Source organism: Homarus americanus, unplaced genomic scaffold (assembly GCF_018991925.1).
Source record: "Homarus americanus isolate GMGI-L3 unplaced genomic scaffold, GMGI_Hamer_2.0 scaffold55499, whole genome shotgun sequence".
Classification (NCBI taxonomy): Eukaryota; Metazoa; Arthropoda; class Malacostraca; order Decapoda; family Nephropidae; genus Homarus; species Homarus americanus.
Genome location: NW_024716387.1, coordinates 1 through 56,181, shown reverse-complemented (window position 1 = coordinate 56,181; position 56,181 = coordinate 1). Strand labels below are relative to the sequence as shown.

The 56,181-nt window shown below is 40.1% G+C and overlaps 2 protein-coding genes and 1 long non-coding RNA gene across 7 annotated transcripts; 2 read left to right on the top strand and 1 right to left on the bottom strand.

The window, feature by feature from the left end:
* The first annotated feature begins 1,406 nt into the window (after positions 1–1,406).
* Positions 1,407–20,096, top strand: LOC121858134. Of its 5 annotated transcripts, XR_006087362.1 has the most exons (5): positions 1,407–1,446; positions 3,585–3,842; positions 15,377–15,501; positions 16,515–16,736; positions 19,540–20,096. It is a non-coding gene; the product is annotated as an uncharacterized LOC121858134 (long non-coding RNA). The 5 variants fall into 5 exon arrangements; XR_006087364.1 differs by lacking the exon at positions 15,377–15,501; XR_006087363.1 differs by lacking the exon at positions 16,515–16,736.
* Positions 20,097–23,704: 3,608 nt separating this feature from the next.
* On the top strand, positions 23,705–35,783 carry LOC121858132 (putative nuclease HARBI1). The gene is made up of 4 exons (XM_042354360.1): positions 23,705–24,021; positions 24,317–24,619; positions 34,308–34,712; positions 35,257–35,783. Exons 2-4 carry the CDS (start codon positions 24,361–24,363, stop codon positions 35,622–35,624), a joined length of 1,032 nt encoding a protein of 343 aa, XP_042210294.1. The 5' UTR covers positions 23,705–24,021; positions 24,317–24,360; the 3' UTR covers positions 35,625–35,783.
* LOC121858133 lies at positions 35,720–39,394 on the bottom strand. Its single transcript, XM_042354361.1, has 2 exons — positions 39,229–39,394; positions 35,720–37,371 (listed from the first exon to the last, which is right to left on the bottom strand). The coding sequence occupies exon 2, from the start codon at positions 37,292–37,294 to the stop codon at positions 36,800–36,802; it is 495 nt and encodes a 164-aa protein (XP_042210295.1). The 5' UTR covers positions 37,295–37,371; positions 39,229–39,394; the 3' UTR covers positions 35,720–36,799.
* Positions 39,395–56,181: the final 16,787 nt, after the last annotated feature.

Genomic DNA, 56,181 nt, shown 5'->3' with positions numbered 1-56,181 from the left:
CATAAATTAACACGATAATGCATAGAACCTGACCTAACATACCCAACCTATGGGTATGTTAGGTCAGGTGTTCTCTGCATATTGTCGCTTCCATTTTTGTGTTTAATATGATAGTAAATTTGTATAAGCGCACCCAACTTTGTTGGAAGTCAAAAAATAAATTTTTCAAGTGTATTTGTGTGTGTTTAGATCGGTTATGACCTTCATTTCCGTCGGAAATTTTCCGTTTTTTTTTCTCAACTTTTTGTTGTTGGGGCGTTTTCCGAAAAAAAAATAATGGCTAAGCAAATACAAAATGAAAAAAAGAAAACACTAGAAAAACATAAACCAAACCTAACCTAACTGACTCACCATGTGATGGAATCACTAATTCTTACCCTATTGGCCTGGTTCTCGTGCGTCATTGGAGTTACCACAATGCCTCATATGTTGGTCTGGACATTTACATTCGTTCTTGCACTTAAGACACTTTACTGAGGTCGGGAGAACACCATGAGATCGATAAATTGCTATAATTTCTTCTTTTTAAAAAAAAAATGAATTAACTCCATATAATTGAAGTGACACCCATCGCAGACTTCCATGGTCAGAAATGAATTTGAATTTCGAAATATGAGACTCGAAATAAAAATCAATTTTGATTGGCCCAAAAATACCTTTAATTAAACCAAAAATCATTTTAATTGGTTGCAAAAAAAAACCCCTCTTGATTGGCCGCGTGACGTGTACGGGAACACATGCGCGTGATGATTTATGAAGGAGACACGCTGTGTGGGAGGTGAGGTAGACGATAATGGTGGAAGATTAATGGAAGAAAATAGAGAAAATTTTGGATACTCTATCTCCGTTATTATACATTTGTGTCGGTAATGTAATAGATAAAAATTATCTTGTAATTAGACGTCTTGTATGATACTAGATTAGGGGTAGGAATGTCCGGTGCAAAAGTGTAATAATACCATTATGATGTTAGTGTGTAGAAAAATTTCAACCAATTCAGACAAGTCCTTCTGGTGGTAGCCGTTATCTACACCTTTACCTTTTGCACCAATACGCTGCCTCGTCAAAGAAGAGAACATTCAAGGTGATACTCTCTATTTTTTAATAGATTTTATGTTCGTTAGCTCGTGTTTATTAACTATTTAAAGGTAAATTTATGGCTAGTTCTGTGATGCAAACACCATCAATTCTTCGGCTTTTTCAATCAATTAAATGGTACTATGATTTCAGGCTTGATGATGATGATGATGATGATGTAGGAGATATTGAAGAAGCTGTTGGTGATAATTATGAAGTGGCAATGGTGAGATGACCTGGTGAAATGAGAGATGAACCCTCGTCCTCCCTGTGGTGAAATGAGAGGAGATGATCCCTCGTCCTCCCCGTGGCGAGATGACCTGGTGAAATAAGAGATTAACCCTCGTCCTCCCTGCGTCGCCTCAGTAGGTAAGAGCAACCTCTAAATTATATGTTAACATTTTATATAACTCAATAATTATATCAGTAAGTTTGTTTAGCACATATTTTTTTGTTATTTATGATGAAAATATTTATATAGTTTATTCTTGTTTACCTTAACTAACTAAAACTTTATTATTAGTTTATTACCATGAAATTGGGTAATTTGGTGACGTACTTAATTCAGTGTTAATGTCTTATATTTAACATAAACCAAACCTAATATATCAAACTTTGTCATACTTGAAGGTAAGGTATTGTAAGATGGTTAGGTTAGGTTGGGTTTGGTTTGTTAGGTTAAGTTTGGTTGGTCGGGTTAAGTTTGGCTGGTTAGTTTGTTTGGTTTGTTAGGTTAAGTTTGGTTGGTTGATGATTTGTGGCTTTTAGACAGAGTTGTAAAGTAACAAAATAAATGTTACTTGAGTATTGTACTCGAGTAACATTTTTGGGTGTTTACTTTTTAAAAATTACTACTACAGGTTGTACCGCTCTATAGTCCGGCATTCTGTGGTCCGGAACGATTTTAGTTTGTCCAATAGGTAGATAGGCAGTTTTTTTTTTTTTTTACTAATCTGAATTATTATTATTATTACAGGAGTATTAAATTTTTGCCCCTCAGGCCCCAATGTGGGTCAGTGACCTATGCCCTGGTGGGCTAATCCCCTTAAAAAAAAAGCAGCGAGAAATTAAGGTTTGTTTATATCCGGCAGTTCGGTTGCTCTCTCTCTCTCTCTCTCTCTGCTTGTCTATACAGAGTACAACATTTAACCCTTCAATATATATGAGGCAGTAAATAAGTGTTGCTTTCATATTCTTATGTAGAGTAATGACGATATATTTTCACATGTGCACACTTACATACGAGCAGTCTCACTTTTTTTTTTTTTTACCATTAATGGTTAGCTACTTATATTGTTCCATTTATTAACATTAAATAACATTACAGTTACTTCAAGCAACCATATTAATTTTTTACATTAATTTTACTACAGCTAAACTCAGGGTCTTATTTTCTTCAGTTTTATATGTAGAACCAATCAGTTACTGGTTTCGTAAGCTTTAACATAAACAATGCCGGCAGCCGTCTCGTCTCCTCTAATATTCCACGTATTATTAATAAATTGTATTGTTAATTTTGCACACGTACATTAATTTAATAAAAACAAATTCAGAAACATTAATTAAAATATATATGAACAGTAAATAAGTGTTGCTTTCATATTCTTATGTAAAGTAATGACGATAGGTTTTCACGTGTGCGCATGCGCACTTACATATGCGATCTCTCTTTTTCTTTACCATTATCGTTAGCTACTTCTATTGTTCCATTTATTAACATTAAATAACATTACTTAAAACAACCATATTAATTTTACTACAGCTACAACCAAGGTCTTATTTTCTTCAGTTTTATATGTAGAACCAGTCAGTCACTGGTTTTGTAATCAACGAAAACAATGCTTTGTCATTTCCTCGTGTGTTTTAATATTCTACGTATTATTAATGAATTGTATTGCTCATTTTGCACACATAAACATTAATACAATAAAAAAGACATTCAGTAATAAACAATAATGAATCTTTTGTACATAAGAGAAATGACTCTGTTTACACGATTATGCACGTCGTCTGCACGTTGGCGGGCCGTTCAAACCCGTCGAAATTTAAGTTTCCGCCGTCAAAATTTTTATTTATTTATTTTTTTGTGTGTTCCAATAAAATACATTAAGAATTAAAAACTCACGAAATTTGAGAAGGTACTATACAACATTTAACCCTTCAATATGTCTTCAAAGAGACCATGACGCAGAGAAAGTGGTGCTAGTGCTTCCAGGCATAAGCACAAGTCACTATCTATCCAGGAAAAGGGTGAATTTCCATGGTCCGGCACCGGTCAGGTCCCGACGTTGCCGGACTAGAGAGGTACAACCTGTACTTGGAAATTATAAATAAAATAATTTGTAGAATTTTCTGTGGCCAAAAATACTGTTTTATTTTAAATCCCAGTCAAATAACCTGTGGTTATTAAGCCGGATACTGGTCAAATAACCCCTGCCTATAATATAATAGTTTTACAGTGCAGTGTTGTGTATTATACAGTACATAGTTATTTTTCTTATTTCCAGGAAGTTTCAAGGACCAACAACACATCTCGGTATGACAAGCTAAGACTCAACTAAACAAACTGATGAAACACCTCTGACCTGTGGGACACACTTGTATGTGATGCCATCAACAGCAACTGATGAAACACCTCTGACCTGTGGGACACACTTGTATGTGATGCCATCAACAGCAACTGATGAAACACCTCTGACCTGTGGGACACACTTGTATGTGATGCCATCAACAGCAACTGATGAAACACCTCCGACCTGTGGGAGGTGAGACTTATACAGATATTCTGTTACTTAACATCATGTTATCTAATGCTTGTGTTTATGTACTGTACAGTACTGTAGTATTTAAAACATGAATTACACTGTGCCAGTAAATTATAAATCCTCTTTATACTGTATGCCTTTTCTCAAGAATATCGGCTAACTTTATAATTTAAGCATTTTATCGTTCACTTTCCAGAAAAGAAAACATCCAGTAACAGTATTCCCAATCAAAATTCCTGACCCCTTATCTTGTGTTTGAGTACATGAGGGCATGGCATAGATTTTGTTTAAATTTCATACAAAGATGCTCTTTTATATGCTGATTAAGAATATAGATTTAAAATACACAATCGTGTATTCCTCTGAAAGTGTGCATTTATGTAAATGTTTATAAAAGAGAGAGTGTGTGTTTATATGCATTTGTGTTTGTTTAAAAGTGTGTGTGTGTTTTGTATAAATATTTGAATGTGTTTTAGTGTAAAAGTGTTAGTGTTAAGTATACAAGCACTTGTGTAACATCAGGTATAAAAACAAATGTCAAGATTAGTTATTGCTTAAACTTGACTCAAAATTAACCTTTTGGCCACCCACTAGAGGTGGTCATTGAATTGAATTGAAACAGTTTATTAGCCAGAAAAACACAGATCCAGAGTGGATAATAATAACAATATTAACATGGCTGAGCCAGTTGAGAACCTGAGCTGCACCTGATTATAGTAATATACTATACATTTATCTCAAGGAAATATTATGTAACATTTAGTATCATCTGGAATAGTACAATAACATGGTGGTAATAAGAACATCTCATAATGTTACCACGGTTATCACTTCAATATACCTCAGTGTTCACAAGAGAGGATGCAACTAACCTTCCTGCGTTTGAGGACAGACGGTTCGACACAGCACTGACCCACATTGTGTTCACAGAAGAGGGTATTAGAAATAAACTGTCCAGGCTAAAGGTCCATAAGAGTCCTGGACCTGACATGGTGCATCCTAGAGTGCTAAGGGAGCTGTGCAACGAGCTTGCAGAGCCCCTGAAGATTCTGTTTTGTAAATGCCTGGATGAACAAATGGTCCCCAGTGAATGGAAAGTGGCTTATGTGAGTCCTATCTTCAAGAAGGGCGATAGTCACTCCACGAACAACTATAGACCGGTGAGCCTGACCAGCATAATATGTAAGGTACTTGAGAGCATTATCAGAGATGCAGCGATGGAACATCTACTACGAAACAACCTTGTAAAAGATTGCCAACACGGTTTTATGCCGGGGCGCTCTTGCTTGACACAATTGCTCAAGGTATTGGATATTTGGACCCATATTCTAGAACGGGGTGGTAATATCGACAATATTTACCTAGATTTTGCCAAGGCTTTCGACAGTGTACCCCACGAAAGGCTGAAAATCAAACTGGAAGGGTACGGAATTCGGGGAAATGTCCTAGCGTGGATAGAAGACTTTCTACATGACCGCAAGCAATGTGTGGTGATTAATGGCACGAAATCGTCATCTGTACCTGTAACAAGTGGGGTACCGCAGGGTAGTGTATTGGGCCTGCTGTTGTTTGTTTGTTTCATAAATGATATGCCTGACGTTGTACACTCCTCCATACAAATGTTTGCCGATGTTGGCAAGTTATTTCGGGAAATTAAGAACCAAGCGGACTGTGAAGAGCTGCAGAAGGACCTCTGTGGGCTCCAGGAATGGTCGAAGGAATGGCTGCTGAGATTCAATGTCACGAAGTGTAAGAGGATGCACCTGGGGCGTACCAACGGTAAGGAGGCGTACCATATGTCCCAACGGGATGAAGAAAATGTACTAGTTGAGACTGTGTGTGAGAAGGACCTAGGTGTGTATGTTGACAATGAGCTGAAGTTCTCGGGCCATTGTGAGAAGAAGGTAAATCAGGCAAATAAATTATTGGGTCTTATAAGAAGGTCGTTCAGATATCTAGACGGTCCGTCCCTCGTGACGATCTTCAGGAGTGAAGTGCTTCCCCATCTGGAGTACTGTCACCCCATCTGGTCCCCGAGATATGCTAGGGACTGTCAGTTGGTTGAAAATGTTCAAAGGAGGGCCACCAAACTGGTGCCTGCACTTCGGCACCTCAGCTACCCTGAGAGATTGGAGCGCCTGAACTTGCCTAGCTTATACTACAGACGGGCAAGGGGGACCTAGTTGAGGTTTATAAGCATCTCAGGGGGCACTACTCAGTTGAGTGTCCTTACTTGGAGCTGGCGGACGCTCGCCCCACAAGGGGTCACAGCTCAAGATTGAAGAAGCCGCAAGTCCAGAAAACCGTGAGGGCAAACTTTTTCGGAGTGAGGGTTGTAAACTCTTGGAACAATCTACCAGAGAGTGTTGTGACGGCACCGAGTGTGAGCTCTTTCAAGAGAAGACTTGACCAACACTGGAGCGGGTTCAGGTACATTCAGGAGCCGGTACATGCCCAGTATTTGCCAACAGTGCGTGACAGAGACGTGACCGATCGCCCGGGCGGCTAGCGAGCCGACCTTTTGGTGAAGAATATAAAGGAAAAGAGACGTGACCGATCGCCCAAGCGGCTAACAAGCCGATCAGTGGCGAAGAGGATAAAAGTAAAAGTAAAAGTATATATATATATATATATATATATATATATATATATATATATATATATATATATATATATATATATATATATATATATATATATATATATATATATATATATATATATATATATATATATATATATATATTACCCTATACAGTATACATAAATTACAGTGAAATTGAAGAACATAAGTATAATGGGGGAGCAGTACAGTATGGGTTGTACGGATGTAAGGTTGAACAAGAGGACAGAGCTGTCAGGATTATGTCTAGTTGGCAAATACAGCTACTCCTCGACTTACGACCACCCGGACATACGACCGCCCCAGTCGTACCAAATTTTTTCAAATTACATCTTTTCGAGTCCCGACGTTAGTGATTGCACTGTATACTGACAAAAAAAAATTTTGTAATTCCATTTTAAATTTCTGGCATGCTTAAAGTGAGAGTTTTGTGGTGCTGAGAAGAAAAAGAGACACCCATTTTAGATTTTCTATGTATCATCACATTTTTTACTTATGACCAATTCGACTTGCAACCTGGATTTGGGTCCCTAACCCCATCGTAAGTCAGCAGTGGCTGTATGTTTATTGCAATGATAATTTCCGATAAAACGGTTTTGATGGTACAATAAAAGCTGGTATTGTAAATATACAGCTCCTCCCCGACTTAGACGGGGTTATGGACCCAAATCCAGGTCGTAAGTCTAAAATGCTTAAATAATACATAGAAAATCTAAAATGGGTGTCTCTTTTTCTTCTCAACATCACAAAACTCTCAACTTTAAGCTTGCCAGCCATTTTAAAGTGAATTACAAGCAAAAATTTTGTCTGTACTGACATTGGGACTCGAAAAAACGTAATTTGACAACATTTTGGAACGACTGAGGCAGGTCGTAAGTCGGGGAGGAGCTGTAGTAGGTATTGCAAGAAATATTAATACTTAGACAAAACTGTTATATTTTTTAAGAGATGATTTAAAGGTAGGGAGTGTAGTCTTTGCTCGGATGGGTGGGGGTAAGTTCTTTCACACCGTGATATTTTATGGAGGTCTGGGACTGAGAGGAGCACATGTGTGTGTGTGTGTGTGTGTGTGTGTGTGTGTGTGTGTGTGTGTGTGTGTGTGTGTGTGTGTGTGTGTGTGTGTGTGTGTGTGTGTGTGTGTGTGTGTGTGTGTGTGTGTGTGTGTGTGTGTGTGTGTGTGTGTGTGTGTGTGTGTGTGTGTGTGTGTGTGTGTGTGTGTGTGTGTGTGTGTGTGTGTGTGTGTGTGTGTGTGTGTGTGTGTGTGTGTGTGTGTGTGTGTGTGTGTGTGTGTGTGTGTGTGTGTGTGTGTGTGTGTGTGTGTGTGTGTGTGTGTGTGTGTGTGTGTGTGTGTGTGTGTGTGTGTGTGTGTGTGTGTGTGTGTGTGTGTGTGTGTGTGTGTGTGTGTGTGTGTGTGTGTGTGTGTGTGTGTGTGTGTGTGTGTGTGTGTGTGTGTGTGTGTGTGTGTGTGTGTGTGTGTGTGTGTGTGTGTGTGTGTGTGTGTGTGTGTGTGTGTGTGTGTGTGTGTGTGTGTGTGTGTGTGTGTGTGTGTGTGTGTGTGTGTGTGTGTGTGTGTGTGTGTGTGTGTGTGTGTGTGTGTGTGTGTGTGTGTGTGTGTGTGTGTGTGTGTGTGTGTGTGTGTGTGTGTGTGTGTGTGTGTGTGTGTGTGTGTGTGTGTGTGTGTGTGTGTGTGTGTGTGTGTGTGTGTGTGTGTGTGTGTGTGTGTGTGTGTGTGTGTGTGTGTGTGTGTGTGTGTGTGTGTGTGTGTGTGTGTGTGTGTGTGTGTGTGTGTGTGTGTGTGTGTGTGTGTGTGTGTGTGTGTGTGTGTGTGTGTGTGTGTGTGTGTGTGTGTGTGTGTGTGTGTGTGTGTGTGTGTGTGTGTGTGTGTGTGTGTGTGTGTGTGTGTGTGTGTGTCCATAAATTACAGTGAAATTGAAGAACATAAGTATAATGGGGGAGCAGTACAACATGGGTTGTACAGTAGTAAGGTTGAACAAGAGGACAGAGCTGTCAGGATTATGTCTAGTTGGCAAACACAGCTACTCCTCGACTTACGACCTACTCGACTTACGACCACCCAGACATACGACCACCCCAGTCGTACCAAATTTTTTTTAAATTGCATATTTTCGAGTCCCGGCGTTTGTGATTGCACTGTATACTGACAAAAAAAATTGTAATTCCATTTAAAATGGCTGGCATGCTTTAAAGTGAGAGTTTTGTGGTGCTGAGAAGAAAAAGAGACACCCATTTTAGATTTTCTATGTATCATCTTCGCATTTTTTACTTACAACCAATTCGACTTACAACCTGGATTTGGTTTCCTAACCCCATCATAAGTCGAGGAGTGGCTGTATGTTTATTGCAATGATAATTTCCGATAAAACGGTTTTGATGGTACAATAAAAGCTGGTATTGTAAATATATAGCTCCTCCCCGACTTAGACGGGGTTACGAACCCAAATCCAGGTCGTAAGTCTAAAATGCTTAAATAATACAGTCGGCCCTTCACATACGCGGGTTTAGCATTCACGGATTCGCAAATACGCGGATTGCCCCGCCAGAGGAATATTCTGTACATTGAAGTAATTGAAGTACATTCAAATCGCGCGCCATTCAACTCGCTCGCGGTACCGAACACGGGACACCGCCCGCTCCTGCAACCTCACACACACACGCATAGCTCTCCCTCACTTAGTCAGTCTCGCTGTAACCACACTTGTGTTGACATCAGCATTGTAGTTGCAAAAATATTACATTTCCGTGAATGTATTATATCAAGCACAGTATGAATATAATATCATTGTAATATAACAGTATTTTAACCGAAAACTATTAAAAAACGAGTAACATCTCTTGAACATTGGAAGGTTAGGTGAAGTCTTTTGTTTTCGTCATGTATTTTATCCTATTTTACATTGAAATACATCACGTTTCAGCAAAATTACTATTTATTTCCAAGAATATATTCATTCAGGCACAGTTTAGGTAAAATATACGTGTGATGTAACATTTTTTTAATTGAAAACGATTCGAAAAACACGTACCCTCTAGCCCTGTTCAAGGAGAGGACTGGGAGAAGCTGTTTGGTGCTGCCGATGGCAAGGAAAATGATTTGGATGGATTTTAATGAAAATATTCAGAAATATGGTATCGTAGTATTTATTCAAATCAATTAGGATAGAATATTATTGTAATACAACAGTTAAGGTAAAATATACTTGTGATGTAATATTTTAATGAAAATCCAGTATCGTAGTTTTCTCTTGGTTCAAATTTAATTAACAAAGATTGATGTTTCAAATGTAATGAACAAAAATTTATGTCCAGTATCTATAAATTAACTTTAATAAATGAATACTTTGTTTTACATCGTCCTGTGCTACCATACCATGGATTTGGCTACTTTGGGCTCGCAAGAGATCTGCCCTGGCAACTGTACCGACACTCACAGCTGGTGGTGTGTTGGTGCATCATTTCCATTGTTTACTGGTAGTTACTGGTAAATATTTTTCAACCTAACGAAACTATTACCCGTTTAGAGGTCGACCCCCAATTTTTGCCAAATAATTTGGTCTTAAAAACTCGAACTACACACAGGTATATACGGTAAATAAGGACATGGGGGGCCAGGGATTATTTAGGGGGGGCAGCAATAGTATACGGATTTTTAACATTCACGGGTATCTCTGTTACCTAACCCCCGCGAATGTTAAGGGCCGACTGTACATAGAAAATCTAAAATGGGTGTCTCATTCTCTTCTCAACACCACAAAACTCAAATGAGCTTGCCAGTCATTTTAAAGTGAATTACAAACAAAAATTTTGCCTGTGTACTGACGTTGGGACTTGAAAAAACGTAATTTGACAACATTTTGGAACGACTGAGGCAGGTCGTAAGTCGGGGAGGAGCTGTAGTAGGTATTACAAGACATATTATTACTTTGACAATATTGTATATATTTTTTAAGAGATGATTTAAAGGAAGGGAGTGTAGTCTTTGCTCGGATGGGTGGGGGTAAGTTCTTTCACACCGTGATATTTTATGGAGGTCTGGGACTGAGAGGAGCGCATGGGGGGTGGTCTTAGTAGCTCTGGGTGCCTTAAGTTGTATCTCTGTTTATTCCGGAACTGGAAGTAATTACTGTCAAGCAAGTGATTGATAGATTTTTAAACAAAGAGGGCACAGCAGTAGGTGTTAATATCTTTGAATTTTAACATTTTCAATTTAGCAAATTTTTCGTTTGTGTGATCTGTTTTTTCAAGTAGGTCATTGTCCGTACAACTCTCTTTTGTGCAGTAACCAGAGATTGTGTTTTTGAAGAGCCAGAAACCCCCTATAGTGTGTGACAGTGTATCAGGTGTTGGTAAACAAGATCATGATAGATTTCTTTCATTGCTGTGAGAGTGAGTGACTGTCGAGTGTGATACATGAAACCGCACTGTTTATTGACTTTACTGTGAATGGCTTGTATGTGGTTTCTCCAGTTAATTTTCTCATCAACAATAACTCCGAGGAATTTAGTATTTTGTTCGCGTTTGAGGACTGTATTACCAAGGTACAGGGGGTCCAAGTCTGGGGGTAAGTTTTTCCTCCTGTGAAAGATCGTATAGTGGGTTTTCTCAAGGTTTAAGGTCAGTTTATTACATATTACCCAGGTCCTGACTTTAGTCAAATCAGTGTTCATAGTTCTCATCAAGGAATGGAGGTCTGAGTTGCTGGCATAGAAATTACTATCGTCTGCAAATAAGTTGTATTTTATGAGTGTGCTGGCGTGGACTATGTCGTTTATGTACAACAAAAACAGTTCTGGACCGAGAATGGTGAGGAAAGGTCTCTGTAGGATTCCTCCTTTGTTGTTGATAGTCTTGTCTAGGGCTATTTTAAAGCACAGTACTGTCTGTTCCTGCTGATTGGTTTACTAGTCTCTGTGTGAAGAAACATTTCGTTGTCATTCTGCATGATAATTTTGTAAGCTTAGAGTCATGCTCCATTGTATTGGTGCGTGAAATCTAAAAAGAATGGCCGGGATTCATGTTTTCCATCCCTTTTAAAATTTTGAATGTGTATGAGTTGTGCCTTATTGTGTCTTGTCTGAAGGGTTGTTAGTCCTCAGGCCCTCAGTTTATTTGGATAACCGAGATGACATAGTTCAGGAATTATTTTAGTCACCATGTTGCACCTTTTCTAATGATGTTGGGTCTTTTTGAAGGTAGTGTTTACATGCCCTGTATTCAGTAATCCAGACTGGGACATACTTGAGATCTGTACAGTTAAAGGAGCATTTTCATATCTTTGTATTTGAAGGCTATGCTTTATAATTCCCAAATCTTGATTTTTTTTTTGTCACTATTGCCTCCACTTGTTCTGCCTCCATCAGTGACTGATCTATGACAACACCAATATCTTTCTCCTTATCGACAGTATCCAGGAAAGTGTTACTAACAGAATGGTGGTGATTTAGGTTGTTGCATCCTACATGCAGAGTCTTGCATTTTGTGTTGTTAAAGGTCTTTTGCTAGTCTAAAGACCATTTGAACAGCTTGTGCAGATCTTTTTGCATGGTTGCAACATCGTCTTGACTTGCAATCTTCCCAAATATCTTCATGTCATCCACAAACCTAACAATATGTCTTGATATAATTTCATGTCATTTATGTAGATCTCAACAGGTTGGATTCAAGAATAAAACTTTGTGCTATACTACTGAGAAATGTTTTCCATTCTGAATGTACTCCATTTATGACCACCCTTTGTGTCTTGTCATTGAACCTGTTGTTAATGCACTTCAAAATTTGGCCTATGATTCTATGTGGCTGGATTTTAGAGACTACCTGTGAATTGGGACTTTGTCAAGTGCCTTAGATAAGTCCACGTATTACGCCCGAGATCAAAGGTTTGCTTGACCCCAAATAAGATAAAACAGCACACTTGCATCAGAAAACAGTCAGGATAAGTCAGTTCAGAGACTCCGTTTCACCACGGGTATCAAAATTTTGACAGTGACTGTACTACTCATCCACTGGTAGACCTTGGTCCATGTAATGTGTTACCATTTCAAGGAAATTGAATAAGTGTGTCAAACAGGATATTCTCTATGGAACCGTGTGATACATTGATCAGACTACTCGGTTAGGTGTTGGAAGATTGTGTCCCTCAGAATTTTCTCAAGAATTTGTGCATATAGTGAGTTGACATAAAGCAAGGGTCAGGTGGTTGTTGGCCAGAGTTAATTTTTCCCTGATGTGGACTTTGTCCACCATTGCTACCTATGTTGTCAAGAGTATATCCAGAATGTTTTTTCTCTAGTAGGTTCCTTCATGTGTTGTGTCTTGAAGGTCAAGGTATGCTCCTCAGCTTGTATGGTAAGAGTCACCCAGTCTACTGTCTGTTCTGGATGACATTGGAGTCTGCCACTTCTCCCTGTGAGGTTGAGTCAGCCTTATAACACACACCTACTGTCACCTTGCTTTTTGTTCTCTGCTATTAGTTCACACCAAAAGTAAATTTGGACGATTTAGTTTCATTCGCTCATCATTACTGGTTATTGTCAGGTGCTCCATGACACAGTAGTACACCACCACCTGTCCTTTCTGGATGGTGAGTGATAACCTGGTAAACACATCTTCTCAACCCCAGGATGTCTGCCTGTTCTGTATCCACCTATGCATTTAAGTCCAGTCTTATTAACTAGACTGGTGTCATTCTTGTTTCATTCAGGATTTTGTTCTCTCGGGGTTACTAGTATTACTTAAAGCTACACTTGTGATGTGCAACACCTATACAGTATGAAGTCCCACATTTCTCACTGTCTCTCCTTCCCTCCTCCACCTCAGGTTCTTTATAATGCGATTGTCATTGTGTTTGTTTATTTGCAATTGTTCTCGTGACATGTTATGTTAGTCAGCCCCAGGTGCCACGTTATCACTGTGTAACTATTTCTTGTAAGTTATTTAATACTTCCTGCACTGATTGTTGGAGTTGTCTCATTTATTGCTTTAGTTTACTGTATCTTGTTCTTTATCTTCTACACTAGTAATACAGGTACACCACCAATTTTCCGGCACCTTTGGTTCCTGAGCCTTTCCGGACCATCCGTTTTGCCGGATTAACAGAGGTCATATATAATAATTAAGCAATACACCTTTGAACCACTTGGTATACACCCCTTCCCCCCGGTATTTTTAAAGCACCATGGCTGCTAGAAACTCATCACTCTATCATGTTCAGTACTCTTACTGTCTTTCAATGTTTTTCTAATGCACACTTGCTTCTTGGAATCACTTTCTGCATAGAATCTCGTTACTTTTTCTCTTTGCTTCTTTATATCACACACAGTTGACGAACCAATACCATACTGATCACACACCCGTCACACCGAAACACTACGGTCGAGTTTTCTCAAGAGTTCCACCTTATCTTGTATCGATGTGGACTGGTGTTTACGCTTTACACCACCACTGACACTTGTACTTGCCTTTGAAGCCATAGCTGGGGTTAAATATGTCCAAAACAAGCTGAGAATTACACAAAATCAAGAAGCTACCACCAGCAACTGCAGAATAAACAAAGCGAGCGCGGTTAACACGTAATGCCATCTGTGGGCAGCCCAGTAAACTAATCTGGAGGTCAAGGGAATTTTGTCCTGGTTAAAAGAGGTGCCGGACCATCCGTTGCCGGAAAATCGGTGGAGTACCTGTAATTAAGTCCCTAACTTGGTCTTTTTGTGTTTGTATATTAGTGTCAAAGTATTTATGTTTAGAGTACACCCACCTCTCGTTTTACGCGGGGGTCACGTTCTTGAAAACCACCGCTTAATTAAAAACTTCTTAAATTAAACATAAATTTCCCATAAGAATACATGTAAATGGTACAGGTTAAGGGAACCATCATATACCACACAGGGTACGAACAGTGCTCTCACTTAAACCAAGCATGCGGCCAACACACACATACTCCTCTCTGAAGGCCGGTGATCACATTTAATTTCACGTCCATTGTGATTGTTTTTCGTGCCTTTTTAGCTTTAGGCGTCCCAGAGGCAGATGGGTGTTTTACAGACATGGTCAATGGGGGAAACGGCGTTTAACACTAAAAAGGTACGTGATAAACACAATGCAAATTGGAGCACAGAGAAGTAGTAGTGCTGGTGTGAACTGAGAAAGTGATACCCGGGAAGCTTGCTGGACGTGGTCAAAGTTTTTGTACAGAATACTTCATTATCTTCACCATTAGAAGTAATTATCTTTATTATTACATTATTATAATTATTATTATTAATAATATAAAATTGTTGATGTTGATATGACTGCAACTTTATAGTCATAACTTACAAGTACCTCACCAGGCATCACACGCGACTCCACTGCCAGACGACCAGGTGAATACACGATGCAAATTTAAACTGTCTTGAGCGCGTTATTTAAAAAATAGGTGCGTTTAAATTAGCTTTTGGTATTAACTGAACAATCGCGTTGTTCCAAAAACGCTTAAATCAAACGCACGTAAAACGAGTTACCTGTATATAAAGTAAAAGAATAAAATCATTTTAACACCTGTGCTGAACTGATATTCCAGCTCAGGAGTGCCACAAGAAACGTGAAGATTAGTTATTACAGAAAAACAAAAAAATTTAACCCAAAGTTGATTGTAAATACATAATGCCGCTCAGTCTCATATTTTCTCTCTTAATTATATTAATAACTTTAAGCTTTGCATAAATCATTGTTTATCAATTTTGATACCTTACAAATACTACTTTCTTTTTTACTTTTTCTACTTGTGTGTTTCACTTCAATTAATTTAACTTTTGTTTTGTTTTTAAGTAGTTTTGAAGAAAGCTACTTTATACAAATTTTAATTTGTACAAAGCAACAGTGTAGTACTGTACTTTATTTTAAGTAATACTTCCAGGTACTTTCTCCATCACTGTTTAAAGTGGATCTGAATTGAGCTGGACCTGATGTGAACTAGACTAAAGTGGGCTGGACGTGCAAGTGAAGGAGATCTGAAGTTAACTGGACCTAAAGGACTAGATAGTAATTAATTACTATTTTCTGGTACTTTGAATATTAGGATGGTTCTACAGGCATTCCCCAGTTTATAAGAGAGTTCTGTTCCTGAAAAACCTTTAGTAAATCAGATAAATTTTCCCATAGACTTCCATTATAAAAGCCGAGATACTTTTCTATAATGAAAATACTAACCCAAAATGTCTTAACCCTTAAGCCCCGGGTTACGTTCCAGAACGTCTGCCTATTTTCCCATGACACAGAAGTGAGAGTTAACACTGTGGTGTTAATAACTTTACTAAAGTGAGGATATTACTTCAATAATTATGTAAGAGATAAAATCACAAAGTAACTTCATGAAATTACCGTTTACTGTATCTTAAAGTATAGTTAAGTCTTAATGATCAAATTTTTATGTAAAAAATTGGGGTCAAACTATACATGCATAATATTTTTGAGGGGTTACAATTTATGCATTTCCATGGGTCATTTACAGTGAATGATAGTACCTGGTGCAGTACGCGCTTATGGTAGGTTAACCTTACCAGTAAGCTCCTTTATCCTGGGCTTGCCTACCGACCCCAAGATCCTATGTGGCTACAGGAAGAGCAGAACCTTTCACTATACAGTATATGCTGGTTTAAATATACAAATGCCTGATAGAATTGGTTTCGATATTTTTCTTTGCATCTGTTTAAATTACTGGGAGATTATCAACTTTCCCCACCTGTGAGCTGTATGCTATGTTATGGTCAGAGTGAGGGAAGATTGGACTAAAGTTAATTGAGAGGGAAGACTGCTGGAGACATAATTGAAGAGTATTACAGTGAGGGTGGGAAGGCTGGTGATATGAATTAAAACTATTCTCAAGTAATGTATATGTGGGAGAAACTTGACTAGAACATAAGACTTTACTGTACTGTAGCAGAAGAAGAGTGAGGAAACACCTTAGGATAGACTGAAGTTTTATACAAGCAAAGGAAGGATATGTGCCACTTAATCTGCACTGGATTATTTTTTTAATTTCTTCCACATCCTAGGTTTAGGTTTCACTTCTTCAGAACTCAACCATAAAGAGAGTCACCTATCAACTGGAATCAACTGAATCTGACCATCTTTCCCCGACCTTTAGGACGGGGTCAGAAGTCTATTCTGGGAAGGATGTTTTTGGACCAGCATGCTTGTTTGTCCAGTGGTTCCAGGAGTCAGGATCCTCTTGAGGGAGAAACCTGGCCCTCAGACTTGGCATCAGCCAGGTTCAGGTGTAACGGGCCGAGTTTTCTCTTTTAATAATTTACCATTCAGATATTCTTTTCTGTTAGTATTCTATTTATTCATATACTTATATGTTCGTTGTAGCATTCTTTCCAATGAGTAACCTGTTTTATATACTTATCCTTCTTCAATTCTTTACATATATACTTATTCTTATATATTCTTGCTTATATTCTTACATGTTCTTTATCTCTATATACCTTCTATTCTTATATATTCTTATATAAGTAACTCTTATGCTTCTCTTGCTTATATTTTCCAAGTCAATGTTCTTTCTTTTCATTTTCGTTCATATATTATAATCTCTTCCATTTATTTTGTTCTAGTTATATTCTAAACCATGGATTAACCTGGGAAACCATGTCTTTCTTATTACCACACTTATTATACTTACAACGGTAGACCTGCCACCACCCAGGATTTTTCTATAATATAACATATCTTAGTTAACTGTTAGGTAGCGAGCTTCTAGGCTTGTGAGTTAGTTATTTTCTGAGAACCAATGTGGGAAAGGATAAAGTGGTGATACTCGTAGATTACTAATTCAATATTTATTAACACAGTGATTGGATAAGATGCATCTTAGATTCACTCAGACAAAACAGAACTGCAATTTATTTATTAAGTCATCAAACACTTCAAGAACTTATTACCTCATTAAATACCTCCAAATACTTATTACTTCAATCGACAATTGTGGTATTATCACTCTGCCAAATGATATTCAGTACTGGGTATACACCAGATATCACTGGACCCTCAGGTCTTACCTTACCAAGTAGCAAATTAACTCTTCACTTCTTGGTTATATCATTATACTCTCAGATTATCATTTCATGGTCACTACCGATGAATACATAGCACACTGGACAACTCCACAATTATCGCAACATACAATACCTCCTGTTAATTCTCAAGGAACAACATGGCACTTTTAACTCTCATTCAGTGGTTCAATACTTAACCTGGGATACTATATTTCGGCTAGTTATCCCCCAAACAAGATACAATAATACTTAGGCCCATGTAACTGTGAGGAGTGCTCCAGGGTAACGCTGGTCTCTACAACAAATGAAGATCGCTGTTAGGGGTCGGTTGTAGACAGACACACGCCCAGGGAGCTGGTGCCTGATTTGCAGGAAACGGACTTCCCAGTTTAATCCTGTCGAATTAACGGCATCGTCCAACCCGGTTACCGACCCACGTTAGCCGATGAGTATTCAGCTCAACACACTGGAGAGACGTTGAGGAAGAGTCACGAATGCCTAAATGCCTAACTTCAACTATACAAAACATACGTCTGGCAACGGTTCAGACGATATCTAAATCTCTACGTTACTTGACTTAATTGGCACAGAATTCACTATGTTAACACCTGAACACTGATATTCACAAAATTGACCAAGTTAAACTGAATTAATAGGCGGCGGGGAACACACGTTAACATACCTGAAGACGTTGAGGAAGAGTCACAAATGCGTGATTCTCCCTCGTGTAGAGGTATATACGTGCACCAGCGGGGCAGCTTGGGCCTCCGTATTCATACCAGAAGGGTCGATCTTACCAACAACATAACTTCTCTACCATTTTGGATCACTGTAAACTTAGTTATGAACTCCAGTGTTCTTGATCAGGGTAATTTCCTATGTCTATTCATATAATCTAATCAGAGGTTGAGCTTGCCAGGAAAAGGTGGATTATACACGTCGATAACATTAATTCTGCAAGCAAAGGCCTGAGGCGAACAAGGAGCTATTCACGGGGAGGCGCTACATCTTGGAGATTATACCAGTTGACAGAATAGTTCAGGAAATTAATGACTTTCTCAAATAGACAACTGCCACTAACTAAACTATAAACATCAGATTCTCTGATGTCGGGGCAACAAAATGATATAACTTCAGGCGCGATCAGAAACTCATGGATACCCCCACGGACGACATAAAATACGCCACTAGCTGGCAAACTCGACACTCACTCACTTGACACGTTTTACTAACGATAAGGACAGTTGAGGCGTTCTACCCCACTCACAATGGATCTTGAATGTTCCCACTGTAAACAGACATATCTAGGTTGACTCAAAACAAGGGTGTTCTCTCTCACACTCAAATTCATTTTATAGAGAGGTTGGTTTCAATAAGTCAGAGAAAATGGGATAACGGAGGACTGAGGTGTCTTGAAGTGATAAGAAAACGGACTCCTCAGATGGAGGACTCAACGAAAGCCGAGTTATATGTTTTGTGGGCTATTGAGCGTAATATGAATCATTTGATTTTGGTGCTAACTGACGTGTAAGACCGTGGTCGTGACAACACCACCTGTGTTTTTTTACCAGGTATGATTGGTAATGAGTAATGTGCTGTATGAGTCGAGCACAGTATGATTAGTGGTGAGTCAAGAGCTGTATGAGTGATAGTGAGTCGAGCGCTGTATGAGTGATAGTGAGTCGAGCACAGTATGATTCGTAGTGAGTCAGGCACTGTGAGTAATCTACTGTGTGTATGATTGTTACTGTGTCATGTGCCATATCATCCCATCAATCATCCACCTCCTGTGTGTGAAATGGTGTACTTCCAGGTATCACATATCATGCTGAGTGTCTTGGGTCGTGCACAGTTGATGCTGTATGTGTTGCTTATATCATGTTTTGGGTATTTTGATGCTCTCTCTCTCTTTGTTTATCTTTCTCACACACACACATGCAAAAAAAAAAACCCTAAACTAACCTAACTTAGATACATAATGAGATCATTAAAAGTTGAAAGTCACCATCTCTTCTCTCAACAGGTTGGAGGGAGGCATAAGGTCGAGCATGACAACCATTACTGGTGTTGGCTGGGCAGAAGCCGTCACTTGTGCACCAAGATGTCTTCACGTTTTAGCTCTCTGGTCTGTAGTCTCAAATGTAAAGTATGTTGAATATTTCTCCTAAGTTAAGATGCAAGGTTGTATCTGATTGTGTGATTCAAGGTGATGGAATCTCAAAGGTATGTTGAATATTTCTTATAAATTAAGATGTAAAAATGTATCTGATTGGTGACATAAGATACAACATTGGTCAAGGATGAGTTGTCCTAATTTATTTAGTATGGATCAGGAAGCTGATTCTAGGACTGTAGTTAGCCTGATTAAAACTCGGGCCTTCGTTGATGAGCAGCAGCAATTTGACAGTAATTACATAAGATCATCGGAATCGTCTTAGTGATGTGCAAACCGATAAAGGATTTTTTAATGCTAGATGCGATTGTATTTTTTAAAACTCAATCTCCACTGAGTTGGAGGTACAGCCCAGGTCAAGAGGCCTACAACCACAAAATCTTTGTCATAAGACAATTTTTTTTTTTTTTACGGAGTTGTGGTCACTGCTGTGATTAGCCACCCAAAGGTCAACCAGGTAGTGTAGTACTGTGCCTTTAGTTAAATCAGTTGATAGTGTCATCAGTGACTGCGGAACAGGTTGTAAATACTTAGAGTGAATACAAATTGGCAAGCAAGCTGTTAAGGCACCACTGCCACAGAGACTTTTATTTTGTATTTGTGCTCTCTCAATGACTGAAACTGTGCCTAACACCATTCACAGGGAGATACAATAAGTACTTTCAGAATAACACATAAATGCCTAAATCATTCCTTGGAAACCAATAGTTGATAAGTAATTAGCACTGCCCTGTGGTACCCCTTTTGTGACAGGTACAGATAATGATTTAGTGCCATTAATCACCACACACTGCTTGCAGTCATATAGAAAGTCTTCTATCCACGCTAGGATATTTCCCCAAATACCGTACCCTTCCAGTTTGATTTTCAGCCTTTCATGGGGTACACTGTTGAAAGCCTTGGCAAAATCTAGGTATATGTTATCGATATTACCACCCCGTTCCAGAATATGGGTCCAATATCCAATACTTTGAGCAATTGTGTTAAGCAGGAATGCCCCGGCATAAAACCATGTTGGCAATCCTCTACAAGGTTGTTTTGTAGTAGCTGTTCCATTACGGCATCTCTGATAGTACTCTCAAGTATTTTACATATTATGCTGGTCAGGCTCACCCCTCTATAGTTGTTCGTGGAGTGACGATCACCCTTCTTGAGTATAGGACTCGCATAAACCACTTTCCAATCACTGGGGACCTTTTGTTCATCCAGGCATTTACAAAACAGGATCTTTAGGGGCTCGGCAAGCTTGTTGCACAACTCTCTTAGCACTCTGGGATGCACAATGTCAGGGCCAGGACTCTTATGGACCTTCAGCTTTGACAGTTTATTTCTAATACCCTCTTCTGTGAACATAATGTGGGTCACTGCTGTGTCGAACCGTTTGTCACCAAACGCAGGAAGGTTAATCGCATCCTCTCCTGTGAACACCGAGGAAAAGAAGCTGTTCAATGTCTCGGCTTTATCCTAGTCAGAATCTGCGTGACTACCATCTTCAAGCCTCAGGTCTGATACTCCTACTCGCATTTTTAATTTCGACTTTGCATAGCGGTAAAACGCCTTTGGATTTGTCTTGACCTCACTTGCAACCAGCCTCTGGAACTCCTTTTCAGCCCTTCTACACCTACCTTTGCTTGTTTTCTGGCTCTTGCATACATCCTCCTGTCCTGCTCTCGCATGACCCAACCTACGTCTTGAATTCTGAGTTTTCTTCTTAACTTTATCGACCGCCTCATGGTTCATGTGTAGGGACCCCCTCATATTCCTAGAGGCAATGGGTTTGGTCTTGGGTATATATTTATAGATCAAATGGGTCACTTTACTAGTTATGATATTCAGCGTAGTGTATGTGTTCTTGTGCCTCAATGAGTTGGGCCAGTGGATTCCCCTCATCTCTTCCCTCATCCCATTGTAATTTCCCTTGTAATATTTGCACCTTGGCCTGGCCTTATCTTGAACTAGGTAACAGTTAAATCTGAATGACAACACTATGTGGTGACTGGTGCCAACTGGGGCAAGATGTTCCAGTTTGGCCACCATACCCTCCTCATTTGTTATGATGAGGTCTAGTGGCTTGGGTGTTTGCTCCCCTCTGTAATGTATCGGGTCTCTAACATGATGGAACAGAAAATTATCTCTCAGAGTTTCTAAAAAACGAGTAACAGGGTTATTCAAGTCATTTCGGGTGAACTCGTTTTTCCAGTCTGTGTCGCCATAGTTAAAGTACACATGATATGGAGGTGGCTAGGGTTGAGCATTGCTGCAGTGTCTATTAAGGCTCTTAAGTTCCTTTGATTTAGTGGGCCACAGTTTGGGGATCTGTAGATACACCTGACGATAAGTAATTTAATTTTACACCATTTGGACTCTTCAAAAACATCCTCTCCCTGTACTCTCACCTGGCTGACTCTAAGGTCTTGCCTAGCATAGATAACCACACCCCTCTTGCAAGTTTTTTGAGAAAGGATCGTAAATGAGTCATATCCAGCTATACTGAACTCGCATTCCTCTGGGTCAATTCTCCTGGGGCCGGATACTCAAAAACATTTATGGGACTGTATGTCTTTGTTTACCCCGTAACTGGACTTACAGTCTCAGATCGGTATACTCAAAACACAGATGGCATACTCAAAACACAGATGGTATACTCAAAACACAGATGGTATACTCAAAACCAATATTTGACATCGAACTCCGTAAGTTAACGCAAGTAACTTACACCAGCTCCCGAGGTTGTGTAACACTCTCAACCCGGATGTAGTAGTGACTAATTCCCGATTGTATAGAAAATAATAATAATATATGTTGTAATAATGCTTGTTAGACTTGTTTTATCATAGAATAAAGAAGAAAATGTTTTGTACATCAACATACTGAAATATGATATTTCACTTTGTCTTTTTCGTAACTTTTTTGTTGTATAATAAGCGGCTTGAGTGTTTGTATTTGTCTCAGTTTGGAAGAGACGCATCTTTTGTCTTCTTACACATTATAAAGTATTTCTTACCTAAATAGAAGGTTTGTATTGTTCACACTTAGGGTAAAAATATGTTTTATGACTGAGTAAACTTGCAGATAGAACTTATTAATGTTGTATAGCCGTAAATATCCCTCAGTAATGAAAGCCAAATATGAGGTCAAGTGAACATTCCTGCCAAGACTTCGCCTTGTTTTTCTAATATTCAACCAATAGCCTTAGCCTATTTTCTTATGTATATAGAGTATGATAACATGAAAGGCTATAAATTTCCATAGGCTAGCCAAAATTAAATGATATTAGGTGTAAAATATGGATTGCAATTAACTTGATTAATAGGGGCCTATATAACTGCTTTTTCAGTCTTAGGCAAATAAATGTTTAAACATGGGGCCTACTTAGTTTAGTTAGAACATGAGGATTATTTAAATAAGAAATTATACTAATAGGGTATAGGTTAGATAGATAGGTTTGGTTATGTTATGTTATGGTATGTTAGGTTAGGTTAGAGAGTGTGTAATGGTTTTTTGGTGAGCATCAGGCCGTCAGTGAGACACTTTGTCTAGCAGCTACCTTAGGCCTAGTTCCAGACTTTCCTTGAACATTATCATAGGTAGAGTATTAATTTAAGAAAATTTACGGCTAATCCGATATATTTTCAGGTTTTAAATTGTTGTTTCTTGTATGAACTTGAAGACAATTCAGACCAAATGTTCCCAACATTGAAAGGAAAACACCAGGGTCTAAGCTAAATGAGTAATTTAAGAGAAGTGATTTGTCATTTAGGTTAGGCAAGGCTATGCTATCAATAACCAATTTATTTGAATTTGCCCAGAATAAGGCTATCTTAGTATAGCTTATGTGTCTTGTCACAGGCCAACATTATGCAAGGGATTATTTACCTAAATTCTAGTGGGGTAAAACACCTATTACTGTGAGATCTCTGTTAGCCAGAACAATTGGTGAAGAGCACTACCGTGAATGAATGAGTGTTTTCCCGTTAACGAGACAGTTATCACAAATCAAGAAAATATCCCTCATCCCCAGAATGTTTATGGTAATGGAAACATTTTCTCGGTAGTTCCTGCAATTGCCCATTACATCATCTCTCGAACCCAGAAATATATCCCCCATCTCCGGAATTTTCTCGGTTATCTGGGAAACTTTCCTCATAGTTTTCAGGAAAATGTGCCTCTCTGAAAGTCATTTACCTAAGCCGTAAGTTTCCTGCAAAATCATGCTTTGGGAATTAATTTTAGATAAAATTTCAATTACGGCTTTCAGAAAGTTCTGGGTTTCAAGGATTCCGGCTAACGGAGAAGGCTGCTGTTCCTACCAGAAATCAGTTTCAAATGCGAGTATGTGACAGACAAGAGGCAAGAGGATGTCTTTTAAATGCTTTTAACACCCTTATTTACTTTCATAATGAACAATTTCTTTCAATTTTAAATGAATACAGAGATTTTAACACGTGCATTTTTCAGTATTTTACCCCTAAGAGCCAGGCAAAACCTTAAGGCCATAATTTTTGTTTTTTACAGGCATAACCCTTCTATTCTAGGCCTAATGATAAAACTTTGAATAAGTTAGTATCAACATAAAAACAATACTGTAACAAACTTCTAAGCCATTGCATAATTTTTTGTCCTGCAGATTGATCCTGTAACACTTGGACCTCATTTTCCAGTTACCCTGCAATGGAACTTGTTGTAGCTTATCTGCATGATCGAGCTTTACGACGTGAACGAAGGTATCGGGACCCTTTGGATCCCATAAATATAAGCGATGAAAATCTAATTAGATATTATAGGTTTCCTCGATGTGAAATTCTAAGACTGTGTGAAGAGTTAGATCCATTTTTAAGGCGTAGAACGAGAAGATCTCATGCTGTTCCCATACACACGCAAGTGTTAGTTGCCTTAAGAGTTTACGCCAGTGGAACCTTTCAACATGTACTTGTGTAATGGTCATGATAAGAGCTAACCTGAAAACCTTAAGGATTCATATTACGCTCAAACGTCCACAAAACCTTCCGAGTCCCCCAGTGGAAACGTCCCCCGTTTTCTCTGTTTCCCCCGCCTTTGTCTATGGGAGCAGACGCTGTATGCTGGGACCTGTTGCCATCCATTCCTTTGTAATCAATTTAATTCTGCTTTCGATAGCTGAGTCAGAGCATTGTTAGTGAAGATAATAGTAGAGAATGAAAATGAGTTCATAGTCTCAATTTCAACGTCAGAGGGTACCGTAAATTAATTCATCGGAATAGGAGTAGGTGGACTCCCTGGTCTGGTTTGAGTGAGGGCACTTGGGCATTTTAACCGTTAGTAAGTGCCCGTCCCTTCATCCATACAGGTCCCTAACGCAGCCTAGGCCGTGTCTGTAACGTGGATGTTGTATCCACTATGTCTGGGGACATGTCCGAGGTCCAGTAGGATCAGTTACCTACGTGAGACCCGGCCGTCAGACACTTCAGACCACCTATAGCCCCCATAGCTGGCTCGTCTGGCCCTAACGCTCGGTCCACGAGGTGACCCGGGACCACCAAGCCACACACCACTACCAGCCCCCATCATTGGTGGATGAATGTCTACCTCAGTAGGGCTATATTTGTGTGGTGGAATTAACCCACTGGGATCTCCAGAGTTCGTCAGATAGTACTCCATGGTGGCTGGACCCCATGGCTGTTGCTTGAGTATCACTCCTGACGACTGAGTGTTGTAGTGGCAGTTGCTCTAATATGTATGGTGCTAAGTGACTATCCTAGTTGTGCTATTGAGTATGTCCACCCAGTAGGGTTGGAAGTGTATTGATTATGTCCACCCAGTAATGGTGTGAGTATGTTGTGCCTGAGGGCCTAGTACGAGATTTCGTCTGTTAGTACAAACCAATTCTTTCTTCTAATTTCATATTCATGTTTAAATAAACTTTGTATTTGTATAATTGGGTATATTATTTACCTACAGTATTTACCGTTATTTCTTCCCTATTGCTTGATACTATCATTACACCTACCCACGAGCCTCCTATCGTCACGCTACCAATGGTGATATATAAGAGTAACAGGAATTGTTACTGGCACACAGGCCCTCATGAATGGTGGCAGTAGCAGCCCTCATAAATGGTGGCAGCTCAAGCCCTCATAAATGGTGGCAGCTATGGTGATGTAATGAACATAGTATCGAGTTGGGAGGAATGACTGTGATACTGTAGTTTTAACTGAGTTATAACCATTTCTCTGTACGGGTATTTAATAATCATTCCACTGTAACTAATGAGTATTTCAGATTGCTAATGATTTGGTTCCATATTTTTCCGAGGTACAGCGTTTTGTGGTGGTTTGCAGAGAGAGTGAAATAAGTTCAAAGAAATACCTTGGAGTTAGGTTAGAAAAAGTCTTGTTTAAAGTAAAAGGAAACCTGCAACAATAACTTGTAGAGTGTGAATAAGGTTCATTAATAGTGGAAGAATTTTGATATGTAACAATCTGCCCAAATTTTTTTCTGTTGTTAACTCAGTATTACTTACAGACAGTGAATACATGTTTGGGCCGTGGCACTAGTTGTGAAATGTTCCATCGTGGGAGTGCCCAGTGTTTTAATTCTGAGTGCTAACAGAAGCATTGCACTATATGCAAAGGTTAAGTGGATGCTAATTCTGTACTTGTCATATTCTTTAGTTATGTGTTAGGTAGGATATATATTCCATTTACTTAATATCTCGGGGCATTTTACAGTTCCTACTATTAATATTCCTATGTATACGCTATAATTTTAAAGTTATTTTAACCAGGTGCTAACGGGTCATTATTTTGTGTAACGTATGTTATGTGAACTCTAATGCCAGTATACTTTCAGAATACAGTATTATATGTGAGGACCTTATGGTGATACGGTATATGGAAAATGTTATACAAGTGTATGGACCCAGAATTGTGAGTACGGAAATTCGTGAAGTGTTCACGCAGTGTTGCACCATACTGAGTCTGTGAATGGCAAAGTGTCTAAGTGAATTTTTGATGCCATAATATTATCTTTGGGGAGATTAATAATCTGAACAGTAGTTTGAATAGTTGATGCATGGAGTGTTAGTCGTATTGCAGAAAATCCGTACCAGTCCTTGGGTCTTGAGTGAGCCCTGTGCATGTATCGTATTTAAAGTGGGTTATAGTATTGATTTGTTGTAACACAATGGCAGATGCTAACGCAAATAAGGGGACCATGACGGCCAAAGCCGCTGTTGATTTAGCAACAGAAGTCCAAGCTCTTCGGGCTAAACTCGCTGAGTCTATGGATACGATAAGGAGACAACAAGCTTTGCTTGATGAACGGAGGGAAGAACCGGCTGTACCTACTCGTCCTGCCGTGGTTCCACTTTTGCCCCCCCTGCCATGGTTCCACTTGTACCTCCTCCGGCCGTGGTTCCACTTGTACCTCCTCCTGCCGTGGTTCCACTTGTACCCCCTCCTGCCGTGGTTCCACTTTTGCCCCCTACTAACGATATACCCAGCCGACCTCCTGGTCCCCATTACCACCAATACGTTCCGAGGCTGTCCTTGGACGACCTCGTTGGTCTTAACACAGACAACATCTTAACTAAATTCTGTAAGAGAGTAGAATATTGCGCAGTTAGCTCACGGGATAGATGGTATGTAGCTACCGACCGCATGGACCAGCAGATTGAAGACATGGTCCAAGTAGAACTCGGCACCGATGAGGAAAATTGGGATAAACTTAAAGCCACCTTGCGGAAGTTGTTTGTGAAACCAATCCCTCTGGAAGTTGCCTGGCAGGAATTTGCGAGGTTAGAGTACAATTTGGAAGATGATCCCCGGCGCTTTTTGGGCCAAGTTAAATCAGTTCTCACAACCATTTTCCGCCGGTATGGGCCCAGGGAAGGTGAAGAACAAACTTTGAAAGATAAATTGTACCAGAAACTGCCAGAACAGTTGAAAGAGGAGTTGATATCCTATTATTCCCCTTGTTGTCCAGTAGACACGATGGCCGAACAATTGGAGAAACTCCGACATATCTATCTGCGAAGTAACAGAACTGGGTATCCTGGTATCCGCCCAGTTCACAAGCATGCGACCCAAGAACTTCCCATAAGTGAAAGAGCCAGTCGGGCCGAAGGTAACGTAACAGGAGGAGCTTGGGGTACCAGTAGTAAGCGAGATCAACACGCGGTAGCCTTATTTGAAAGTCCTCGTAAAAGGTTAGTTGGAAAGCGACAGGGACCTTACTGTCCATATTGCCGAACACCGAATCATGATACTTCTACTTGCCCCTTAAATCCACCCCCACGTTCATGTTGGGATTGCTTGGAAGTAGGATGTCGGAGAAACAGTCAACGCTGCCCTGGACGCGCCAACCGTCGGCACTATCCAAAATATTGACATAAGGGGGTTCCTTCCAATGTGTCTCCTTGCATTTGGTTTACTGTAAATGAACGTGTCTGTCTTGCTTTAATAGATACAGGTAGTGAAGCCACCTTAATTCAGGAGAGCCTAGTAAAGACTTTGAATTTGCAACCCATCAAACCTTGTAAAGATAGATACCAGGGTGTTACGGGAGATGAGCTAAAAATTAAAGGTAAAGTAGTCATAACAGTACAAGTAACCCCCCAGTTGCAAGTCAGACACCATGCTATTGTGGTGGATGATAAGTACTTTAATGCAGAATTGCTATTCGGAGCAGATCTCCTTGGTAGATTTAGAGTAACCTGGGAACGTAAAAGGAAACTTTTCATTTGGGCAGGCCAGTCACATGAATATGGGAAAGTAGTAATGAGAGATCACATGCAAGGAATCAAATGCGTCAATAGATTGTCATTAAAGCCCGATGTACCTTGTCCACCACAGTTGAAGAGTCTCCATATTGATAGGAAGACTATTGTACGAGGCCACCATGCACCGATCTTATCCATCAAGGTGAAAGTAGAGATAGGTCAAATTCTGAGCATACGATTCACGCATAAAAGTTTCAACCAACAACCAGAGATATGTGTTAGAGTACAGCCAGATTCACGTATATATTTGCCAGTAAGTAATTGTACCGATAAATCAGTGTATTTGAGAGTTGGCACTGTCATTGGCGAATATGAGTTAATCCCAGAGGAGATAATCTCGTATGTTGACACTAAGGGAAATCACTTGGGACATATTCAACAGGTCTATGACAAATTGTGTAAAGTAAAGTCTTCAACTGAATTCTCCCTTTGTGCACCTCATCACCTAGCCATTCAAACAGAAGGGGAGAGGAGATCATCAAACCAAGTAAAAGTAAATGTAGGTGCTGATCAGAGAGTACCATCCTCTGACTGTGTAATTTGTGCCGGAATTCCCAACGGTACAGTAAAGAAGGTAAGACATGTCCAAGAGATTTCCAACAGTATGATACCGGAATGTGACGAAGTAAAAGGCGGAACCACTAGACAAGAGAAGTTAAATGAGTTAATTAGAAACCAACCGTGGAACCATCTAGACCGAGAAATGCGTAAACGTTTGCGGAAAGTAATTCTAGCTCATGATTCCTTATTTGTTTTAGGACCACATGAAATTGGGTCAATTGCTGGTATACCCGCTAACATTCAGCTCGCCAACCCCAATCCTGTCCGAGGACCACAGTATAGACACCCAGAGAAAGCAAAAGAAATAATTAAAGAAATGATAACAGATATGAGGGATCGTAATATCATTGAACCATCGACTGCCGCCTGGTTATCCCCCATTGTTCTGGTAACAAAACCCAACGGTTCAAAGCGTATGTGCTTAGATTTTCGAGCGGTCAATAAGCATTTGAAGGTCGACATACAACCCTTGCCACGAATTGACGAATTAGTAGAGAAAGCTGCAGGAAATAAATATTATGCCACATTAGATTTGAAGGATGCATATTATCAGGTCATCCTTAACGACAGCAGCCGAGATCTAACAACTTTTAGCGATGGGTACAATCTATGGAGGTTCACACGCCTTCCGTTTGGGCTCTCAGCTAGTCCTGCCGTTTTCACGCGAGAAGTAAACCGAGTATTAGCTCCATTAGCAGTTGAAGACTGGGTACGAAACTATCTTGATGATGTAATAGTATGGGCTCCTGACTTCCCCACCTTGTTGCAGAGACTCACCAGAGTATTTGAGAGATTTGAAGAGATGGGTATTAAACTAAACTTGTCTAAATGTCAATTTGGCCATAAGCAAGTTAAATTCTTAGGACATGTAGTTTCAGAGAGAGGCATTGAGCCTGACCCAGAAAATGTCCAGGCTTTGACTGATTGTAAACCCCCAACTAATGTTAAACAAGTCCGCCAATTTTTGGGTATGTGTGGATTTTACCGTAAACATGTTCCCGAGTTTGCCAAAGTAGCTTACCCCCTCACTGAATTAACGAAACAGACTGTTGATTTTGCATGGTCAAATGAGTGTCAAGAAGCATTTCAGAAGTTAAAGCAAGCACTAGCTTCATACCCAGTTCTTGTCAAGGCCGATATTTATAAACCCTTCGAACTGCATAGTGATGCCAGCAATTTCTGCGTAGGCGCTTCCCTTAATCAGATACAAGAAGGTGGCTCTTTACGACCAGTGGGTTATTTTTCTAGAAAGCTAAAGCCGGCGGAAACTCGTTATTCCACCACCGATAAAGAAGCGTTAGGCATTGTATTAGCGTGCAGGTTCTTCCATCATTTTCTTTGGGGTACGCAGTTTACAATTAAGACAGATCACCAACCTCTAACATCCGTCTTTAGAAAGAAAACCAAAAGTCAGCGAATGAACCGTTGGATCTTAGAAATGAGAGATTACGCTTATAACATTGAATATAAACCCGGTAGAGCTAATGTAGTGGCTGATGCATTAAGTCGACCAGTCAGAACCTTGAGAAAAGTCATGCACGACCATGCTGCCGCTCAATTTCCCACACTAGAAGGTTTCACACAGGCAGACTTTGGTAAAGAACAACAAAAAGAACCCAGGTGGCAAGAGTTAAAACAGTATTTAGCAGGAGGTAACATTCCGCAACATAAGTACCCAAAGGCCACCGTTGATAGCTTTGAAGTAATAAATGGAGTATTGTACCTAGTAAAAGAACAACTCGATAAAGCATTGAAGTATTGTCTCGTAATCCCGCAACATTTACGTAAAGCCGCATTAGAGTTGGCGCATGACAATGCCACCTCAGGTCATTTAGGACGGTGGAAGACCATCACCCGAGTAGCTAATTTGTTTTATTGGCCTAACTATCGTAAAGATTGTGTTGATTATGTAGCATCATGCGAGACGTGTCAAAGGTTCAAGGGAACTAAAGGACTTACGCAACGTTGGCAAGAATTACCAGTCGTGAGCAAACCACTAGAACGAATTTCGGTGGATTTGACGGACATGCATTCCGGGATCAATGATTACCGATATGTGTTAACGATCATAGATCATTACTCAAGGTTCGTTAACTTCTATCCATTGCGCACGAAGACAACGCAAGAAGTTACCCGTGAATTTGAAAAGTTTGTTAATGTCTTCGGTAGTCCTACAGTAGTGATTGCGGATAATGGAGGAGAATTTACTGCCGCACAATTCAGGGAGCTCTGTCGATTAACTAACATTCAAGTGTATTTTACCTTGCCTTACCACCCCCGAGGTAACAGTATCACGGAGAGAATGCACCGAACTTTTAAGAACATTTTATCAATAATGTGTGAAGATAACCCGCGTCGCTGGCCACGATTCTTGGGTCCGACCCAATATGCGTTGAACACTTCTGTTCACACAACGACTGGAGTGCAGCCACACTTCGCATTCTTCTCCCGGCATGCACAGAGGCAAGTGGGAATTGAGTTACCAATAATAGAAAACGAGAGTACTGAAGGGTTGAGAGAAGCTCACAAAGTAATTAAAGAAACTTCTGAACGAATGTCTAGAGAATTCCGGAACGTAGCAAACCGAGATAGAGTCAATCAGACAGTACAGCTAGGGGAAACTGTTTGGGTGAGAGATGAAGTTACTATCCCAGGTACCAGTAGAAAATTAAATGCTAAGTGGAAGGGCCCATATACAGTAACTGAAGTAATACGTAATGGTGCAGCGTATGAGTTAACCCACCTTTCAGATGAGACAGAAGTAATTCGACGAGCCGCAGAAAAGGTGAAAAGATGTATCAACAGAGATATGTTTGTCCATGTAAATGACATCCAGGTTCCCCCTAATGATTCTTCCTCAGAATCAGAGCCTGATGAGAGAGATGCTATACGGGATGAGGAGAGAACAGTAGTTGCTCCTGCTCCCCGATTTCCCGTAAGGATGAGAAAACCAGTGGTGAGACTGGATCTTTAAAAGCAGTGAGCTTTAAGTGACCCCCATTGGTTGATAATGAAGTGCACAATCAGTTATAAGTAACTGTGGAAAAGAGATAGGTAAAGAACTGATGATTTTTTTTTATTAAAAGTATTTTGCAGAGGAAGGGTCAATTTGCAGTAAAGACAGAGATTGGAAGATGGATTGGCAGTTATGCAATCATCTGAAGGGTATCTGTTACTAGTATGAGTAAAGATACCAGTGGTGAGTTCTCAAGTTCTGGTTGGTAAGTCCTATGTAGGCTGGGTTGTTGGTATATAGGTGTAGAGTTCGTGACTTTCAGGGAGTATTCGGGCATATAAATATGGTGCTATTACTTCTACATGGCAAATGCCATAAGTACAGACAGTTTTTGGTTTGGTGGTGTTCTCATGAGGACCGTTTCGTTAGCATTGAATTCTTGGGAATACCCGCTCGTTCGGAGTCCCTTGAAGGGTGCTGCCTCTCGCGAGTGCGACATAACTCTTTAGATTAAGGGCAACAAATCATTCCTTTGACTTGATGGGGTCCGTTCGTCTATGTCCTAGCTTGAGAAATCTGTGTTAAATCTCAGTGTGTCCTGTCAGCATTTGACCAATCGCGTAAAAGAAACTTTCATAATCTATGAACATTGAAATTTGAGTTCTGTAAGGAAATTTTGAGTGTGCATTTTATCTACCGATGTGAGGGTGTATTTTGTAACATGTAACACCATTTATTATTATTATTATATGATATGAGGTATCTAACTCAAATCATTATTATTCTATGATGATGTACTTGACCCCATTTATTATTATATGATATGATGTATGTAACACCATTTATTATTATATGATATGATGTATTTACCGCCATTCAGTATTATTATGACATGATGTACCTAACCCCATGTGCTATTATTTTTGGTGCTATTTTGTAATATGTATCCCAATATATTTTTTATGAAGGTGTGTCACATTCTAATTGTATGTTAACAGATTTCCATTTCTTGTACCTAATCCTGACCACCGGTAGGGAATTATTTTTCTATTTTTATTGATATAATTTGTGCAATGTTTGTATGAGGATTTATACTTTATATTAATGATTTAATATGTATGTCACTACTTACGTGTTTTCTGAACGTTACCGCATAATGATGAATCTTGGGGAAGGAGGAAGCTTTGTAATGGTCATGATAAGAGCTAACCTGAAAACCTTAAGGATTCATATTACGCTCAAACGTCCACAAAACCTTCCGAGTCCCCCAGTGGAAACGTCCCCCGTTTTCTCTGTTTCCCCCGCCTTTGTCTATGGGAGCAGACGCTGTATGCTGGGACCTGTTGCCATCCATTCCTTTGTAATCAATTTAATTTTGCTTTCGATAGCTGAGTCAGAGCATTGTTAGTGAAGATAATAGTAGAGAATGAAAATGAGTTCATAGTCTCAATTTCAACGTCAGAGGGTACCGTAAATTAATTCATCGGAATAGGAGTAGGTGGACTCCCTGGTCTGGTTTGAGTGAGGGCACGCGGGCATTTTAACCGTTAGTAAGTGCCCGTCCCTTCATCCATACAGGTCCCTAACGCAGCCTAGGCCGTGTCTGTAACGTGGATGTTGTATCCACTATGTCTGGGGACATGTCCGAGGTCCAGTAGGATCAGTTACCTACGTGAGACCCGGCCGTCAGACACTTCAGACCACCTATAGCCCCCATAGCTGGCTCGTCTGGCCCTAACGCTCGGTCCACGAGGTGACCCCGGACCACCAAGCCACACACCACTACCAGCCCCCATCATTGGTGGATGAGTGTCTACCTCAGTAGGGCTATATTTGTGTGGTGGAATTAACCCACTGGGATCTCCAGAGTTCGTCGGATAGTACTCCATGGTGGCTGGACCCCATGGCTGTTGCTTGAGTATCACTCCTGACGACTGAGTGTTGTAGTGGCAGTTGCCTAGTATTTATGGTGCTAAGTGACTATCATAGTTGTGTTATTGAGTATGTCCACCCCGTAGGGTTGGAAGGGTATTGAATATGTCCACCCAGTAATGGTGTGAGTATGTTGAGCCTGAGGGCCTAGTAATAGATTTCGTCTGTTAGTACAAACCAATTCTTTCTTCTAATTTCATATTCATGTTTAAATAAACTTTGTATTTGTATAATTGTGTATATTATTTACCTACAGTATTTACCGTTATTTCTTCCCTATTGCTTGATACTATCATTACACCTACCCACGAGCCTCCTATCGTCACGCTACCAATGGTGATATATAAGAGTAAAAGGAATTGTTACTGGCACACAGGCCCTCATGAAGGGTGGCAGCTCAAGCCCTCATACTTGGTGATACAGTTGGTCTTACCCAAGCTAGTGTCAGTAGAATTATTAGAGATGTGACCCAAATTCTCACAGAAAGGGCAAGATTTGAAATAAAGATGCCAACAGGTAATGTACAAATAGCAAGAACTGTGCAAGGTTTTGCCAGAATAAGAAACCTTCCAAGAGTCATTGGTGCAATTGATGGAACACACATACCCATAAAAGCCCCAATTGAAAATGAAGGAACATATGTAAACAGGAAGCGATACCACTCTCTCAATGTACAAGTAGTATGTAATGCCGATGGGTTGATCACAAACTACAGCACCAAGTATCCAGGTTGTAAACATGACGCCTTCATCTGGGCCAACTGCTTACTTCGCCGTCGCTTTGAGGCTGGTGATTTTGGTGATAATTATTTGATTGGTAAGTTTAAATGGCACGGTTAAGATTTTTCCTATTTCAGCTAATCAATGTGACTAGGTGGAACATAGGCTCTAATGCTAGGAGGACCTTACTTAACTGCCCAGTACATGATAAATCATTCATTTGTTGAATTAAGGAACGGTACACTTTTACAGCTATGTTTAACCGTGCATATCGACTAAGTTTGACATCACTGACCTTATAAACCTATGCTGAACCTAATAACTTTCCCTAAACCAAGCTATGACACTTGACGGCACATACATAATTAGTGGCCCACACCTAATATCTTTATTTGTCTTACAGTTGGTTGTTGAAAAATGGTTAAAATATTTGTGCTATATTGCTATTTTTATATGGAAGCAAATACATTATGCCTCATTGTTTGGTAATGCAGCTATATAGTTTATATGTTTTTTGCTTATAGGTACAAGAGTGGGCTGAGGGATTAATTCCCCCAAGGGCATTGTAATTTTTTTTTATTATATTTCTTATTGAGCTGTACATTTATTTCTTTATTTTTTAATCACTCCTGTTATTCCAGGTGACAGTGGGTACCCATTAGAGGCATTCCTCATGACACCATTCAGAAACCCCTCAACCCCTGGAGAAGTTAGGTATAACAACAGCCATACCAAAACCCGCGTAGTTGTAGAGCAAACTTTTGGTGTCCTAAAATCACGATTTAGATGCCTTCACCGTTCTGGTGGATCACTTCAATACGATCCTTCCAAATGTGCCAAAATTGTAAATGCATGTTTCCTTCTTCACAATTATTGTTTAATGAGAAGGGTACCACTTCCCCACGACATGGTCGACGATGATGGAGAGATTGACAATCCAGCTGAAGCTGTAGCAGGGACAGGCCAAGCAGTCAGAGCCAATGTAGTCCATAATTGGTTTACTGGATGAATTAAAATCAAATATCAATTCACCAATACATTTTTCCTCTGTTTAAATAGTATTTTTTAGTGCAGTATACAGAGGTAATGCGAATAAAGCGTACATTGATTTAACTTTTATTTTCAATATACTGTACATAATAAAATAAACTTCTTTATAGAAATTAAATGCCTTTCTCTTACCTTAATAGTATATGTACTATATCCTTGAACAAATTTGATTCCAATACAGTATACTTTTAATACTACTAAATACCAAAGGCACTAAAGTTTGTGAAACAAAAAATCCTTACATAAAACATATTTGAGAAATTGAAACAATAAAAAAATATTGCTACTGTTTGCATCTTAAACTACACAATTTGACATGGGTCACCACATCGTTGTGAAATAATAATACAACTACTGTTATTTGTTGCCATTTTTTAGATTTAAGAATGGAATACAGTATAATTTTCATGTCTAGAATTACCTGCATCAATACCCGTAAATTAAAAGAAACTTATAACCCAATACTGTACTACTGTAAGTAATAAAGAAAAAAATAGAATACTCTTTGCTTGTTAAGCTATAAAATGTAACATGAGACAGCACATCCTTATGAAAGAACCAATGCAACAACTTGCGCTTTGGAGACTAATGTGTGTTAAATAGCAGCGATTACAGTAGGCTGTTGGTGAATTTGCACCATTATTTCTGTTTCAACCTACTTGAATCATACTTCGCAAACTACAAACTAATAAATAAAACTCGTTGAACTGGAAATTGACTACGTCTTACAAAATAAAGGAACCTTTAAAAAATAAAAATAAGTACATGAGCCTCTTTTCAAACATATAATTTTGAGTGTGGTCGGAACTTTTACCCAAAACCTGGGTAAACATTACCCGTAGTAGCACTGCAACACATGTTATTAGTTGACAAATGTGTGTCTTTCACTTAACTTCATGATTTTAATGAACTTATGGAGAGCTAAATATTCCTGTTACATTTTCATGACTAGTATAGGCTGCAAGTGAAAGTTACACAATTTTTTAACATGCCGTCTTCCTTCATAACAATCACTCAAAGGAAAATTTATAATAAGTGTTTGATGACTTTTCAACTACGCTATTATCACATTTACCAAAAGTAAAGGACTTACCTAAGTAAACAACTACATATACACATACCATAAACACAGCATCATTGGATAGGATTTTTCGACTGCATAACTCTTGCAATGCATAGCATTGCAGATGCAATGCACTCGGTGTTCGCTACAAGCTGTAAAAAACTGTCCCTCATTTGTGTTTGAACACGAAGCATCTCTCGAAGAAGATCTTCATCTTTTCGGGCAGAAGAGGTTCGTGGCCTCCTGCCACTTCTGATCGTACTTGGCATTGGAGATGAACCCATTTCATCAGTGGAATCACCAGTTACAGTTGACCTAACAGCTGTGGCAGAAGGGGTACTAGACCTACTTCGCTGTTCCGTGGTAGCAGCAATAGGTTGACGAGTATTGCTTGAACTACATGTTTCTACCTCATATGTTCCGGATGATGAAATTCCAGGAATGTTTGTAGGTGCTGAAGTTTCAGGTTCTAAATGCACAATGGGTACTGTGATATCATGTTCCTGTATATCCTCATTCAGAATGAGGGTTATAGAATCATCTTTCTCTTGAACGGGCCGAAACATAAATTCCTCTCGGAAACAACTACCGGTAGCTGTAAACCTAGCTCCTGAGGGTCCGGGGGTTGGTTCTCTTTCTTCTTCTGGAAAGAAATGTAGTATAATAGGTTGATTGAAGTCTATGTTAAGAGTATAATTAAAATATTACACTATTTCCAAATATACAAAAGCTTTTAGGAAAAATGATGGTTTGAAAAATAGTGTTGACCATCTAAATATATTTGTTTAAAATATTTTTAAATCTAAATATCAACTAGGCGTTAAATTTCTTATATTTGCACTTCTCAATTTTGTCCATTAACATACGAGTTATAACAACATTTAATATATAACTTAGGGAAGCAATAAACAAGCTAGAAATGAAACCAACTTACTAGTGTTGTTATTTTTCAAAATTATATAAAAAATCAGTATACTGTACAGTATTTCCAAATCAAGATGTGAAAAAATGTCTCCAAAAGTTTTTTTTAAATAAAAAGAAGGACAGAAAAGAACAAAATATATATCAGGGGGTTGGAAAAGTATTTTGACTGAATTACCATTAATAGGTTCTTCACTTTCAACATCCCCTGGAATCCTTGTATAGAGGCTGGATCTAATAGTTGAAGAATTGCTTCTTCAATTGCAGTGTATGTAATTTCAATTTGGGGGCCGCCACCTTGAAGAGAAAATATAAATAATAACTGTCTTACTGTGAGCTGTGGTTACATACACTATACGCTAACTATGTTATATTTGGCAGAAATCATAGTTACAAAGGAATCTACTGAAATAGTTCCAAACATTATAACCTAACCTATCATTGTAGCTGTAGCCACAAAAATTCTCCTTTATCTATGTCAAAAGTTAATTAGATTTAAGGTAACAAACAATAAATGGTAAAATAAGTCAAAAAAAATAGTCGCAGCCAGAAATTTTCAACCTGTATTAGTTGTAAACTCATAGGATAGAACATCCTTGCCTATAAGCCTAACAAAGTAAAATTTACATATTAATGTATATCAAATATGAATATAAATCTATTGATGAATGAAAATTAACGACATAAAAAACGGAATTCTATGGCAACTTATACATTATGACCTTCATTACCGTCGGAAATAACGTAATTATTAATATGTAGTTTATAACAGTAACCAAACCTACCTAACCTAGCTTCCTTTACCAACGGGAGGCCTCCGCCGCCCTGCCACACAAACTCATATTAACTATCTCTGTTCCACGTCAGTTGCGACACAATGACAAGTGTGTCTTAAAATTGTGTAATCTAGATGATAGGTATAATAAGAAAATCCAAAAGTTGTGGGGAAATTATTAACAGTAGTACAGACTTCCCTGACTACCGGGTGGGAAGATATTGGAAGCATAATGTGTTGTCTAATGGTAGACCCTGCTGCCATATGGCATCACGAAAATTAGGAGCAAGTCTAAGGTTGCTGATCTGACTAAATGTGTCATTTACACACAATTGCAGGGTCGCAATTGTTTCTCGTAATATCGACAACACAACATACATACTGTATATTGATTCTCACTTTTTGTGTTTTCATTTCGGCATTTATGGTTATTTGTTATTAATATTATTATTTATAAAGAGGTATTTTTATTAATAGTACTAAAGAATTATTATTACAGGCCCCGAAGTGGGTCAGTGACTGTGCCTGGGTTGGTTAATCCACGTAAAAAGAAAATAAAAATTTAGGTTGAACGGTAAAGTTTTTACTATTTACTCACACGGAAAACTTCGAAGAACGATATTTCTTTTAATGAATGTGGTCATATAAGGAAAATATGTGTATTCATTCACGATGGAGAGCCACCACACTACTTACTTCCTTGAGTTTACAAACACGTAAAATCGTACCAAGCCTCAGAAAAACCATAGTTAAGTTTGTTTCATATTGTCAATCAATAACCACGCTAACAATATTATGACTTACCTGTTCCACCAGCATATTTCTTATCTTGTGCTGCTTTTTTCTTAACGCTAACACGAAGATCAGAAAACTTCCACCGAATTTCAGTAACATTGCGGGTGACTCTACCAACAGCATTCACCGCATTTAACACTTCACCCCAGGCTGGTTTTTGAGTTGAAGTGTACAACTACTTGAGTCCAACTTCCCTAAAATCATTTCTTTTCGTTTGGCTACCTCAGTCACAAGAGCGTATACTTCAGCCTCACTGAAATTAGGCCGTCTCATCTTGGCTGGTGGTCCTTCCATGTTTACAAAATAATATTACGTGCGTCGCTCTCAGCTGATTTCTCCTTCTCTTGTGATTGGTTGATGATTTTGTTAACTGAGCGTTGATTGGCCAACTAGCATCTACACTGACATCTACCGTCCGACAAGAGAACTTAATTTACAGGGTAAACACTAGAGTTACGAGAACTTACGGAAGTCTTACGGAGCCATAATTAAATTTTGAGTATGCTAAATTTATGGTACTGTAAGGCTTCCACAATATATGGTACTGTATCATGCTGAAAAACGTAACTTATGAGGTGTTTTGAGTATCCGGCCCCTGACATGCACGTCCAGCCATTGTTGTTGTGACGTGATTTATGTGGATTATTTTTCAATGTTGTTAAAGCGTTTATTTATCTACAGTGTGCGAGGGGGGGGGAGGAGGGGTCACTCCTTGTATGTTTGTTTGGAATTAAATTACCTTAAGACGGATTTCAACGGCTAACATCAAAGTTAGATTATAGGTTAGATTATATATTCGTCGATATTTAATATAATTTTGAAGAAGGTTGCAATAAAGTGAACTGGATAGATGTAATAAAACTTGGTAGGTGGGTGTAATGCTGCTGAATTAAGAAGTGATAAAGGCTATGTGAGTATATATGAAAGGCTCTAGGTCACGGCTCTAGGTCACGGGACTAGGTTTACGGTTTTAGTTCACGGCTCTAGTCACGGCTCTAGGTCACGGGACTAGGTTTCCGGTTCTAGTTCACGGCTCTAGGTCACGGGGCTAGGTTTACGGTTCTAGTTCACGGCTCTAGGTCACGGCTCTAGGTCACGGTTCTAGTTCACGGGACTAGGTTCACGGCTCTAGGTCACAGATGTAGGTCCTGACTCAAGGTCACGGTTCTAGGTTACGGGACTAGGTCACGGCACGGCTCTAGGTCACGGCTAAAGGTCGCGGCTCTGTCACGGTTCTAGGTCACGGCTCTTAAATAACAGCTATAGGACACGATGCAAAGTCACGGCTCTAGGTCACGGGACTAGGTTTCCGGTACTAGTTCACGGCTCTAGGTCACGGGACTAGGTTTACGGTTCTAGTTCACGGCTCTAGGTCACGGCTCTAGGTCACGGTTCTAGTTCACGGCTCTAGGTCACGGCTAAAGGTCACGGCTCTTAAATAACGGCTATAGGTCACGATGCAAAGTCACGGCTCTAGGTCATGGCTGTCACGACTCAGGGTCACGGCTCTGTCACGGATATATGTCACGGATCTTGGTCACGGATCTTGGTCACGGCTCTAGGACACAGCCCTAGGTCACGGTTCAAGGTCACGGCTCTAGGTCACGGGTTTAGGTCACGGATCTAGGTCACAGTTCAAGGTCACAACTCTGTCACAGTTCAAGGTCAAAGTTCTAGATCAAAAAACTCTAGGTCACGGCTCTAGGTCACGGTTCAAGGTCACGGTTCAAGGCAAGGTTCTAGGTCACGGCTCTAGGTCACGGATCTAGGTCACAGCTCCAGGTCACGACTCTGTCACGGTTCAAGGTCAAAGTTCTAGATCAAAACTCTAGGTCACTGCTCTAGGTCACGGCTCAAGGTCACGGTTCAAGGCAAGGCTCTAGGTCACGGCTCTTGGTCACGGCTCTAGGTCACGGCTCTAGGTCAAAGACTTTCGACGAAATACCTCATTATCGGGTGGACAGTTTAATTTAACTTTGCCAAAAAATTGGATAATGTCTCCTCATAACCCCACCCTTCCTCTCCTTTACCTTACCTTCCCCCTCTCTCCCTCTCCCCCTCTCTCTTCCCTCTTTCCCTCTCCCTTCCCTCTCTCCCTCCTCTCTTTCCTTTTCCATTTCTCCTTCTCCCTCCCCCTCCCTTTATTCCCTCTCCCTTCTCTCCCACCCCTTCCTTCCCCTTCCTCTCTCCTTCTCCCTCTTCTCCCTTCCCCTCTGCCATCCCCCTATCCATCCCCTTTCTCCTTCTCCCTCCTCTCCCTGCCCCTCCCTTTCTCCCTCCCTTCTTTCCCACCCCTTTCCCCTACCCTCTATCCCATCCCCTTTCTCCTTTTCCCTCTTCCTTCCCTTTCCCTCCTTCCCCTTTCTCCTCCACTCCCCCCCCGTTCTTCCTCCACTCGGCCTCCCTTCTTCTTTCACTCAATAAAATTATTATTAATTATTATTATTATTATTATTATTATTATTATTTCTGCTTCAGTAAAGAGATATAGGAAAGAGGTAATTTTGTCTGTTAAAAAAAATAAAAATAAAAAATTCCAAAGGAAACTCAGATCTTTTGGTTTGATATGCAACACACACTAAAAAATTATTGTTTTTTCTCATGTACTGTAGTGTATATTGTTATGGTGATTCCAAAACTTTGATCCCTTTTTTTGGAGAAATTCATAGAACAAAAATTATAAGCCCTTTAAAATTTTAATGATCTATATAAAAATGTTAACCTAACCTACCTAACTTAACCTAACTGGAAACTGACTTAACTATCATAAAATAAAGTATACTGTCTTTCATATTTTAAAGGTTGGATTAAGGACAAATTCACTTAGGTTAATTTATGGTCACAGTTAATTAGTCAAGTCTGACATATTTCTGTTGTACGTATATCACATTTATTGAATATTCATAATTTCATTATCTTTGAATATCCAAGAAATGTAATATAAAAATAATTCACGGTAAAGGTAGTCATACCTGTGATTACTTTCTACAATTATTACATCTAGCTATAATTGAGTGGAGCATCAAGGTGAGTTAGGTAAGATACAAGGAGTTTAAAGATGAAAATGTATTACGGTCTCTCCTCGACTTACGACGGTGTTCCGTCCCGACGACCAGGTCGTAATACCTCAAATATTGTTATTAAATTTTATCATCAATGACTTCTTTTGGTATTAAACAATACAATTTGGTGCTAATTTTTTCCTCTTATATAAAGTAGCTTTAGTGTATAGGGTGAAACATCAATCATGAAGTGATTGTCATTAGAACTTTATGGGGTCTGAATTTGTAAAAAAACACAACTAATGTGTTTAATCTACTCATAATCAATTTGGTAAAATGAATGTTTAGGTCATCCACCTCTACTTGGCATTTGAAAAAACATAATTTCAATGTCACCAAACCTAACCTAACCCAACTTAACTAATCTAACATAACCTAACTTAACTGGTAAAAATCGGTCAACTTAAAATCATTAAATTCGCTGGATGGCCAAAAAGATAATAATATCATCAATTCCATTTATTTTAGAAGGACTTATTCATTTTTGTTGAAATCATGGACATACAAAGCCAATATATCTACATTTGATTCTACCAGTGTGAATGGCAAAGTTAATTAATATCACCACTCCAACTGTTGGCCCAAACAAGTCGTAAAGTAGTTCTTTTTTGTAATACATCGAGTCACTAAGGGAATATAAAAATAAAACATGAATTTAGGTCACTGAATTTATCTTATTAGTAGCAAATTGTGGTTAAACTGATGCACAAATGAAACATGCCTGGGAAGTACCTAGCACTAGTTACCTGGCATATTTGGACTTATTAAAATATGAAATCTCGGCTAATAAGTAATTATACTAAGGAAATAATTATTTTGGTAGTGATGGACTGTTATTAATTGCGCTCATTACGAAAATTGGGTCGATATTAATTCTGATAAAGGACGTCATTCACCATCCCAGAGGAAGCTGTTCTCACCACTCTTCAAATAGACCATTTACGACTTTTTTTTATTTCAATTTGATTTCAATACATTTCTACACATAAATTAGTTGTATTAGTTATCTTAAAGGCTTACCTTTTATGATTGTTAGGCGAATTTGGAGGATATAAACGGCGCTGTAGAGGCTGGCGGCATTTTTCGTACACAAACATGGACCGCTTTTAAAAAGAACAATACAATTCTGCATGTGCTGTTCTGTATGGAGTATATCGTATAACAAATATTATTCCTTTGCAGATTTATACATTTTATGTCCATCCAAATCAATTTTCTTTCTTTTGGTTTCAAAAATAGTTGCCGGACGAAATTTCCCCATGTTCCAATAACGATGGCTGTCCACGGGTAATGTGAACCTCGTGGAGAACTGAAGTTGTTCCTGGAAATGAAATGGAAGGATGATTTACTAAGTTGATATTGTGTTCTCCTCTATCTCTCTCTTGTGTGTGGTTTTTTTACGGGAATTAGCCAACCCGGGCACAGGTCAAACGACCCACAACGGAGCCTGGGGGGCGAAAAAAAAGAACTTTATTTTTATGAGATTCTGTCTGTTCGTCCATCTTGTGCGGGCAATCAACATGGTAGGTAGTGAGCCGGTCGAGTCTCTGTTGTTTTGACGCTTTTTTGTTTTTTTAATGCCCCAATTTAAAAGAGTGACTTACAGTAGATGAATTCACCATTTGGGGGTAAGGGTGGGGGGAGTGAGGGTGGGGGTGGGGGTTGGCGGGGTGAGGGTGGAGGGTGGGGGATGAGGGGTGTGGTAATGGAGAAGGTTTAGGTGAGGGAATTTAGTGGACAAAGACTTGAGAATCCAACAGACATATACACAAGATAGTCATACACACACATACATGGCAGTCATATGCACAAGACAGTCATACACGCACACAAACGACAGTCATATACACAAGATAGTCATACACACACATACATGGCAGTCATATGCACAAGACAGTCATACACGCACACACACACCCGAGAGTCATGTACACAAGAAGACAAGTCATACACGCCCACATAGCTTGAATGTTGTACGGAGTGCCCCATTATATCTCTATGTTAATAAACGTCTACTTTTGGAGGTTGACTGCGTAAATATATGAATTATTAAAGAAAAACAGGAAAAACAGCTAATGTAACATAAATAGACCTTCCAAAAAGTCGATAGTAATTCCCCTGCCTGTGACACGACGAAGTAAGTACCTCTATCTAGCTCCTCCAGTCCTAGATCGAGGCAAGGCCAAGCCAGTTCATCACTTATTAACTAAACTCTCGGGTAGGTGTAGGTTAGGTAGGGTAGGACATCCCGTCTATAACCCCCACCCATCATCCTCTCACCCATCCTGGGAGGTGGGGAATGGTACCATCCGTCAGCCAACAACAGAAGGTACCAAGAACCACTGACTGGGAAGGGTGAGAGGATGAAGGGGTGGGTGTAGTGGGTGGTGTGCTAAAAAAATAAAAAATATATATAAAAAAAATAAAAAATAAAAAATAAAAAAAAATAAAAAAAAATAAATAAATAAAAAAAATAAAAATAAAAAAATAAAAAAACGAAAAAAAAGTGTAGTGGGTCGTTGCGTTGGGTCGTTGGGTTCGTTGCGTTGGGTCGTTGGGTTCGTTGCGGTGGGTCGTTGGGTTCGTTGCGTTGGGTCGTTGGGTTCGTTGCGTTGGGTCGTTGGGTTCGTTGCGGTGGGTCGTTGGGTTCGTTGCGGTGGGTCGTTGGGCGGTTCGCTGCGTTGGGTCGTTGGGCCTGCTGGTGCTGGGTCGTTGGGTTCGTTGCGGTGGGTCGTTGGGTTCGTTGGTGCTGGGTCGTTGGGTTCGTTGCGTTGCGGTGGGTCGTTGGGTTCGTTGCGCGGTGGCCGTTGGGTTCGTTGCGCTGGGTCGTTGGGTTCGTTGCGCTGCGTTGGGTCGTTGGGTTCGTTGCGTTGCGGGTCGTTGGGTTCGTTGCGTTGCGGTGGGTCGTTGGGTTCGTTGTGTTGGGTCGTTGGGTTCGTTGCGTTGGGTCGTTGGGTTCGTTGCGGTGGGTTCGTTGCGTTGCGTTGGGTCGTTGGGTTCGTTGCGTTGGGTCGTTGGGTTCGTTGCGGTGGGTCGTTGGGTTCGTTGCGTTGCGGTGGGTCGTTCGATTCTTTTGGTGTTTTTTTAACTTAAATGATTAAAGTAATTGAGAATAATAATTAGAACATTTATAATTACTGTAATTCCTGGTCATTTGTCAACAACATCAGAATTGAGACAGCACAAATAATACGTCATAAAATAGGGTAGTGTTGGGTAGGGTGGTGTAGGGTGGTGTAGGGTGGTGTATTGGGGGTGTAGGACATCCCGACTATAACCACCCACCCACACCCATCATCCTCTCACCCATCCTGGGAGGTACCAAGAACCACCGACTGGGAAGGGTGAGAGGATGAAGGGGTGGGTGGGGTGAGAGGGATGATGGGGAGTGGGGGATGAGGAGAGGGAATCCACATCCTTCCCAGGGTGTAGTATGGGGTATGGTGGTGTAGTATGGGGTATGGTGGTGTAGGGTGGTGTACGGTAAGGTATCAGGACCCACCGACTGGGAAGTGTGTGTGTAGGGTGGTGTAGTGGGTGGTGTAGTGTGGGGTATGGTGGTGTAGTGAGGGTGTAGTGGGTGGTGTAGTATGGGGTATGGTGGTGTAGGGTGGTGTACGGTAAGGTATCAGGACCCACCGACTGGGAAGTGTGTGTGTAGGGTGGTGTAGTGGGTGGTGTAGTGTGGGGTATGGTGGTGTAGTGAGGGTGCAGTGGGTGGTGTAGTATGGGGTATGGTGGTGTAGGGTGGTGTACGGTAAGGTATCAGGACCCACCGACTGGGAAGTGTGTGTGTAGGGTGGTGTAGTGTGGGGTATGGTGGTGTAGTGGGGGTGTAGTGGGTGGTGTAGTATGGGGTATGGTGGTGTAGGGTGGTGTACGGTAAGGTATCAGGACCCACCGACTGGGAAGGGTGTGGAATCCCCCCATCCCCCATCTATCTGTGTCTCTGTGTCTGACTGTTTCTGCCAGTCTGTCTCACAATATCGATCTGTCTGTCTTTCTGATTTTCTGCCTCTGTTTTTCTGTCTGTCTGTCTCTTTCGTCTATATGTTAGTCTATGTCGCCGTCTCTGTTTCTGTCTGTCCCTCTATTTCTCCGTCTGTCTGTCTATCAGTTGTCTGCTTGTGTCTGCGACAAACAGACAGACAGGCAGACAGAAAGAAACGGACACAGAGACCAACAGACAGACAGAGATTCCTACAAGTTGTTATTATTTCTTCTTTTACCAAAGTGTTCCTGTTGCTTAACAACTCAATCAGATACGTTATGGTTACGTGGTGAGTCAAGGGACAGTTGTCTATTTCAGTTTGGGTGACAGCGGTCGAGCCTGAGAAGAGCGCTGGACCTTCTTATTTACGGCGATTCCTTCTTTATCTTGAGTTATTAGCCAAGATTGTCTGTCTCTCCCTGTCTGCCTCTGACTGTCTGTCTGTCTCCGCTCGTCTGTTTGTCTGTCTGTATGTCTTTTCTGTCTGTGTCTTTCGGTGTGTTTGTCCGTTTGTCTGACGGTTTCTGTCTGTTTCTGTGTGTCTGTCTGTTTAATGTCTGTCTGTCTGTGTCCGTCCGTCTGTCTGTTTTTCTAACTGTCTCTGTTTGTCTGTCTGTCTACAAATCCTCCCTAAGGAATCCTATCCTATAAATCAACATACCCGACCACCGCCCCCCCACCCCCCGCCCCCCAACAAAAAATAAATAAATAATTAACAAAACAAAAATAAATAAATAAATTAATAAATAAAAAAATAAAAAATAAAATAAAATAATAAATAAATACAATAAAATAAAATACCAACCAACCTCCAAACACAGCAACACCCCCCCTCCCCCCCAGACAAAGCCGCACAGAAATACTTACAATTCTCTATACCCAACCTCAGCGACAACCCTCTCAATAAAAACAACCTAACTCAACAACTCCTTTCAACAAAAAACAGACAGACAGACAGAGAGACAGAACAGACAGCCAGAGACCGACACAGTGGAAAGACAGAGAGGCTGAGACAGAGAGGCTGAGACAGAACGAGACAAACACAGACACAGACAGACAGTGACAGACATTGTAAAAATAGACTGGCAGACAGAGACAGACTGACGGACAGACAAACAGAGATACAAAGACAGACAGAGACTGAGAGACAGACGGACAGAGACAGTTAGACAAACTAACTCTACCAAAGCACCAATCACCTACTGCGGCACCAAGAGACGCCAACCCCAGTGAATAGAAACCCTCCTCCTGGTGTACATTAACACAGTATAACCTTTTTCTTCTATATTTTAAATTTATTTCTGTTCCTTTTTCGCCCCCTCCCCCCAGGCCCCGTTGTGGGTCGTTTGATCTGTGCCCGGGTGGGCTAATTCCCATTAAAAAAAAAGCAACTGGCTGGGCCCAGCCTCGAACTGGTCCCGGCGGTGCTAGACGTAGTTCGTCAGGCCACCGCCGGGGGTCTACTGTCGGCTTTTGTGAAGGTGGTTTTGTTGTTTTTCTTTAATAATTCATATATTTTCGTAGTTTTTCTCAGGATTTGTATGAATTTATACTCCAATAGCAGAGTTACAATTGTATTGAAGCTGTGTGTGGCCCTTTTACAGCCAATCTTGGCTACTAACTCAAGATACACTTGTGTGTGCGTGTTTGACTGTCGTGTGTATGAGTGTCGTGAATCATGAAGACATTTTGCAAGAACCTTTACCAAAACACATACAAAAGAATACCAAACAGTTATAAACAACAGCGAAACGGTAACTCTGCTATTTGAGTTTAAAATCACGTTAAGAACTGCGAAAATAAATCAATTATTGAAGAAAAACTGCAAAAATACCACATGTAACATAAATACAACTTCTGGAATGTTGATTAATGTCCCCCTGGCGGTGGCCTGGCGAACTAGGGGGGGGGGTCACAGCTTCCATGGTAAACACTTTAAATATTATGAGTGTCTCTCACCCACAATGGAGAGGCCTACACTATTTTCTCTCACCACCGCTGTCTACACCTACACTATGGTTACTCACACGAGCCAGAAGCACCGGACATGGAGTAGAAAAATTGTCCTCGTTGCAGATGGTGACGTCATCGTGTGGGTAGCAACGGACCCTGGTGTTATGGTGAAGTAATGGTGAGGTGATGGTGATAGTAAAAGAGATGGTGAAGTTCTTGGGAAGGCCACAGTGAGGTAACGATGAGAATGGTGATATTATGGTGAAATGATGGTGAGGTGACTAGAGGAACTATTCACTAGAGGACCGATGCTGGTGAAGGGTTACTGGTGCACCACTGAAGTATGAATGAAGAAGTAATGATAAAAAAGATAGCTAAAAGGAATGATGGTGAGATATAAGAGAAGAGGTGATGGTGAGTTTTAATGGTGATGGTGAGCGTAATGGTCCGGGTTTACAAGCTTTTACATATACGTGAACGCTTTAAGATTATAACACACACACACACACACACACACACACAAACACCATTTTTATCCTTCATATCCCGAGAAAATTTACTCAACTAAAATAAATAACTATGACCTGGAACCTGGACCACTATGTTATGCTGTAAAAATAAACTCCTAACTAGACCCCCACAAGGTACCATGTCTTATGGTCCTGTCCAGCAGTCACTTATCTTATTATCTTACCCAAATTTGAATATTTTACTCTTATTACTTTTGTTTTTCTTATCTTCTCTTATCTTCGGTGTTTATCTGTGTTTTCTTTGTTTAAAGGATTTTATGTTTATTATTTTATGCTTATCTACTGATGCCAAGTTACCACCAGTCTCTCAGTGAAGTAATGCCTTTTCCCGTTTACCCTTCCTCCCGCACACCAACACTCCCTCACATCAATTCTTCACCCACAACACTGCCCACACAATAACACTCCCCCACACACCCCCTACACACTCACGACACTTGTCATCAAATATCGCCTCTTCTTCTCTTAATACACATTAGACCGACTTGTTGCCAGCCCCACATAATAATATACCATTGTCCTTCACTCCACCTATCACGTACGTCTGGGTGATAACAATATATGTGGATAAATACACGTAAATATTAGTGACAGCGACGAATATATTCTCATACATATTAGAACAATGTTTTTCAAACGTTTTTTACTGCCACCCACAGCCAGAACAACAATTTGAATTGCGACCCATTAAACCTAAGTGTAATGATATGAAATGAGCTCAGGTTAGATTACGGGGAAAAAAAAACTACCATTACGAGTTTGCGTATGATGACTTAAGACACTGAGAACGATGACTAAGGTGTTGGGTATGATGACTTAAGACACTGAGAACGATGACTAAGGTGTTGGGTATGATGACTTAAGACACTGAGAACGATGACTAAGGTGTTGGGTATGATGACTTAAGACACTGAGAACGATGACTAAGGTGTTGGGTATGATGACTTAAGACACTGAGAACGATGACTAAGGTGTTGGGTATGATGACTTAAGACACTGAGAACGATGACTAAGGTGTTGGGTATGATGACTTAAGACACTGAGAACGATGACTAAGGTGTTGCGTATGATGACTTAAGACACTGAGAACGATGACTAAGGTGTTGGGTATGATGACTTAAGACACTGAGAACGATGACTAAGGTGTTGGGTATGATGACTTAAGACACTGAGAACGATGACTAAGGTGTTGGGTATGATGACTTAAGACACTGAGAACGATGACTAAGGTGTTGGGTATGATGACTTAAGACACTGAGAACGATGACTAAGGTGTTGGGTATGATGACTTAAGACACTGAGAACGATGACTAAGGTGTTGGTATGATGACTTAAGACACTGAGAACGATGACTAAGGTGTTGGTATGATGACTTAAGACACTGAGAACGATGACTAAGGTGTTGGGTATGATGACTTAAGACACTGAGAACGATGACTAAGGTGTTGGGTATGATGACTTAAGACACTGAGAACGATGACTAAGGTGTTGGGTATGATGACTTAAGACACTGAGAACGATGACTAAGGTGTTGGGTATGATGACTTAAGACACTGAGAACGATGACTAAGGTGTTGGGTATGATGACTTAAGACACTGAGAACGATGACTAAGGTGTTGGGTATGATGACTTAAGACACTGAGAACGATGACTAAGGTGTTGGGTATGATGACTTAAGACACTGAGAACGATGACTAAGGTGTTGGGTATGATGACTTAAGACACTGAGAACGATGACTAAGGTGTTGAGTATGATGACTTAAGACACTGAGAACGATGACTAAGGTGTTGAGTATGATGACTTAAGACACTGAGAACGATGACTAAGGTGTTGGGTATGATGACTTAAGACACTGAGAACGATGACTAAGGTGTTGAGTATGATGACTTAAGACACTGAGAACGATGACTAAGGTGTTGGGTATGATGACTTAAGACACTGAGAACGATGACTAAGGTGTTGGGTATGATGACTTAAGACACTGAGAACGATGACTAAGGTGTTGGGTATGATGACTTAAGACACTGCGAACGATGACTAAGGTGTTGGGTATGATGACTTAAGACACTGAGAACGATGACTAAGGTGTTGGGTATGATGACTTAAGACACTGAGAACGATGACTAAGGTGTTGGGTATGATGACTTAAGACACTGAGAACGATGACTAAGGTGTTGGGTATGATGACTTAAGACACTGAGAACGATGACTAAGGTGTTGGGTATGATGACTTAAGACACTGAGAACGATGACTAAGGTGTTGGGTATGATGACTTAAGACACTGAGAACGATGACTAAGGTGTTGGGTATGATGACTTAAGACACTGAGAACGATGACTAAGGTGTTGGGTATGATGACTTAAGACACTGAGAACGATGACTAAGGTGTTGGGTATGATGACTTAAGACACTGAGAACGATGACTAAGGTGTTGGGTATGATGACTTAAGACACTGAGAACGATGACTAAGGTGTTGGGTATGATGACTTAAGACACTGAGAACGATGACTAAGGTGTTGGGTATGATGACTTAAGACACTGAGAACGATGACTAAGGTGTTGGTATGATGACTTAAGACACTGAGAACGATGACTAAGGTGTTGGGTATGATGACTTAAGACACTGAGAACGATGACTAAGGTGTTGGGTATGATGACTTAAGACACTGAGAACGATGACTAAGGTGTTGAGTATGATGACTTAAGACACTGAGAACGATGACTAAGGTGTTGAGTATGATGACTTAAGACACTGAGAACGATGACTAAGGTGTTGAGTATGATGACTTAAGACACTGAGAACGATGACTAAGGTGTTGAGTATGATGACTTAAGACACTGAGAACGATGACTGAGGTGTTGAGTATGATGACTTGAGTGCCTTATCCCTAACGACTTAAAATCTTAAGTAGAATGATTTTCAAGTGTAATTATCCCTTAAGTGAGGATTATTTAAAAGTGTCGAGATCGTAAGTGCAATTACTTAACACTTGGACCACATGTAGTGTTAAGTGCAATTACTTAAGATCTGTGGATTTTGTGGATAATGTCCTAAAGTGCGATTACTTAAGACACTTGGAATGAAAAGATAAATTATTCCAAGTGCGATTACTACTAAACAACTCGACTTGGACTGATGAAGCCTTTAAGTGTGATTAAGTGGCTTTCTTAAGTGTGATTATTTAAAATCTCTTATATCAATGACAGGAGACGTAAATAAGCGTACTTAAATATCAATTAAGACAATTTCATAGTTACATCCAAATTAATCAAGTTAATTACTTATCGTTTTTGGCTTCAACTATTCAAAAACAACAACAACAATAAAACAACAATACCAACAATAAACAACAGAAGAAGAAGAAGAACAAGAACAAGAAGAAGAAGAAGAACAAGAACAAGAACTCAATATATCAATCCACTATTATCCTGTTTACTCATCTCTCTTTATCTCCTTCCACATCATCTTTATCATCGTCTTAATCTCTTGGCAGTCTTCTTCATCTTTGCCTCGTTTCTTAACTTCCTCCTCAGAGATAAGACCCGTAATGACAAGAGTGTTTAAGGCAGTTATTAGCGCCTTCACCCTTAACTATTGTTCCCTGCAGGCTGTGTATAACCTCGGCCACACACACACACACACACACACGTCTTGAGAACAGTCGATTGATATCTGGGTAATTACTGCCGTTCTTCGTTAGCTCTCTCTCTCTCTCTTTTTTTTTCTCTCTCTCTCTCTCTCTCTCTCTCTCATTTGTTCACTGTCTTTGGGTTTCCTGTTTTTATTCTTGGGCTTTCTGTCTCCCCTTCCTGTCATCGTCTGTCTGTCTATACGTCTCTGTCTCTCTTATCTGGTTCTCTCTTTTCGTTTATTTTTTACATCACCACTTGTTTGTGTTCGTCTGTGTCCGTGATTGTCTCTGTGCTTGCGTGAGTGCGTGTCTGTATATGTAATTGCTTTGTGTGCGTGCGTGCGTTATGTCTATACACGCACACATATATAAGTAAGATAAATCATTCCATTTTTTAATTTCTCGACGCATTAACATATAGATAAGCATCCATGTTGTACTGCGAGAGGTCGAAGAAAATAATTTTTTTAACCAATAAAAACCTTCCTTCTAATCATCTCGTTCGTTGATTGGCTTTCCCTCCCTGATACGTTTTATCCAAATATGCTGAACCATATTATGAAGAGTGGTGAAACTCTTGATGCATTGCTCCCTCACTCCTCACTCACAAACGGGGGGGGGGCGTGGGAGGGGGACAGACGTAGGGAGAGAGAGGGAGGAAGGGGAGAGAAAGAGGGGGAGAGGTAGGGAGATAGGGAGAGAGAGAGAGAAAAATAAACAAATATTGGCAGGATGAACAACCTGTATCTATTGCCTCTCAAAAAACATAGCGGATATGTTTCAATATTCCCGAGAAGCAGTCAGGTCAGGGGTGGGGATGGGGCTTGATAATAAACAGAGAGAGAGAGAGAGAGCGAGCATAGCAAAACCAATAACCTTTTCCCAACACCTTTACAAACACACACACACACACACACACACACACGAGTTTCAAGACGCTGAGAGACAAGTAAGCATAACGAGATGAATATTAAAGATAAAGAAGGAATATGGATAAAGAAGAAAGAACGATAGGGCTGGATAAAGGTTAGGGAAGAGAGAGACAAAAGGGATAAAGATTAAGTAAATAAAAAAGGCGAAAAGGGATACCTCCATCCCCTCTCCTCTCAACATCATACTACAGTACTACACAGTTAGCAGTGGGAAGGGCGTAACCTAGTGAACGTACAAGGAGGAAGGATGTGGGTAAGGTGGGAGGGGGAGTGATGAAACTAGATAAGGGAGAGGAAGGGAAAGAAGGAGAGGAAGAGAAAGGTGAAGGATGTGGTTGACAAGGAGAGAGAAACAACGTCAGAGAGACAGACAGACAATGAACAAGATAAAGAAAAGAGAAAGAGAAATAATAAGACAGAGAAAAAAGAAAGAGGGGGAGACGGGGAGGGGGGAAGAGGGGAGAGGGAAGGAAGGTTGGGGAGGGAGGGAATATTTAACATAAACACGTCCCGGACTAACCAGCAAAACTCATTAACAAATCAAAACTCAATTATCTTACACGCATATTGATTGGAATGAATTAGCGGCAGGATAATAAGGCGAGGTCCGTAAACAAGCCAACAGCTGCCCCGTCCGTCAGCTCAAGGTGTGAAGGATTGCCCACACCTCACCCTCCAGGTCACACACACCTTGACCTCGCCTCCGCCTCCACCCAGGAGATTAAAGAGTCCAGGAGATGGTGTAAAACAGAGACATTTGGCTGAAGATAAAAATATAAGAAAAAAAATAATAGTTTTTTTCCTTCGGGATTTTAATGCCAGTTGATAGCCATATGAAGAATAGGAGGAATATAGAGCAAAGCCACATAATTATTAGCTCCTACTTAACTACGTGGTGTTGTATGAGATACCCAGTAGCAGCTTAGATCAGACTCACATTGACCCGTAACGACAAAAAATTATTACCACTATTACAATATATGATGTTCCTTCACGTGATAATACTCTCTTAAAAGTTATTATAATTAGGAGGGTTTTAAAATATAATCGTAGAAACTATGACTTCAATGGACTAAAACCTACTATGCCTTTCACGGTTGTATTTACATTATTAATCCCGGTCAGATTCTCATTACAATCACTGTATATCCAAGGAGTTATGACCTTAACACAATCACTAGAAGGGGATAGAGGGGACTGGAGATGGTGGTAGGGGTCTGGAGATGGTGGTAGGGGTCTAGACAGGGGGTAGGGGTCTAGAGAAGGTGGTGGGGGTCTAGACAGGGGGTGAGGGTCTGGAGAGGGGGTAGGGGTCTGGAGATGGTGGTAGGGGTCTAGAGAAGGTGGTAGGGGTCTGGAGAAGGTGGTGAGGGTCTGGAGAGGGGGTAGGGGTCTGGATGGGGTAAGGGTAGTGGTAGGGGCTGAAGGTGAGCAGTGAACCCCATCAACACCTGCGTGAACTTTTTGTATGGGTCACACAGATAACCTCCGGGAAACAGTGCAGGGGAGGCCAAGAGGTCATCGTCGGTAATAAGGGAAGGTGATATAGGCCTACGGAACAACCTGGTGAACGAAGGTGGATAATGAATTAAAATGAAATGATAGAGATATTACCAGAAATAATTATTTTTGGAGAGAGAATTGATGATTTATGACTTAGGACAAATATTTATTATCATTGGCTGAAGCTGGGAAGATTAATTCTCATTGGTTAATCTCCTTACTGTATATACTCTTAACTCGTGAATAAAAGAATAAAAAAAAATATTATAAAAAATGAAAAAGTAATAAAACTTTTAACAGGAATTTATGCTAACGATGTGAAGATATTCAAGTATTTTTTTTTAATTCGTCTAATCATAAGAACATAAGAAAGTGGAATACTGCAGGAGGCACTTCCATGTGCCTATCCAACTTCGTCTTGAAGCTCCCTGGCGTCCCCGATCCTACTATAGCACTCGGTAGCCTATTCCACATATCCACAACTCTATTACCAAACCAGTGCTTGCCTATATCCTTTCTGAATCGGAATTTATCTAATTTAAAGCCATTTGTTCTAGTTATTTCGTTATTACTGAACTTCAGAACATCTTCCATTTTACCCTTGTTAATCCCGCTTACCCACTTGAACACCTCTATCATATCTCCCCTAACTCTACGCCTCTCTTCCTTTCCTGACCTGACTGATAATGTGGATTTATTTTTTTACACGTGAAGATTTTTTTTATTTATTTGTTTACTTTTATTCTGGTTTAAAGCTGCCACTGATATATTCTTAATCACTTTAGGTTAAGTTAGGTTAGGTCAGGTCATGTCAGGTCAGGTCAGGTCAGGTTAGGCGATTTTGTGAAGGTTTGTAAGGTGGAAAATAAATGTTGGAAAGTTCGATCTGTTTACTGTAGCGGATTGTTTGACTAAAAATTGTATTAGACCTGTTTATTCGACCTACCTAACCCAACCTACTCATTCGACCTAAGCTAACCAAACCTACTCATTTGACCTACCTAACTCGGCCTACTCATTCGACCTAACCTAACCCGACTTTTTTTTTTTTTTTTTTACGGGAATTAGCCAACCCGGGCACAGGTCAAACGACCCACAACGGAGCCTGGGGGGCGAAAAAAAAGAACGGAAAAAATTGAAAATATAGAAAAAAAGGTTATACTGTATTAATCTACACCACGAAGATGCCGGAAAGCCAGCTTTTTAAAGTGAGACAGATTGTAAGAGCATGGAACACAGAAGAAAGCAAAGCATTCCACAGTTTGGCTGTGTGAGGAAAGAAGGAGGTACTATAACGGGTTATTCTCGTGTGACCGATATCCACAGAGAAATGGTGGGCACCGCGGGCAAGACGT

What these genes read in the sequence shown, in the direction of transcription:
- LOC121858132 (XM_042354360.1), top strand. Translation starts at nt 24,361, where the DNA reads ATGGAACTTGTTGTAGCTTATCTGCATGATCGAGCTTTACGACGTGAA. An exon ending in TGGAACCTTTCAACATGTAC is followed by an intron (nt 24,620 to 34,307) that starts TTGTGTAATGGT and finishes AAGCCCTCATAC; the next exon opens with TTGGTGATACAGTTGGTCTT. An exon ending in TGGTGATAATTATTTGATTG is followed by an intron (nt 34,713 to 35,256) that starts GTAAGTTTAAAT and finishes CTGTTATTCCAG; the next exon opens with GTGACAGTGGGTACCCATTA.
- LOC121858133 (XM_042354361.1), bottom strand. Translation starts at nt 37,294, where the DNA reads ATGTTTCGGCCCGTTCAAGAGAAAGATGATTCTATAACCCTCATTCTG.